The sequence below is a fragment of the Eulemur rufifrons genome, chromosome 25 (assembly GCF_041146395.1).
Source record: "Eulemur rufifrons isolate Redbay chromosome 25, OSU_ERuf_1, whole genome shotgun sequence".
NCBI classification, from domain to species: domain Eukaryota; kingdom Metazoa; phylum Chordata; class Mammalia; order Primates; family Lemuridae; genus Eulemur; species Eulemur rufifrons.
Window position 1 is genome coordinate 11897711 of NC_091007.1, and position 72089 is coordinate 11969799.

The following is a 72089-nucleotide window of genomic DNA, read 5'->3' on the forward strand; positions in this document are numbered from 1 at the left end:
CATTCAGTTTACTTTTACCAAGATAGCTACTCTCTAGGAGGGCCCAGATCAGGAAAGAAGCTAGGTTAGGGTGTGTTGGTCAGGTGAGACCAGAGGAGGCAACTCAAGAAAACACACTAAATAACAGAGGCTCTGCCTTCTCATGCCACAGTCTGGTCTGTTGCTTATAGATCCCGCAGAGAAGAGAGCAGCATGCCTCACAGGGCCCACGGGAAATGGGAAGCTGTCTGGGACAGCGCTCAACCAGTGGGTGGGGAGCAAAAGAGGCAGTGGAGAGCAAGGGACCTGTGGGATGAGGCCTTTTTGGGGTCCAGGGCATTATCCAAGTAGGTTTCCCATAGGGAGTTCTAACTGGTGGGTTTAGAGCAAGTAGGCACAAGTTCAGTGGAGTCACACTGTGACTAAGAGGTAGTCATTGCAACATATCCACACAGTCTGTGCAGGGTGTCAAGGTTAGTGGGGCAAGTCAGGTAGGTTTTATTTAGCTGTCCCATACAGGAGGTGGCTGTTTAAGGCAGATATCTGGATCAGCCCCATTGGGGAGTTGGGAGGAGGCAGAGAACTGGAAACTGTGTTGAGGGTGACTAAGCCCTGCCTTTGCTATAGAAAGTTCAATTTACATTCAAAATGGATGCTCAGACAACATAAAATTGTAAGAATTCACTACAGCATGGGAGCTCCACATCCCTTCTCCCATACTTTGTCCTACACATCTCTTCCACTTGGCAGTTCCTGAGTTGCATCCTTTATAATAAACAAGGAAATGCAAGTAAACAAGGAAATGCAAGTAAACAAGGAAAGCAAGTAAAGCATTTCCCTGAATTCTGTGAGCCATTCTAGCAAATGATTAAATCCAAGAAGAGGGTTATGGGAATCTCCAATTTACAGTCAGAAGCACAGTCGACAACCTGGGCTCGTGATTGTTGCTTGAAGTGGGGGAGGTATTGTGGGAGTGAGCCCTTACCTTGTGGGGTCTGATGCTATCGCCACAAAGAGTGTCAGAACTGAGTTAAATTGAAGGACACCCAGTTGGTGTCCACAGAGAATTGCAGAATTTCTTGGTGTGGAAACCCCCCACATATCTGGTTACAGAATAGTTCTGTGTTCAGAGTATAGAGAAAAAGTATTTGTTTTTCCCTAATGTTTTCTGAAATATGAAGGTTTTTCCTCCTGTCTGATGAGAACAAGCACTCTTGGTCTTGTGTGAACTACTAATATTCTGTCTTCCAAATCCTAGTCTCTTGGTCTCCCTAAACTCTGGCCTTTCTCTCTTCATTACAATAAGACCTTTTGGTTCTTTTTGGGTTCCACCTTCTTGTCCACAGTCTAGAAACTGATTACAGGCAGAAAGCTGTTGCAATCACAGGGCTCATTGCATGTTTCCTTTCTCCTTGGAATCACAGTCCAGTGCTGCCTGTTGTCTCGTGTGAAATCAGCTGTTCCATATATTTGGTCCAGTGTTTTATTTGCTTATGGTGAAAAGATAAGTCTGGATCCTATTACTCCCTCACGGCCAGTAATGGAAGTTTGCCATTTTAATCATAACATATTCTATTTCTTTACTGTATTTAACAAACATTTATGAAGCACCTAATGTGAAGAGCCCAGAAATATAAAAATAAATGATTTACAGACTAATGCTTATACAAATAAGTAAAAAGTTACAATATTGTGGTAGCTTTTAAGTATGACCTCCAAATTCCACGACACTCCTTCTACCAAGAGGTAAATTTTATTTCCTCTCCCCTTGAGGGCAGATGCTGTGTCTGCCTGTCCAGTAGAATATGACTGAAATGACACTATGCCCATTTCCTAGCCCAGGTCTTAAGAAATTGGCAGTTTCCTCTTTCTGACCCCGGGAATGCTCAGTCTCATGCCCATCTCATATGCTGGGAAGAACCAAGCAGACACACAGGAGGTCCCATGCAGTTGTTCTGGCCTATAATTCCAATGGCCCGGCCAACTGCTAGCATCAATTGCCAGACATAAAACTGAGCAAATTTTCCAATGATTGCAGCCCTAGCTGTAGAGTCATCCCAGCCTCTGAGTCACTCCTGCTGACACTGTGTGGAAGAGTGGCAAGCTGTCCCTGCTGAGCTCTGATCAAATTTCTGTTTGTAAGCAAAAGAAGTGATTGTTGTTGCCCTAACATGCTAAATTTTGGGTGGTTTTTACATAGTAAGAGATATATGGAACAAATATTATACCATTAAGTGTTATGATAGAGGTGGGCAATTAACCAATTAATTAACAAATATTTATTACGTGTCTATTATTGGTCAGGTGCTGAGTCAGGAAAGGCTTTTAATAAGTGAAATCTAAGTGGAGGTTTAGAGGTCTAGGATCTAAACAGAATAAAAGCAGAAAGAGTTTCTTGCTTGAACATATAAAAAGTATGGTGACATTTGGACAACTGCCAGTAGTTCAGAAAGACTAAAGTAGAGGATATGAAGAAAAAACTGTGAAGAGATGAGGTACAGAGGGGCCAGTTCATTAAGGAGATAATAGTTAAGAAATTAGGTTTAACCCCAAAGGCAGGAGACTATTCTGCACATCTGTAATAGTGAAATTAATTTATTTAACAACTGTTTTCACCATAGGCTGTACTACAAAGAAGGTTAAACCACATAAAGCTTTTATCCATATATTTCCAGTATCCAGAATGGTACTTGGCACACGTAAGGCGTTAATACAAATTTACTGAATGACTGAGTGACTGAAGAACAATATAAGAATTTTAAGGGAATGATACAATCAGATTTGTGTGTTAGAAAAATCAGTCTGGCAGTAGCGTGGAGAATGATTTGGAGATGGTAGGTATATTAGTCAGCTTGGGCTACCATAACAAAATACCATAGAGTGAGTGACTTAAACAACAGAAATTAATTTTCTCACAGTTCTGGAGGTTGGAAGAAGTCTGAGATCAGGGTACTAGCATGGTTGGGTTCTGGTGAAGGTTCTCTTACCGGCTTGCAGACACCTGCCTTCTCACTGTGACCTCACACAGCAGAGAGAGGGAGAGAGAGCAACCAATCTGGTGTTCATCTTAATAAGGGCACTAATCTCATTACCAAGGCCCCAGCCTCATGACCTCATCTAACCTCATCTAAACCTCATCTAATGATCTCCCAAAGGTCCTATCTCCAAATACCATCATATTAGGGTTAAAGGTTTCAACATATGAATTTTGGGGGGTAAAATTGAGTCCGTAGCAGTAAGAAAGCAGAAAACACAGCAGGAGGTGAATGTAAGAACTTGTCTAAGAGATGATGAGAGCGTGAACTAAAGTAGTGACAATGAGGCTGGAGAGGAAGGGCTAAATTTGGGAAATAGTAATCATTCCTACTTGGGTTGGAATTATTAAACTTCAATAACCTTTTTGAGATATTCCTTTCCCTGAACCTTAAAATGATAGATCTTGTCCTGGAGTAACTCTATTTGTATGTCGGTATCTTTGTTTTTAATGTAGAAGAATTTTCAAAACCAGCTGAGAATAAAGGGATACACCATTTTAAAATTAACCACAGAATTTATTAAACACACATTACAGAAGTATTTTAATGTGAAATTGATACTCTTTAAAATGTTTTAAAAACTATGGAAATACTAAAAGTGAAACTCCTGCAGAGTGTTAATGTTTTAAAGGGATAATAAGGGAAGCTAACCTCAAAATATAAATTAATTTGCTTTTTATATTTGGCTTTTATGTTAAATAAAACAATATTCAAAATTTGATAATTTAAAAATATTTATTTATATATTAATTATCAAGACCTTGTCCTCAATTTGAAGCTACAGTCACCCTTCTAGGTCAGAATACATGGATATCGCTATCATACTAATGTGTATTACTCTCAATGTACCCATATTGATAATGAAGGCTTGAACAGTTTGTTCACTAGCTTATTGCTGGCAACGGAATAATTCTTTCTGGAGCACAAAGCATATCCAAATGCATTTTCATAAATATCTGGCTCTGATATACAGCAGTTATGATAATGTGCCCAAGACACTGCTTAGGAACTTGAGGTGGACAAGTCATCACCTGATTCTCTAAGCCCAGCAAGCAAGAGGTTTTTGAGAGAGAATGCTCTGCTTTCCATATCAATAGTGATGTTCTGGAAGAATTTTATGCTTGTCATAATGAAACACAAGCAAGCTTTTGGTAATATTAAGAACCTGGTGGCACTAACATATCACATTTTTTTTCATTGTTGTGTTTTAACTTTTTTTTCTGTTTAAAGAAATACATGCTCATCATTAAAATATTTGGAAACCATAAAATGCATAAAGAACAAAAATATCCAGAATCTTACCATTCAGAGATAATCATATTATTCTCACGTATTCCTTTCACACTTTTAAAATTGTGGGTATTTGTAATTTTACAGGGTTTTATAACCTCCTTCTAAAAACTTATGTAAATATAGATCTATGTCAATATAGATATTGTCCACCAGCAATGGCTATATAGTTTTTACATCGTGTATACTATGATTTATTTGGTCAATGCTAATGCTAATGATCACTTAAACTTATTTAGTGCTTATTATATGCCAGGCACTGGTATAGGGGTTTTGCTTGGTCCTTGGTCCTTTGTTTGGTCCTCACAACCCTATTATTATTCCTGTTTCTTACAGAAGAGGAAACTCAGATACCAAAAGGTGAAGCAATTTGTCCAATATCTTGTTGGACATTTTAGTGGTTATGAATGCACTGATATTATAAATAACGTTGCCATGTATATCTTCTCATGTTTTTAAAGAATGCTTTTAGAATAAGTCCCCCAAAATGGAATTGCTGGGTCCAAAGTTGTTCACGTTTTCAAAAGCTTGTTACATACTTCCAAATATTCCCCTATGGAAGATTATACTGTTTTAATATCTACTTCATCCAACAATATGTGTCAGATTCCCCACACCCCTGACTTAATCTTTGTCTGAATGACAAAACATAAATTGCTACTTAATTTGCATATTTCACTTTCAGAAGTGAGACTTCATTTTTAATGCATTTTTGTAAGGCATTTATTGTATCCTATGATACTAGTCCTGTTGACACGTCAATATTTGTTTCCATGCTACATTTGGAAGTGCTGTAATTTGGGTAGAATTTACATAACCTCAATTTACGAGCAAGATGAGTTTACTAAGTTTGTTCCAAGTGGGACGAAAATCTCTAGTAGATGCTCCTTAAAATTTCTACATGACAGAGAATAATTTGTATTTGTTAAATAAGCTTATAAATAAATAAAATGATTTAAACAACATTTTAAGTTGCTAGGAATCACTAATCAACCTCTAGCTCCAAGTTTCAGTTTTCCTTCTGGGCTCGGTTTAGGGAGGCTACGTTGGGCTGTGAAAGATGCATTTTCTAATCCTCCCATCTGCTCAGTGAGTGCACGGTTAGTCAGGGGTGCCAACGCCCTAGCAGAAGAGCCGTCCCCAGAGATTCCGATGCCGGGCGCTCAGGGACGCCCGGGAAAGTGCCAGGGTTACCTCAGCCTCTGCGAAGGAGCCGCGCGCCTGACACTCTCCTCTCTAGGGATTCGAGCTAATCCCTTCAGCTCACATGACTTCATCCAAGCAAGTTTCTTGTCACTTCCGACAGCAAATTGAACTCACAGTCTTTTTATTTAGAGGGTGACCCAAAGCAGTTTCCGTGCCCTTCCAGAGGGAACTGCAAGTTATAACAACCCACCCAGCGAGAGGTAAAAAGGGGCTTGGCTCGACCCACGCTCAACCCGTTTTCTTTCTCCCCGACCCTGATTCACTCCTGGGGTCCTTAGTCGACTTCGGCACGCCAGGAGGACCCCGTCCTCCGGAGACTCCTGGCCAAGGGAAAGGCAGAAAACACAGGCACTAATTCCACTCTCATGTGTGACTAATCAAAAGAGGAGTCAGGCAGAAGGACTTCTTGGCTGGGGCTTTACCGTCAGGGAAGGTTCGGGGCAGATTCGGAGTAGGCAGCGCCGAGGTCGCCCAGATTCCCGACATGCTCCGCGCGGGGGCCTTCGCGGCTCCTTTACTGTTGCCGCCGCCGCCGCGGTTGCTGGGGGTGGGTGAGAGGAGGAGCCGTCACGGACCCTGTGGAGTCAGTCTGTGTTGCTGTTTTTGCCTGAGGAGTCTTCCTTCTTACGTCGCACCCTGAATCCCGTGGTGTCGAGGGGGAGTCCCTGCGGACACCTCGCACGCAGTGGAGATGCCTCTCTTTGCCACCAATCCCTTCGACCAGGATGTTGGTAAGTGTTTTTGCCGCTCCCTGCCCATTCCCCACCGGACTGCAAGCCCCCTCTGCCCGTCTCTGCGTACGTTGTGGGCCCCCGGGCCAGGGCCAAGCTCTTCCCCTTTCCTGAGGCTCCTTCCTTAAGAGCTGGGAGAAGGTTGAGGGCTTGGCGCATCTTCTTTGAAAGAAATGGGACTCAGAGAGCATGTGAAAGGGCCCTTGAGCTGGACTGTGGGTTTCCAAAGAACTGCTTGAGGGGTTGGTGTAAAGGGCCTCTATGGAGCAGCTGGTGTAGCATCTGGTGCTGGGACTGTGCTCCTGGAAGAACAGCGAAGGGCTGAAGCGTATGTAGGCTAGAGTAGGATTATAAACCGCACCAACAAAAGTGTTTCCCTAGACATGTTAAGCGTTTGGAACTGGAAGAATGTTTTAGGTAAGGTTCCTTAGGGTCTTAAAATTCCTTAACGCGGTAGCTGGAGAAGAGCTCTGGTTAAAGGCAGACTTTACAAAACTGTTGGGAGGGATGAAGATGAAACACCTGGCAACAGCTGAAACCTCGTTGAGGACCTGAGACTTGGGATGCCTTTCTTAGGTTAGGTCTCTGCACTTGGAGAAGGGTGGAAGAGGACATTGAATCTGGAAAGGCGTTTGAAATGCTAAATTTTTTGTTGTTATCAGGTACTGTTCATACCAATCCAACAGGTTAGTTTTTTGTTTATTTATTTATTTTTCTGGCCTGAGGATAATCATTACGGGAATTTCAGTTTCCGGGAAGAGAATTTTGGGGTAATTTGAATGCACTTAGGAACTAGTTGGCACAGAAGTGCGGAATGAAGGCGAGTCGAATACCATATCCAAATCTCCTAAGGCAGAATATAATGATTACTCTAGTAAAGGAATATAAAGACAACCTTATGAAGTTACCTTATACTTCTTCATGTATTTTAATTATGAAAGGTAGGTGTTGAATTTTGCTTTTTTAACTCTTCCTTACAGCATGTCACTGAAGCTTGGAGGTTTAGGTTAAGACTAGAAGAGTGTTGAGTCCTGTCTATGCCACTTCCTAGCTCAAAGTGAAATCCTAGGCAAATTAGATTCTTGAAGTTCCAGTGTCCTCATCTTTAAAGAGGGGAAAACACCTCATTCTGTTCTGTGATTAAATGAAATAATAAATATAGAGGGCCTACTACAGTGCTTTTATATTGTAGGCACTTACTAAAGGCCGGCGTTTTTGTTCCAGTTTTAAATGAATCTTAGCAGTGCATGGAACTTTGGAGGTCACCAATAATACTTGATAGATAATGAATTGGAAAATTACATTTAATTTAATAAGCACTTAGCACACACTATTTACAGGACACAGTGCTTAGTGACAGAAGAAAATCAGTGATGAACAACACCTGGTTGCTTCTATCAGAAAGTTTTACAACCGATTACATCAATCTCTAGGGCAAATGCTTAAAATAAAACAACTTAATACTTGGCTTCTTCTGTTTCCAGCATGTTTGTCTAGTTTTCATGGTCCTGTATAATCTAAATACTGACTACCCAGTCACCTTTATATCTTAGTGACTTTCTGAATACATATTTGCACTGGATTCAGATAAATTTCTTAATGTCAAACCTGTTCCTAGGACCTACACCACCCAGTTCAAACATAGGCTCCTTCTTGCCTTTATGTTTTTGCTTCTATTATTTCATCTATCTTTCAACATATCCTAATGTTTTAAAGCCAGCTCAGAATCCAGCTCGTTATACCAGAATCATTTTCTGTTCACTCTAGCCAAGGGTTGCTCAGTAGCAACATTATTGACAGTTTGGACAGATAAAATGTCTTTGTTATGGGGGTCTACTTCTACAATGTAGGGTGTTTAGCCTCATCCCTGGACTTTACTCATTAGATAGGTGCCACTGGCACCCATCCCCCAGTCATGATTTTAAAAATCTCTGGACAGTGCTAACTGTTCCCTCAGGGGATAAAGTAGCTGCCAATTGCTCTAGTTCTCTGTAATTTCCACCCTTTTACAAACTCCTACAAATTATTTTAGTATTTTTTGTCTTCACCAACTTATTTAGCATTTAAGATAGTTATATCCTGTTTTTTGCTCCTTAATTAGTGGCTGCAACATAGTAGGTGCTTAATAAATGTTTGTTGAGAATGTGTCAGTTGAGCCTGCCAGACAGTAGTAAGCTTCTTGAATGTAGAGACGTTTTGCTCCAGAAAAGCTTACTTTTTAAAGTTAGGTTTTGGTATTTAGATCAATTCTGTCCTCACAATCAATGTGTCAAAATATCAGGAAAGGTTAATCTACCTAAGAAAACCCTTCAGAGATTCCCAGTAAATAATCCTTGGACAGTGTCCAATAGACTCCCATGTTAAATTTTTTACTAGTTGTGGCATTTAGAATATAGTATGTAGAATACAATTAAAAATTTTCTTTCTCACCTTGTCCATTAATGAGTCTGTCAGTGACATTAAAGTACTCTCACTAACTCATTTGTTATTATTAGTCACTTAACATTTGTATGTATTTGCACTTCTTCAAAATTGTCTTTAGCTTTGTTCATACACTGAAAACGAATCAGAAATTCACTGCCTGATTTATGTAATACAACATTTCTTATAAAGAAGCAAAATGCTGGTGATAGCTTTTCCCTTGAAGAAATGCCTAAACATGTTACTAGAATGTGAGCTCCGTGAGGACAGGAATTTTTTTTTTATTTGTTTACTAGTGTGTCCCTAGGATGTAGACCAGTGCCTGGTACTGATGAACATTCAGTAAATATTCACTGGAATAAATGAATCTCGTTTTGTACCTTGTATTTCTTCTAAATTCTGCTCTTGAATTATAAAGGTAACTCACTCCTTCAAGTTATTTCATAGTCCCTAGTGACTTCCATCTTACCAAATCAGTGGTCAATTTCTAGTGTAGTCCATTTCTTTGTTAATGTCTTAAGCATTCCTCTTTGATACACAGTACTTTTATTTGTGGGATTCCGGGACACCAAATGTTTTCTGATTTTCTTCTTAGCTCTCTTTTTAGTCTTTTTTGCTTCTCCTTTTTGCAACTTCCAATCGAATGCCCTGGGGCTCAGTTCTGGAATCTCTTCTGCTTAGACATTTTTTCCCCTGGAGTCTTAGGAGGCAACTTGGCTTCGTACTAAGAATTCGGACTCTGGAGCCACACTGCTTGAATTCAAATCCCAGATTTGCTGCCTACCAGCACTGTGATTTTGGGATAGTTGCTTAGATATTCTGTGCCTTAGTTTCCTTATCTTTAATATGGGATGTAGGGCTAATAATAGTTCTTAACCCAGAGGGTTATTAAGAGGGTTGAGTTCATTTTGTAAAGCACTTAGAAAAATTTCTATGCTTTTTATTTATAAAGCAAGAATTAAAAAAGAACCTCATCTAACTTTTTAGCTTTAAATAACATGAGTATTCTGGTGACTCCTAAATCTATGTTCTTAGTCTCAGCCTCTTGCCTGAGCTCCAGACTTAGATATTCATCTACTCAGCAACTCCACCTGTATTCTGCTTGGAGTTTAAAAACAAACTTGTCAAAAACTCAGTTTTTAGTTCTTTCCCCAAACCTGCTTATTACTTCATCCTTGCCCATCTCAGTACATGGCACCATTAACATTTACAGGAACTCAGCTCTAATGTCTAGGACTCATCATTGACTCTTCTTATTCCTTCACATTTTTGTATCCATTCTATCAGCAAGATCTTTTGGCTCTACTTTAAAAATATATCGAGAATCTCATCACTTCTCTCCATCTCACCACTATTATCTTACTTACTTCAGTCATTGTTATCTCTTTCATGGACTATGGCAAGAGCCTTCTAGTAGTCTTCTTTGCTGCTACTCTTGCCCCTATAATCAGTTCTCACTTAAGAAGGCCAGTGCTCTTTTAAAAATGTTAATGTCACTTACCTTCTCAGAACTTTCCGGTAGCTTCCCATTCTACTTGAAGGGAAATGCCAGTATTTATTGTGGCCCACAATCTGGCCCCTTCTTATGTCTTTAATATGATTATGATCTCCAAACTCTCTCTCTTGCAGTCTGTGCTTCTTGGATCTGAACACCACAAGCTCATTCCTGTTTCTTTAGCTGTATTTTGCTGTTTTCTTTGCCTGGGATACTCTTCCCCCAACTATTTGAAGGTGTAGATGTTACACCATTCTGGACTCCATTCAAAAGTCACCTTTTAAGAGAGGCTTTCCCTAATTACTTTTTGTAAAAAATAATCCATCTTTACCCCCCACTTTGTTTCTTTGCTCCATTTTATTTTTCTTTATGGCACTTAACTACCTGACATGAATTGATTGTCTATCATAGAACATTTGCATTCCTAGTCAGACTACTTTGGACCAGTCCACATCCTACAGACTTGGATGTGTTTTTAGTCTGTTTTGCTTAGTCTAGTCAGTATCATAAATCATAGCCAGATTAATCTTAAATGTTGATGTCGCATTATTCTCCTGAAGTATGTGATGGAAAGACCTTGGGCTTTGAGTTTAAAATGTACCTGCACCATTTACTATTAGTAAATGGGCAAAATATATAGTTGGGTGGGTATAGAATCTCTTTGAGTTCATTTTCCACCTCTGTAAATGGGGATAAGAATATCTACCTCATGGGGTTGCTATGAGGATTACTTGTGAAAACATGTGACATTCTGTTTGTTGGAGTTGAATATGCTTCAGATACCTCAAATTTAGTGTATTCAAAACTACATTGAAACTTTTCTCCTCAATTATGCTTTTCCTCAGTTTTGATAATTGATACCTCAATTTGCTTAGTCACACAGGTCAAGAACCTGGGAGTCATTCTTGACTTCTGTAGTTGTAATTCTTTACATTCTAAGCAACAAATACTGTGTGCCAGACACACATGCCTTTAAGGATTCCATGTTGCTATAGACTGCATGATCTTCTAATAGCTCTTGACTCCATCCATTCATCCCTCCATTCATGTCTCCCATCCTTTCTATTCTCATTGCAATGGCTAGGCAGGTTTATATCACTGCTTTCTTAGATTAATACAGTAGCCTTTAGCTGTTCTTCCCTGCCTCCATTCTGTCCTCATTCATTTTCCAGGTGGCTGATAGTGATATTTTAAAAATATAGATGTACTCATATGGCTCCTCGGATTAAAATATTTCACCAAATCTATAGCTTTCACAGTAATTTGAATTTCTCAGCATGACATGTTAGGCCTCTTTAGCATTCGGCTCTTTTTTAACTTTTCAGCCTCACTTTCCACTTTTTTCCTAAAGGCATATTTCATTCCTTATTGGTATTATACCACTATGCTTTTCAGGCATGGGTTCTCTGGCCAGACACATCTTTCTCTTCATTAGTCTCCTCTAGAGTTGTTTTAAGGAGGTGATGCATGTAAAGCACTTGGCACAGCACCTGGTATATAGTAAGCAATGGATTGTGTCCTTTTGTAATAAAGTTAGAAACAAATGTGGTGACTATTGGATTCTAAGGGCTACAATCAGTTACTGTCAAAACATACTTAGGAGAGAAATGTGTAAATTCAGAATACAAGTATGTTAAAGGTCTGCTATCCACTGGATTAAGAAATTGTATTCCTTGATTTTTCTGTTCCTATTTTCTCTCTCCTGTAAGCTGTTCTTTCTAATGCTTTTAGGTTATCATTTCTATTTTGTGCTCTTCTCCGAAATGCTTCATGTTGTTCTTTTGACACCTGCTTCCCTTTCTGGTTAGCAGAGCTTCAGATTGCTCTTTACAGATACAATTTCCCATTGTCAGGAGGGTCAGGGACATTAGATGAAACGTTTTCAAAGAATCAATTTCCCCTAATTGTAAACAGAGGGTAATTTCTTTCAGATTTGCTTTCTCCATTGGCCATTTTTGATGAACTGTCACATCTCCAAGACGACTGAATGACAGTCCTTTCCCTACAGCCTGAACATGATGAGCAGTCATTCTGTTAGTGTTTCTCACCTCCCCAAATCCTTGACAATCAAGATATTTTGAGAAAATCAAAAGTAGCCGCTTATCAGAAAAAAGTTCTCCAATCCATTGAGAAGACTATTGAAATTCAAATGAGGGCTCTGTGTGTGATTTTTGTAGGTACTGCTGGGCACATTTCTCAATCTCTTCTTTTTGAGTATTAGTGTATGGGTAATCTGAGCATAAAATGAGATCATTAGGAAGCTTTGAATTCTTTAAAAGCAAGTCAGGGTTATTTTTGTTGGTCGCTTTTCCCTTTCCCACAAACCCTGTTTTTGTCTTAGAAAATAAATAGTTTTGACTTCATTTGCTATTCAAAGAACCCTTTACAACTGCTACTAGTAGCTTATATTCTCGCGATTTAAAAATATTTTTTCTTTTATAACTGAGAAGAATTGTGCCACTGATTTTGAGGCAGCATCAATAAATGATGTGAATAATTTTAGAGCTCTGAAATGAGTTGCATTTCTGATCTATTCATACAAGTTTGAGTCAGATGCTGATCCTGTTTATGTGTAAGAAATTGAAGAAGGTAGTTCCTGAGTGTTCAATATAATATTTGCTTATGACTATACCATACATTTTGGGTATGTCATTAATTCAGGAACTGTAAGATCATACTTAATTATGATCCATAGGCAATTTATATTTGATCAGGCACAGGCCTGTCATTTTCAGTTAACTATGAACTTTTAACTTTGCATAAGTTAATTTTTAATATGCTTAGCTATTATATTTGCTTATTTTTTAAATTTTTTTAGTTGCCATCAATAAGAAATGTATTTGTTTTAAAAAAATATCCAAATGCTGGTATTGTCCAGAAAAATTTAACAGGTTTATTTATAATTGTTATAAAGTTGAACTGCTGAAACTTGTTTACTGAAACATTTTGACTTGCATTAATGTTTTACATCTCCCACACTTATATTAAAAATTCACACACAAATTAAAATGGAAAAACTTCCAGTACCTGACTTCTGTACCCTGTGTTTCCACTCACAGCCATATACTTAGAAACCTTTTTGACCCCATGGGAAAAAATATCTAACATTCAGAACTACCAATAACAGGAAGAAGAGACTTTTTTTTTTTTTTTTTTTTTGAGAATGAAAGATTTCACATCACAGTGGATTCTTAAGCACGTTCTCCACGTGTGCAACATGCTAGCTGGATGTCTTTTGGTAGCAGGCCTGTGGTGATGAGGTTTCTTCACCCCTCCAGTAGAGAGGGCACTCTTGCAAGTAGCTTTTGTAGCCAGTTGCTTCCTGGGTACTTTTGCGCCAGTTGATTTGCAGGCATTTTTTTTTTTTTTTTTTTGTATGAACCTCCTTACTTATCCCCCTTCTTCTATTGGAGCTTGGGGAGCTAGAGGCAGCGCTGGCATTAGAGAGCCACAGCAGTGCCGCACTGGCTGGGAACACAATTCTTAGCTATTATATTTTTAAATAAGGTGGTAAGTTTTAAGATTTCAATGTGTTCTTAAAAAAATGTACTTAGGTATTTAAAAAAAAAAAAAAAAAAAAGGCTGCTTGGCTACCAGTCAGCAAGAATGATGAATTAATTATTAAAATGCACTACCAGATCAAAGTAATAACTTTCCTTTTCTAAGATGAAGTAAATGTTAGACTGAGGGATATTGTTCAGAATGACTCACTCAGTCCTGGGCTTCAGAGAGGCTGAGGGCCTATGGGGCAGAGCTGTGGGATTCCTCATCAAAGCATTTCCACTTAGATGCTTTTATATATTGGATTTCTTTTAAGATAAAATTTTCTTATAAAGAGTGTTGAATAATAAATAATTTGACTGATCTTTGTTCCTGTTTCCTGGGAGGGAGCCTCTAAATCCTTGGAATTTCCTGAGTGCTAGGAGCATCTTTGTTATTCATGGTGGGCCCCTGGAACAACACCTTAGTTTATGTTAACATTATGACTCACTATGGGGACTGGCCATGTGATCAAAAAATTTGATCTTTGGATCTCCAGACCTCCTGAGAGGGAAAGGGACCTGGAGATTGAGTTCCACCATGTGGCCAATCATTTAATAAATCATGCATATATAATGAAACCCCAATAAAAACTGTGGATGCTGACGATCAGCTGAACTTCCGGGTTGGTGATATATGTTGTGGTGATACACATTGATGTGCCAGGATCGTGATGCCTCCTGGGGACACACAAACTTCATGTTTGGGACCCTCCCAGACCTATCTCTGTACAGTTGGCCCTTCATATCCATGGATTCCACATCTGCGGATTCAACCAACATAAAAAATATTTGACAAAAAAATTGTGTCTGTACTGAACACGTACAGACTTTTTTTGGTCATCGTAAACAATACAGCATAACAGCTATTTACATAGCATTTGCATTGTATTAGGTGTTATAAGTAATCTAGAGATGATTTAAAGAATATGGGAGGATGTGCGTATGTCATATGCCAATAATACAATGCCATTTTATGTCAGGGACTTGAAAATCCTTGGATTTTGGTATCCTTGGAAAGTCCTTGGACCAACCCTCCATGGATACCGAGGGACAACTGTATATCTCTTCATTGGTTGGTCCTGATTTTTGTCCTTTATGATGAACTGTAATCATAAGTATAGTGCTTTCCTGAGTTCTGTGAGTAATAGTGAATTATTGAATCTGAGAGTTTAGTAGGAACCCCTGAATTTGTAGCCAATTAGTCAGAAGTGCCTGGGGTGGCCTGGGATCCCTATAGCTTTTACATGATATTTGAAGTGAGGGTAGTCTTTTGGAGAACTATGCCCTCAATCTGTGAAGTCTATGCTGACTCCAGGTATTTGCATCAGAAGTATGTTAACCCTCTGGGTAGTTAGCGTTGTAGAGGGTTTCTGCATTTAAAAGTAAAGTCTGAAAATCATTGAACCAGATGCTGTTTAAGGTCTCTGTGTTTCTATAACTTTTTATGGATTCATATTGCAGATACATGATTAATCTTGGCATTTATTGAGCACTTAGGCTGAGAGCATGGCTATTGAAAGAATTGCCTAAAGTAGAAGTTATTATTTTCAGAGGATTTACAATTTATTATGGAAGCTTGAACAATGACAGGTAAATTTGAGTCACTTCTCCTCTTAGCATACCCTCTGGCCAGAACAAAATTGAACAGATTTCAACATTTGTTTTTCTAAATAACCCATTTAGTTACCAATGTAGTGTTAGTTTATTATGTTTTTTTTGTTTCTCTCTTCCATACCATTTTTACATATTGGCAATAGATTAATTCCTTTCAAAGAGTGCAGTTCTCATTGGATTATTTTCTTGCTCAAAATGCTTTCTGGCTTTCTGATGTTTCTTTCTTCCCTTCCCTTCCTTTCCTTTTCTCTCCTTCTCTTTCCTTCCTTTACTTCTTTCTTTCTTTCATCTTTCATTTTTAGAGACAGGGTCTTACTGTATTGCCCAGGCTGGAGTGCAGTGCTTATTCACAGGCATAATTATAGCACACTATGTATAGCCTTGAACTCTTGGGCTCAAGGAATCCTCCTGCCTCAGCCTCCTGAGTGGTTGAGAATACAGGTGCAACACTGTTTGACTCTGATGTTTCTGGAAATAATACAAACACCTCATCTAGTATTTTAGGTCTTAGTGTAGTTATATCTTATTACAAACTTTCAGAAAGTAGTCTGTATTTCAGCCAGCCCAGATTCTGCATTTTACTTCTTTTCTGCTTTTATAACTTTATTCTTTATTCACTTAAATAGAAACAAAAGTGTTCATTATTTATTCTGTTCTTAGTTTATAAATTTATCAAGAAGCTTTTCCTGATTCCTCTTTTCTTTCCCTCCAGGTTCTTCACCTTTCTTTCATCTTGCTTTGTGCTTTACATTATTTCTGTGACACTTTTTCTATCATATATTTAGACCTCTATCTGCTGGTTTCAGTTCCTTTTTTAGATTGTAAGCCAGTTGGATAGGGTCTGGCATGGACTAGAAGCTTATTCCATTTTGTTGAATATGTATTCAAATTTTATGATTTCCTGCACGGAAATCACTTTACTGTGATCATAAATGTTTTGGATGTTTATATTAATTCTTACACAAGGAATTAATTTGTGTGAACAACCTGCTTTCGTTATCCTCCCTGTTAGAAGATTGTAGGATGGCTAGGCATAGGTTCCTATAAGGACTCACTTGTTATCACTTATTAACTCCTTACTGGATGCTTATGTTACTTCTTCAGTGATAATGACTACCTGGTAGGTGATGCTGTTTCCTTTAGGGCTGTCATATACATCAGGTATCATAAGCCTGCAAAGAATTTGGACACCGTTGGCTGCTTTATATTTTATGCTTTTATTAATAAATTCACATGACCTACCTTCAGCTCTCAGTAGTAGGTCAAAATGGGGAGATAAGGGTGTTCTCTGTTGATTGATGCAGCAGGGCCTTGAAGAGAGGATGGAAGTAGGAATTTCATTTATCACATGATTAAGACCAACCGTTACAGATAAGAATCTCAGTGCTCTCCATCCCTCCAAATCTATCTCTAGTTCTCTGATTAAAAAATAAAAACTGTTATTGAGGATCTTGGTGATGTTATTTTTGAGCATATCTGTTCTTTGAATTGCAGTGCTCCAGTCAAGACTGGATATCCTGTGCTTCTGTACAGCTGTTGTCTTGGAAGATAATGATGTTATCTTGGAAGATAATGATGATTTTTTTATTTTTTTTAACTTTTTTCCTCCTTCATAGGTTCTGTTTCTCTTAAGTTGCTTTTTTCTGTTTTGTTTTTCTTTTCCTTTCTTTTCTTTTTGTTTTTCTTCCAAATCTTGAAAATAGAAACCTTTATTTTCTATGAAGAAGATTTTCTCAGATTGCTTGGCTGCCTATGACTAATGCTGGAGAAATTAAAAGCACATTGGAAGCTCTGATCATGTGGTTAGGTCTTGTTGGCTTTGAACTTCATTATAGCTTGGTCTGGTGGGCCATTTACTATGGAGTCCCCTTAGAGCTTTCCTCTTGGGCTGACCTGGAGTCTACAGAGAAGAGTCTTCTAATATTCTCTCAGAGGGTGATGGGCCAAATGTTGAATCAGCCTTACATACCTAGGGTAAATCTCACTTGGTCATGGTGTATAATTTTTTTAATACATTGTTGGATTTGATTTGCTAATAATTTGTTGAGAATTTTAGGATGTACGTTCATGAGAATTAGTGGTTTGTAGTTTTTCAATGTCTTTGTCTGGATTTGGTATTAGAGTAATGCTGGCCTCATAGAATGAATTAGGAAGTATTCCTTCTGCTTCAGTCTTCTGCAAGAGATTACAGAGAATTGATACAATAGTTTCTTCCTCAAATGTTAGATAGAATTCACCAGTGAACCCATCTGGGCCTGGTATTTTCTGTTCTGGAAGATTATTAATTATTGGTTCAATTTCTTTAATAGATACAGGCATACTCAGATTGAGATTGTCTCTTATGTGAGTTTTGGCAGATTATGTCTTCCAAGGAATTGTTTCATTTCATCTGTATGGGCATAGAGTTGCTCATAATCTAGAAAGGCTTTGCTTGACTTCCAGAAAACAAAACTTTCACTCTTTTGCTTCAGCTGGGGAGAGGTAGTTGCTAATGCCTTGGAGTGAGGAAGGCAAAGTGGTAACCTACCTGCATTTCAAACAGCTTTTATGCATTCCTCCTAACCTTAAATCCTCTTTCTTCTTCACTATTAATTCCACACATTGCTTCTGCTGCCAGTTCTTGAGGCTTGTGAGAATTCAGTGGTGTAAAAGAGTCTGGTTCTTAAGCTTTTTTTTTTTTTTTTTTTTTTTTTTTTACTGCCAACATATATCTCTGTTTGCAGTTAATGGTAGTTCTGTATGTAACTTTTTTTTATAAAGAAAAATCAATGGCTTGTTTTTTAGGCTTAAGTAAAAAGCAACTGAGGTGTGAATGGGGAAAATAATCGTGATAGGTAATAAGGGTATCTCTTTCCTTCAAAGATGGACAAGAAAATCTCATTAGAGTGCTGGCAATCATTCTGATTTGTTTTTGAGACTTGATTGTACTACATTTTGGTGATTTGAATGTGATAATATATATTTTAAAGGTTTTTAAAATAATGTCTCTGCAATTCCTTTTATAATCTACAGAGAAAGCAACCAGTGAGATGAATACAGCTGAGGACTGGGGCCTCATTTTGGATATTTGTGATAAAGTTGGTCAGTCTCGCACTGGGTAAGTGTGTGAAGTTTCAAAGGATTTTTATTAATTCTGCCTTTTATAAACAGGAAAAGAAGGGTTAGCAGGTAAAGCATATTGCAATTACAATTTTGTTAAAAAATGGAATGTTGTTACGAGAAACACTTGAAAAATCATACAATCTAGGTTACTCTTTATAACTAGTTAGGGTATATGACTGGTAAAAAGTTGATACTTTAATTGACTACCTCTTCCATATTTTCCTTCTGAAATCTTGCTTTTTCTATTGATTATTTTAGAGTCATCAGTAATTTCTCAGTTACTAAGTTTCACGGTTATTTCTGAATTCTTTTCTCCTTTGTCATATGCAACACTCCACCCAACTGATCAGTGACTATTGAAAGACAGATTAGGGAAATAGAGTCTTAAACTTTTGGGCATATATTACAGAGCTTTCCAAACAGTTTATTGAGTGGATTAACTGGTATGCATGTGAATGATTTCCTCAACTCCTGGGCTGCTAGCGTTCAGCTATTAGCATTCTTGTTTACTGCATTGTGCTACATGAAGAGTATTGTCTTATTTGTGTACTTCCATGTGAAAAGGATTAGGACTGCTGCATATACTTGAATCTTCTGGGAGTAATCTTAAATCTCTGACAGTGCCTTCTTTGGCTTTCTTCCCCCTCTAAATATAGATGTTCCTTAAACTTCCTTGATCCATTTTTGATTTCTGATATATTTTTTTGAAACCTCACAACTTCCAGATGTCTTTATGTGGGTGACATCTGTATTTTTAGCTCTTACTCTTTTTCTTTTTAATTTTTTATTGATACATGATAATTGTACATGTTCACGGAATACATGTTATATTTTGATACAAGCATATAACATATACTGATCAAATCAGGGTAATTGGGACATGATTCATCTGAAACATTTATTATTGCTTTATGTTGGGAACATTGGAAAACTTGTGTTAGCTCTTACTCTTCTTACCCAAGCATTAGTCCTATGGACACAGCATCATTTCTGGATTTCATTTTATAAAAGCCTTAGTCTCACCATTTAGAAACCAGGACTCCTGTCTCCTTTTGCATTAAACCTACTTTCCTTCCTTTCTTCCCTGTTTCTGCGAATGACAAGATGATTCTTTCATTGCACTTAAAGCCTCAGAGTCACTTCTATGTTTATTTTGTTACAAAATTCTGTCCATCTACATTCATAAATCTCTCTCAAAACATTGATGTTGTGAAGTCTCCTAAATCAAGGTCTTGAGCCTGGCCAAATCGTGCAGGGGCAGCTGTCTTCAGGGCCTGTCTACCTCTTCACTTTTTGGCCCCTAATGTCCTCCCCATGTTAGGCTCTCAAAGATCCTCCCATATGTGGCCCCATCAATCCCCTTTGTTGTCTTTACATTTTAATGTGTTAGATTTTGTTGTTTCTGACCCGGGTAATTAATTTAATTGAAATTTGAGTAACTACTCTGTGCAACATATGCATTCTCTTTTTCCTTTTTTTTTTTTTTTTTGTTTGCCTCACTTTACTTGTGACATTCCTTACCTTGCGTAGGCTAGTGAATGACCTTCTGGCATTCCTTTCCATTCCCACCTCTTTCTAATTTTTATACCCAGGTGCCCCATAACAACTGTGTTCTTGTTATTTCCCTACCTTTCATGCAGAATTAAGTCTAAACTCCTTAGTCTTGTGAATCATTTATTTTTTGTTTCCCTCCATTCATTTTAGCTCAATTATTTGAGTTGCCAGTGCTTTTCTACCATAGTTTAATGCTTTTGGTTTTTCTGTTCCTTCAGCATGAAATGTTTTCCTCTTTCATCTCCTATCTCTGTGTCTCACATCCTTCTAGACCCGATTTAGAAATCATTTCTTCCACAAAGCCTTTTCTTATCCTCTTTACTGACAGTAATATCATGGTCCTCCGAATTCTCAAATGCACACTATCAAAACCATTCTTAATTGTGTTTTGTCCTGAATTTTAGTAATTTATATCTAGTAAACTTAGATTTACTAAGTGTAGGAACTCTAGTAGATGTGTAGAATGAATGGTCTATGAATTTTTGCTTTACGTGGGAAAGAAGCAAATAGCTTAGTGCTCGAGATTATGGACTCTAGAGTGACGCTGCGTCAGTTCAAATCCTGGCTCTAACCACTTAGCTTTGTCACACTGTATAAGTAAATTAGCTTTCTGGGCTTCACTTTTCTAGTTTACCACGTAAGAATAAAATTGTATCTTCTTCATAGAGGGGTCGTTGTGACTGTGAGATTAGTTAATACCTAAAGTGTTTATAAGAGTACCTGGCACATGGTTAAATGAGTGAAACTTTGCCTCCTTTTGTTTAAAGTCATATTTTCTGACAGTTTGTCTGTTGACTAGGTATCGACCTAGATCCATCCTTGTGTATTTTGGAGATAACGCTTTTATCTACCATTCCAGTTCAAAGTCCTTCCTCTCCCTTTTCACTGTTGGTTTTCTATTTATCTTTACTTTGGTGTTCTTTATTTTGTAGACAGTTTTTTTTAATAATCTGATCAATAGCTTGAAATCAAAAGACAAACCCCCTTTCACTACTAGAAATATTCCATATTTTTCTAGTTAAAAAATTCAGTTTGTAACCTATCTGAAATTTTGAATGATGTATTATGAAGGCATGGAAATTAATTTATTTTTCTTCATGTAAACATTGTACCGGAAATGTTTATCAGTTTTTTTCCTATTTTATTGTTTTCTTACATATTTGAAATTCACTGATAGTAGCTTTACAAAATATTTTTCATTTGTCTGTTTTTTTTTTATCCAATATCAATAGGTCTGTAGATACATGTTCATTTTTTAATTCTTTCAAATTTATTTTTAGACCACATACTTTCTTTCAGTATATTTCTTAATATTTGAGTCACCATTTGAGGATTTTCCTTGACATTGTTCTAAATCTATGGATTTACTTTAAGAAGTATTTTCAACTTCAGTAAATTCAGTAATGAGGAGTGGCTCTGTTCTTTTGATCAATGTTTTTTCCTTTTTCCCTTCCTTCACTTCTTTTTTTCCTCCTACTTATTTTTTTGTCTCTTAACAGTTATGGTTCTCTAAGTCCTTTAAATCCTCCTTGAGTTACTTTCCAAGGATTTATTTATTTATTTGTGTAATTGGAATATCTCTTTATAGCTCTTGTTAATAATAAGTTTTTTGAAAAGGAAAAGGATTAAATAATAATTGGGATATCAGCCTAATATTTTTGAGGTTTTAAAAAATGTCACACCCTCTATAATTGCTCAGGTATGTGATTTCTCCTTAAGGATACTGTTTTGCATCCACATCTGGTTATGTTTTTACTTTCTTGCTCTACTTTGTTAATGTCATATTAGGAAATGGAGCATAAGGGCCACATTAGTACTTTCATGGGCCCTAGGTGTTTCTGCCTTCATGGGGCTCCTTTCTCCATAAAAAGAAAAAATTGAAAATATTTTATGAATGCATTATTATAAAGAAAAATATATTAGTATTGTATATTAAGATATTTTCTTTGATCTAAAAGTTCATTTTATTTTCTTATTTTAAAAGAAATTAAAACATTTTTGTGTACCTCTAACATTATTGTGAGCCCAAGGCACTGTGCCTACATGTCTGATGGATAAGCATTACAAAATTGGGTTATATATTCCAAGATCAACTTAGTAATAGAAAATTATTAAGACTCTTTTCAGGCGAGCAATAAACTGGGATACTTACGGTGGCATTGCAAATATGTCATTTGTTTTTATTTTTATTATGGTAAAATATATATAAAATTAACCATTTTTAAGTGCACAGTTCAGCAGCATTAAGTACATTCACATTATTGTGCAGGCATCCCAACTGTCCATTTCCAGAACTTTTTCATCATCCTAACCTGAAACCCTCTGCCCACTAAACAGTAACTCATTCCCCCTCCCTCCAACTCCTCTTACCACTTGTAATTTGTTTTTAATCTTTTAAATCATTTTATAATTAGCGTATGTGGAAAACTCATGGAAATCTGGTTTATGTTTTGCAGGAGCCTGGATGGATATGTATATATACAGGTTGCTAATGGTAGCATAAGAATATTGAACAATCTTATAGGCCTGAGTGCTTTAGAGAAGACTGAGACATGTTATAGGGGTGAGAGGGGAAAGGGGACATAAGTTTTCTTGAGACAAATTCAGATAAAATAGTTTGAAGTAGAGGGATATTGTAGATTGGAATGCAGTTCATAAGCGATTTGTGTATTAGGCAACAATCAAGATTTAAAAAAAAATTATTTAAAAAAACTATTACCATTTGGTGTCAGTCTGAAATATATATAATATGTAAATAAAATAAGCATGTTCTGTACACTATTCTGCACTAGTTATTACTTAATTTCTTAATATATCCTGTCAGTCTCAGAACTATGTATTTCTTTTAATGTCTGTTAGTATCGGACACATTTAGACATCATTTTCTAGTTTAACATCAATTTTGGTTAGTGGCATGTAGAATATTTGACATACTATAATAGTTATTGAATAAAAGTTATTTAATAATTTTTAGTACTTATTCTCAGAAAACCTACTAGATGTAATCTCTGTTTGCTTCATATAGGTTATAGGGTGCTTTTTTTTAATGCTTGAAATGTTTGTGCTGAACTTAAAACTTTAGAAAGCATTCTGAAATTTTTTTCTGATTTCTCAAGATATTCACATGATTTTTAGTGTGCAGTTCCAGTGTATGAGTAAGTAGTGAAGAATGCCCAGCCAAGTAGGTCATATGATGGGCTGAACAGTCTCCTTTTGTGTGGAAATGAAGAGAACTTTCAGAATGATAGTAACAGTTTTCTTTAACATGTCTTCACATAATAAAAAACTTTTCTGTTAGTTTTCATTGATTTGCTCATATTATGATTTGTGAGGGTAGGTATTAATTATCCACAACAATAAGTTAAAATTAAAGTTCTATAATTGACCTCTAGATTAATTTGTGCTATTATTTTATATGTTAACTGTCTTTAGCTTTGGCTAAAGACAGTTTGTCTTCAGTCTTTGAAGGTGGAACAAATCATATAACTTTACTTGCTTGATGGATATAATTAGGCAATAAATCTTTTTTATTCAAACAGAATTAGAAGGATAGCATGATAATCGTTACTGGTATTTTGTGAAAAATATAAATTTAAGCCTTTGGGAAGCAGTTTGATAAAAATGTTTTCAGTTGGGTTTGTATTGTCTTATACTGGACTGGATTGTGACCTTCAACTGGAAGTTGATAGAATATTTCCTGATTTTCTAGGGAAAAAACAATCTCTGACCTGGACATCTTAGAGTTGAAAGGGCAGTATCATGTAGAGAAACAAACCTCTTCCAGTTTTCTTTTTCTTTTCTTTTCTTTTTTTTCTATAATCATATCCTTGATTTACCACCTTAATTTTCAAAGTCTTTTAAGTGCTCTTTTAAGAATTATAGCCAACATTTATTGACTGCTTATTTGCCAAGTCCAAAGTGCCCTATAAACATTTTATTTAACCGTCACAGCAACTGTCGATACTGTAGGTTTTCTCAGCTTACAAAGGAGAAAACTGATTCATATTTAAGATTCTTTTATATAATCTAAACTAGAGGAACAGTTCCAGCAAGAATAAAATTAAAGATTTTTTGGTAAAGCATGATCCTGATTTCCATATTTTGTTCACTTTCTTAACAGCAGAATTTCTTTAGTTGGTTTCATTCTCTTTGCATCAATCATTTTTTCTTTTAATTGGGTATCATGTTTTGGGTATATAGTGGTGAATAAAGCAGGCATGGCCTTTGCCATAAACAGTACTAATACAATAGTCTGCTGGTGGAAGATAGAAATAAATAACCAAATGATGGGCTAAGAAGATGGTGAGCAGAGTAAAGAAAAAGTTTAGGTTATTGGTTTGAGATCTTTTTTTCTTTTCAGTTTTTTAGATTGTGGTAAAATAAATACACAAAACATAAAATTTACCATCTTAATAGTTCTTGAGTGTACAGATCAGTGGCATTAAATACATTCATAATGTGCAGCCATCATCACCATCTATTTCCAGAACTCTTTTCATCTTGTAAAATGGAAACTCTATACCCATTACACAATAACTTCCATTCCTCCTCCCCACAGCCCCAGGCAACCTCCATTCTACTTTCTGTCCCCATGGTTTTGACTACTCTAAGTACCTCATATAAGGGGCATCATGCAATATTTGTCTTTTTGTGACTGGCTTATTTCACATAGCATAATGTCCTCAACGTTCATCCATGTTAGAGCATATGTTGGAATATCCTTTGTTTTTAAAACTGAATGGTATTTCCTGTATGTGTATACCATGTTTGGTGTACTGTTTTACATTCTCACCAGCAGTGCACAAGTGTTCCAGTTTCTCCACATCCTTGTCAGTACTTATTATTATTATTTTTTTGATAGTAGCCATCCTTATGGGTGTGAGGTGGTAGTGAGATCTTCTTTTGTTTTTTCAATAGAGGTGCTTACAGGTATAAATTTCCCTCTAATCACTGCTTTTACTGTATCCCGTAAGTCTTGTCATGTTTTTCTTTCCATTCATCTCAAAGTATTTTCTAATTTCCTTTGTGATCTTTTTTTCTTTGATCCATTGGCTATTTAGGAGTATGTTGTTTAATTTTCACATATTTTAAGTTACTAAATTTCTTTATGTCATTGATTTATATAATTCCATTGTGTTGGAGAATGTATTTTCTATGATCTTTATTCTTTTAAATCGATAGAAACTTGTTTTCTGGACTAATATATTGTTTATCCTGCATAAGGTTCCATATGCACTTGCGAAGAATGTGTATTCTGCTATTTTGGGATAGAATATTATATAGCTGTGTTGAGTTATAAGAGTAAAATATATATCATTTCAATCTGATGATTTAATATTTGGAGGCTATCTTCCTTTGTCTTATATAAAGAGCTCCCTGCTTATGTTATCTTAATTCATTGAAAGGCAAATCTGTGGTCAGAACATAGAGTGTTTAGAGTGATAGATTTGAATATTGTTAGTGCCTGTTACTACCTGGTAACTGGTATCATGAGCAAGGAACTGAACTCTTCTAAGACTCAGTTTACTGTGAAAGTTTTGAATACTGAGTTCCTTATTATACAGATTCTTGACAACCTAAACACAGATGTTTGAGTTTGTAGTTTACTTTGCATTACTGTTATTGTTAATTATCATTTGGCATACCTATGAAATACATGTTTGCCACGTGCTTGGTCTGCCATTTAAGAAAAAATCAGTTTTACTGAGGTATGATTAATGCATCCTTTGTAAATGTATGGTATAATAGTTGATAGATGAGTTTTGACAAATATATACACCTATGTAAGTACCACCCTATCAAGATAGCATTTAATCACAACCAAAAGTTCCTTCCACCCTAGGCAGCTACTAATATGTGTTCTTTCATTATGGATTAAATTTCCTTTTCTAGAATTTCATAAAATGAATTGTGTAGTAAGTAATCATATGTCAAGCATTGAATATTTTTCTAAGATGAATTCAAGGTTTTGTGTGTATCAGTAGTTCCCTTTATTGCTAAGAGGTATTGAGGCTGGTTGTGATGGTTGGTGCCTGTAATTGCATACTGGGACGCTGAGGCAGGAGGATCAGTTGAGACCAAGAGTTCGAGTCTAGCCGGGGCAACACAGCAAGAGCTCGTCTCTGTTATTTATTTAAAAAAAAAAAAAAAAAACCCACAATGAACATATTATGGCTGGGTGCTGTGGCTCATGCCTGTAATCCCAGCACTTTGGGAGACTGAGGTGGAAGGATCACATGAGGCCAGGCATTTGAGACCAGGCTGGGTAACATGGGCAACATAGTGAGACCCGATCTGTACAAAAAGTAAAAAGAAAAAAATGTATTACTACATTAAAATTTATGCATTCATCTGTTGATAGACATTTGGATTGTGTACAGTTTTTGGCTCTTATGAATAGAGCTGCTATGAGCATTCTTGTACAGAGTAGTTGATTTTCTTGTCCTTAGGTGAAATTATGGTTTTATGATTTAATTTGACATAAGAGTTATTTAGGTATGTGTTAATTTGATTTCCAAATATTTGGGAATTTTCGTGCTATCATTTTATCAATTCATAGTTTAATTCTGTTGTGGTCAAAGAATGTACTTTATATGACTTGAGTCCTTTTAAATTTGTCAACATTTTTATAATTCAGAATGTCTATTTTGGTGAATTTTCCATGCATTTCAAAAAATGTGTATTATTGTCATTGGTGGATGGATTGTTCTATAATGTCAGCATAGTCAAGTTGCATGATAGTGTTGTTCACATATTCCATTGCTGTATTTTATGTTCTTATGTTATCGAATTATTGAGAGGGATATGTTGAAGTTTCCAATAGATTTGTCTGTTTTTCCTTTCAGCTTTATCAGTGTTCCCTTTATATATTCTGCAGTTTTTTTGTTATATACGTAGACATTTAGAATTATGCTATCTTGGGGGAGTTAACCTTTTTGTTAGTATGTAATGCTCCCTCTTTATCCCTGTTAGTATTCCATGTTTTGAAAACTACTGAAGTAATGTATTGATATGGTTGAATTAAAATCTTAATCTGTCATTTTTCTAGATGATTTGTATATGTTTCTTCTTCTTTTTTTTTTTTTTTGTTGAGACAGAGTCTCACTTTGTTGCCCAGGCTAGAGTGAGTGCCGTGGCGTCAGCTTAGCTCACAGCAACCTCAAACTCCTGGGCTCAAGCAATCCTCCTGCCTCAGCCTCCCGAGTAGCTGGGACTACAGGCATGCGCCACTATGCCCGGCTAATTTTTTCTAATATAGATTTTTAGTTGTCCATATAATGTCTTTCTATTTTTAGTAGAGACGGGGTCTCGCTCTTGCTCAGGCTGGTCTCGAACTCCTGACCTCGAGCGATCCACCCGCCTCGGCCTCCCAGAGTGCTAGGATTACAGGCGTGAGCCACCGCGCCCGGCCTGTTTCTTCTTTTTTTAAAAAAAAAATTCTATTTGTCCTTTATGTATCCATTAAATATTTTTATGGTTTTATTTTCATTTCTCTTTCAAAAATATTTTTAGTGGTGGCCCTCTTAAATTTTTTGTTGTCTTTTTTCTCTCTGTACTTTAGATACCTTCAGCATGTTTTTAAATTTACTGACGTTTCATATCTGATTAATTTCATTCAATTTTTTATTTTAGATATTTTTCATCTCTAGAGTTTTATCTCATTCATTTTTATATACCACTTCTTTCCTCATTATGTTGCTGATTTCTAACATACTTATAGCTTATATCAAGCCCTTGACTGTTAATTTCATCATCTTTGTTATGTCTACATTTTCAGTTGCCTGAATTTTTTTCTAGTTATGTGTTACTTTCCTTCTTTGTATCATGTGTAGTAACTTTTGGTTGAATGCTTGGTATTTTGAATCTTATATTGTTGATCACCAGGTTTTGTTGTGTTCCTGTTAAAGAGTGTTGAACTTTATTCTTTCAGAAGTTACACTGAGCTCTTCTTGGTTTCACCTTTCTTGCACTGAGATACAGAAACTGCCTTTAGGCAGCAAATCTGCAGTGATATTAGGAAAGTGCCTTTAGGCAGAAAGTTGACGCAAACCTTTGGCTTATCTAGTTTATTTTTCTTCTTGGGGATCATCATTCAGTACTACCTGTGGCCTAATGTCCCCAAATAGTTACCTCAATATATATTTTAAATATATGTTTCTAGTTTTCTAGAAATACCTGGTTCCAGGTATTCCATCATGGTTGGAAGTGGAAGTTTTAGCCTACCATTTTGTTTTCAAAATATTTTTTTTCACCCAGAATTTGCCTGAAATTCCGAATCTTTGATTGCTAAGTCAGAGAGCCTGTTAATTTTGTTTGAAAATTTTAAAGTAATTAATATACAGTTTTTCATCTCTGTCATTAATAAAAATTAAACTTCTCTACTGAATTCTCTCTTTTGTATGGTGGTCTGTTGCCTACAGTTAAGGGGGAACAGTTAGATGTAATATTAATTAATTGTTACATTTCTCATTTTTTAGACCTAAGGATTGTCTTCGGTCTATTATGAGGAGGGTGAACCATAAAGATCCTCATGTTGCTATGCAAGCTTTGACTGTAAGTGGTTTCATTTTAAGCTGTACCACAAAATTATCTGCCATGATTGAGCCCTTTTAACCTCTGATTTTATACTTTTAGCTTCTAGGAGCATGTGTATCAAACTGTGGCAAAATTTTTCATTTAGAAGTGTGTTCAAGAGATTTTGCTAGTGAAGTAAGCAACGTATTAAATAAGGTAAGGAACATCATTTCCAGAAATTAATTAAGGCAGTCTTCTTTCTTCATGTATTTGATTGTTCATTTCTTCACATTTTAAATCACAGAAGACTATTCCGTACCTTTTTAAAAAACCCTTTCTAGGCTATATCTGTTTAATATGTAAGTAAATATTATATTTTGCTGAAGAGAATACATATTCCCATGATTTTGAGAGTCAAGTTTTTCAAGACATATTAGAGTATATTTAACTTCTTTTTGCCATCATTCTTTCATTTGATAAGAAAACATGTATTTCTATATCTAATTAAATAATAGTTCATTTTAGGCACATTTTTTGTAACTGTTTTATAGCCACAGAGGTATTTTCCTAATGTAGAACCCTTCAGAAATACTGCCGAAAGAATGTGGCACTTTGAGTTTTTATCTTGATATAAATAAGGCCAGTACCTGGCCATCACAGGATTTTAATACTATACTGCTTTTCTTACCAGCTGAACCCACAGCTGGAGTTGCCCCAAAAGTGACAGCAAGGGAGTTCCTGCAAGAGACTTCCCCAGTCCGTCCCAGATGGGGCCAGTTGGGATGCCAAAAAAAGAAGCACTAAACACCAGGGTGATCAGTCCAAAGCATTTATTAGGGGAACTTACATATAGAGGGCCACTGTGTCCTCATGAGGGACAGTGAGAAAAGAGATGTTCTGCCCAGGTATGTTTGTAATGAAAGGGTTGGGTTATGCAGTTTATATGAGGGCTTAAGGAATTTGGCTCAGGGCTACAGCTGGTTTTTACATGTTTAGCAACATATTTCATTTTTTAGTGTTTCAGGAACAACCTGAACAGCTTTATCAGTGCCTGGGAATGTTCAAGCCCGGGGTTGGGTTCAAACCTGTAGGGGAAAACATGCAGCTGTCTGCGTTGCAGAGTGGGTCAAGGCACTTTTTGTTTTTTGATTAGGACACGGAAGGGTGGGGGGACTTGGGGACCCTGCAACTGTCTACTTAATTGCATGTGGAATAAAGAATCCAAATCAAACAATTCAAGGAATTTAAAAAATTTAAATAAATAATATTTGTGTTTTCCCAGTAAAAATTTGTGCATTGTAAAGGTAATTATTTCTGGCTTTTTTGGTGAAAGGGGTATTACATATCAAGAAAAAGTTTTCAAATGTTAAAAGGGAAAATGCCTCATGTGTTTGGGGAAAAAAAAAATGAATACTAGGTTTCAGTAGAAAAACAGTACAGAAATGTGATGAAAATTTAAAAATCTGTACTTTTCAAACATTATGATTATGTGATAATTCTTTTCCTCTTCTGCTTTATTCAGTTACATTTAGTTAATTTCTACTAATTAATAAGCATTATCTTTTAATGTCTTGAATGTCCATCAAGATGTACAACTGTTTATGAAGAGATCCTAACATCATAGTTTCTATAATTTAAGTGAAGAGAAGCTGCAATATTAAAACTTTAATACTGTAAACAACTGTTTTGAAAAACAACTATGTATAAGAGAGAGGACTTCTCTTTGACTTATCTTTATTTTGTAAATGTTTTACAATAAACATTATTTTTGTACTTAAGGAAGGGATGCGGTTTTGAAGAAATGAAGTTTCCAAGATGATTAATATGCAATGTATGTTAAACCAGGCCTCACATAATTAAGCATCATGGGAAAAACATACAGTCATGACTTTTAATTCCATTAAAAAGTCATGAATTAGGAATAAAGGAACTATGTCATTTATTCTCTCCTTTCAGTATTTTTTTATTGGTTTGCAAAAAGAAAAAATAAACTACTTTTCTTTGTCTTTCTGACCTACAAAACTTGCTTAGTTGCAAAATACTCTGAAAAGTCCTGTCTTTCTGATCTCTAAAATAAGTTATTACATATTTAATGTTTTAATTTTGAAATTAGATATATATAATGGTTTCTTCTATTTTTTTCATAGTGTGAAGATAACATAAGTTTTTCTAGTAACCAACTATATATTCATATGTATAGTGTATAGCTGGAGGTAATTTGTGATTCAAAAAACGATCTGTAACACTTTATATAATTTTTATATTTAAAGTGTCTATATTAAATCATTAGTCAGGAAATTGGTACTTTGTTAGTAATTTTTTTTTTCTGTTTTATAGGGTCATCCTAAAGTATGTGAAAAATTAAAGGCTCTTATGGTTGAATGGACAGATGAATTTAAGAATGATCCACAGCTTAGTCTAATATCAGCAATGATTAAGAACCTTAAGGAACAAGGAGTTACATTCCCAGCCATTGGCTCACAGGTATTTTGTAAAGTTGTGTATGTGCTGCAGTTTATTTCTGTAACATAGCTACATTTATTTGAATTTTTCTTTTTTTCCTCCATTCTCAGGTAGTTTTTACTAGCTCAGAGGAATTTTTGTTCTTAATAATTGTTGTGCATTCAAAGGTGCCAGAAAAATATTATAGTGGAATATTAATGTGTTCTAACCTCCACTTTCACACTGTCTGTCCTTCTTTATAAGTGAATGGGTTTAACATTTTGCAATTTTTAAATTTTTTAATAGTTGTAATATTATCAACAAAATAGCTGTATTATATCAGATTCTTTGACAATACTGTTAAATGCTCTTAATGCTATAATTTTATGTACAAAGAGTGATGGCTCAAAAATCAGGATAGCCTTAAAATTTAGGGATGAGTTTAGAGGTTCTTTTGATTAGGCAATTTATAAATACGTGTATTAAAAATGGGAAGGAAGCTGGGTGCAGTGGCCCACACCTGTAATCCCAAGGACTCAGGAGGCTGAGGAAGAAAGACCGCTACGCTTGAGGCCAGGAGTTTGAGACCAGGCTGCAAAACATAGTGAGACCCCATCTCTATAAAAAAGATTAGCCAGATGTGGTGGCATGTACCTGTAGTCCCAACTACTCTGGAGGCTGAGGCAGGAAGATTGCTTGAGCCCAGGAATTTGAGGCTACAGTGAGCTATATGATCACACCACTGCAGTCTACTCCAGCCTGGATGACGGATCAAGACTCTATCTCTAAAAAATAAAAAAAAATAAAAAAAAAATGGGAAGGAGATACAAGGAGTAAATGGGAAGAGAAACACAGGAAGCACCTTTTTCCTTAATAAGAGCTGACCAGTACATAAATCTTCTTCCTTTCCCCCAGCAGATATGATTGAAAGGCTTAACTTCCCCCACCCCAACCCCCCCAAAAAGATTATTTATGTAATGGAATCAATTTCTAATTCATGTCATATGGGACAGAAAATCAAAGGGTGTATTTTTTAATTCCTTTTCTATTAGTATTTTCGGTAACCATCCTTTAGGATGCCCAGCTAATCAAGGGGGTTCAAATATGTGGTAATTTACTATCTTTCCCCACCCTATGGAATGGGGCAGAGTATAATGAGTGGTGTGAAACCATGAACAGAAAACTCTCAGTATGGAGGGGTTTTCTTACGTTTGGTCTTTTGACCACTTAAAGGAGTCATGTAGATTATTTACATTCATTCAGACCTAGCTAGACGTTCTTCCCAAGGCATTTCCAGTTTATCTTAGTGCTCTTGAGATGTGAATACCGAAAAGTACATCAGGGAGAAAGAAGGAAGGAAACAAAGGATATTTTTTTTCTTACTTGAAAAAATTTTGGTTTGTAATTAGTTTTATAATGATAAATTATAAATTGTCTTTGAGAAGTATTCATTCATAATTGATAGCTGGCATTTACTATTCTCAGAATAATTTCTAGAATCTGTATAATTAAGGAACAGTTTTATACAGAGTAATCCAAGATATTATAAATTTCTTGAGAACAGAAAAAAATGTTGATTTATCAAAGAGTAAACTTTTGTTCTCTGCAGAGAACAAAAGCATGTAGAACTCAGTGGAATAGTATTTTCTATAGCTATTCTAGAACTTGTTACTTAAAATGTGGTTCATTGACCAACATCATTGGCATCACCTGGATGCTTGTTAGAAATGCAGCATCTCAGGTGCCATCTCTGACCTGTAGATTCATCATCTCCATTTTAACATCCTCAAATGATTCTGTATGCACACTGAAACTTGAGACGACTGCTCTAGAGTACAGCTTTCAGTACACGTGAAAGCTGCATTCAGTCCACAAAGGGACTTGCTTTATAGAAGAAGGAAGAAGAATTAATGATCACTTCCGTATGTAGCCATGTTTGGTTAATCTAGAATCTTAGATAGCTGTGGGAACAACTTTAGGGATCCTCTGATCTAATCCACTCATTTTACAGATGAGGAAACTGAGACTCAGAATGGTTAAGTGACTTGCCCAGGGCTGCAGCTAGTAGTTGGCAGAGCTGGAACTAGAACACAGGCATGCTCTCAGTCCAGTGTTCTTTTCACTACTGGATCCTGCCTTCCATTTGATAGAGAGGTTAGTGGATATGTGTCTATCCAGACTGGGCTTCAAAGGACGAGACTTGGAGTGAACACTGCAAGAGCATTATTTCTTGATTGGTGGAGAAGTTAGGTTATTGTCTTCTTCAAGAGGTTCAGGACACAGAGGAGCAATAGTAAAGTTCTTCTTTTGAACTAGTTATAGTTATTATCTTTTGGCTACAAGAAATATATATAAAATATATATAAAGTAAAATATGATGAAATAGAGTGGTTTTTTTTTTTAGTGGTTTCTGAAAATCTTATCATTGGAAACTGTGTGTAAAAAGCTTCATGTTTAATGAAAAAAATAAATAGGTTTAACTGCAGAACTCCCTCTAGATTTTAAAGCCACTTAAGGGATCCCTCTATTTTCATCAGACTAGATTTTTGTCAGGGCATACTCAACAAAATAGATTTTTATAAGTATATTTTTTCATCCAAGTACAGAAGAAAATAATGTAAAAATACTAAGAAAAGTTATACTTCAGTCACCTGACTTATGCTGATACAGCTCTTTTAGCACCAAGTTTGAATGTAGAGATAGAAGTAAGGCTAACACTGCTACTGTATTTGACTAGTTACTAAAACAAGTATCATTGTTATACTCAGAACCTGATGATAGAAAGGGACTTTGAAAAGCACAGTTTGGGAATAGAGGGCTTAATATAGCTTATTTCTGTACCTCCTTTTTGATTGATAGAGATTCCTTCAGAGACGACAAAAGACCTATGTCTATATTGTGAAATCCACCAGATTGTGAACAAAAATTCATATAAATGATAAAAGGTGTTTCTAAGTCTACCTTCAATTTTTAGAAGTGTTGGTAATTAAAACATTATCTAAAGAAGATTACAACTAGAGATGGATCAGAATTGAGAGTGCTTAAAGTTGTATTCATTGAGCTCCAAAAAACTGTTTTCTTACGAGCTTTTTAAAAAAGAAATGTCTATGGTTTTGTTTGACAACATGAAATACAGTAAGTGAAGAATATAGAATTGTATTTTGCTATAATGTTGAATATTTTGCCTTTCATACACTCCGTGAACATTTATTGATTGCTTGTAATATTTAGGAACATTCCCTCAAGAGACATGTAGTATGGTTGTAGAGACAGACATGTAATTAGATACTGTAATACAAGCTGAGATTTATTGCCTGTTACTTTGTGCCAGCCACTGTTCTTAGTGCTGTACATGTGATAATTTGAATATTTTTTAGAATTCCATTTTTTAATTGGTTGCTCTGGGGATTACAATATATATTCATAACTTTTTTTACAACCTACTTTGAGTTGATTTTGATGTAAAATACAGAAACCTTGCAGCTGTTTAGGGCCATTTTACTCCCCACCTCAGCATCCTTTTTGCTGTAGTTTTCATGTGTATTATCTTTATATACATTATAAACCTCTTGGAGATAATCTTATACTTTTTGTTTTAAACCATGAATGGGGCCAACTAAAATATATATAGAAAAAAATTAGCCGGGCATGGTGGCACATGCCTGTAGTCCCAGCTACTTGGGAGGCTGAGGCAGAAGGATTGCTTGAGCCCAGGAGTTTGAGGTTGCTGTGAGCTAGGCTGACACCACGGCACTCACTCTAGCCTGGGCAACAGAGTGAGACTCTGTCTCAAAAATAAATAAATAAATAAATAAATAAACAAACAAACCATGAATGGGCCCCATCTCATCTGATTTTGGAAGCTACGTGTGTTAATTTAATCCTCTAAATAGGCAAGGAGGTACCCATGAGGTGTAGGTGCTATTACCCTCATTTTAGTGCTGAGGAACTTGAGGCACAAAGAGGTTGATGTACCCAATGTCATGCAGCTAGAAAGTGGAGGACTTGGGGTTTGAACCCATGTCTGCCTGACTCCACAACTTGCATTCTTAACCACCCATATCATGAGAACTTGTTTAAAAGTCTTGTCAGAGGAACAAAGAGGAGAGAATGTTTAGTTGAGGAATTTAGGAATGTTTCATTGAGAAAGTGATATTTTAGCTGTTTACTGACCTATGAGTTGAAGCTCAAGGGGGAAAAAGTGGATGGAGCTAAAGGAACTTGAGGGAGGAGAGCAAAAGCAGAAGCAAACGTGTGTCAGAGGTGTGGAAGTACCAGTATATAGACTGCTCGGGAACTGCTAGCAGTTTCTGGTAACTGGTAGAACGGTTGAAAATGAGGCTGATGAGATAGGCTGGATTCTGATGTGCCTTGAACACTGTGCAGAAACTAAGAGGCCATGGAGGTCTTAAGGCTTAGAATAGAAGCTTTTAATTCCAGAAATGTGAATGAATCAGTTTATATAAGTTTATTTGTATATTTGTATAGTGCCTTATTTATAAAATATGTTATTATAGGCAATGATATACCGTCACGATTAACTACTTGTGTTTTGGTTCATAAAATAGGATTTTATGAGTATTTGATTTGTATCATTATATATAAATCTGAATTCCTGAAGATAACATCCTGACTTTTGATCTGGGAGGAAGCAATAAAATACAACTACTGAATAGATATTTAAAAAATTTTTTAGACTATTTGTTTTTAAAATAATTATCTCCTTCCCTCTCCTAACCCCTTTTCTGGTATTAGAATTTTTTAAAAAACTTTTAAATTTCCTCTAGTCTTCTGATTTGCATATTATCTGCTTTTGGTTTAACCTCTTTTCACAATCTGGGAGAGTGTGTTTAGGCTGTCTGCTCTAAATGTCCAGTTGCTCTCAGTCTGCGTCCCCCAGTTCTGACTCTTCTCCCTCTCCTTTCAAGGTGGAAGCTGCTCCAGTTTCGATTTTTCTTCTTCGGAAGTCTATGGTAGATAGATGAGAAAGGTCTTGCAAATTCTTAGATTAGCTAAGGGTAGGAGAATTTGAGACCAACCTTCAAATATTGTGTTCCTTTTTTTGTGTGTTAGGCTGCAGAACAAGCAAAAGCAAGCCCAGCTCTAGTAGCCAAGGATCCTGGTACTGTGGCTAACAAAAAAGAAGAAGAAGATTTAGCAAAAGGTGCGTTTTTACGTCCCTGATGGTGGGAAGGAGATAGGCTGCTGACTGAATATTTTTTCTCTAAGATATTTAAAGATAAAATAAATAGGGCTTTACAGCTAAAGCTGAAACCGTCTTTGTTTTCCTCTTCAGTGTCATTCTTTTCTCCCTTCTTCAGAGGCAACTGTTGTTATATGTGTCCTTTCAGTCTGTTTTTATATTTTTACGATACTATATATCTATTATATAAACAATATCTTTTTTGTGTCCAACAAAATTCTTTTTTCATAAATAGTATGCTCTTAGTACCATCTGTTACTTGCTTTTTTCACTCAACTTTATGGTTAAGATCTATTCATTCATGATGAGACATTTAAATCAAATTTATTCGTTTTAACTGCTGTATAGTACTCTGGTGTACTAATAAATGTACCATACTTTTTCTACCCCCTTACTGATGGACATGTGGGTTGTTTCTGATTTTTTTACTGTAACAAATAATGCTGCAGTAAGTATTCTTGCACATGTTGTTTTGTGTATATGTATGTGTTACTGCCTCTATTATGTGTAACTAAAAGTTGTATTATTGGATCATAGGATAGGTACATTTTCAACTTTGCTAAATGGTTGCATGATTTCCTCTTCCATCAGCAATGTATGAAAGCTACTACTACTATTATTATTTTAACCTCCTGACAACACTTGGTGTTGTTAGAGTTTAATTTTTGTGAATCTGATAGGTTTGAAATGATGTCCAATTTTATTTTTTATTTCCATGATTACTGGTGAGGTTAAGTCCATTATTGTATGTTAAGTAGCTATTCTGATTTACTCTTAGGTGAATTATTTTTCTTTTTGCTTTTTAAATAATGATATATGGAAGTTTTTATTTTAAATATTACTTATTAATCTGTTACCTGTTTTATCTATTGTAGCTACCTACTCCTGGTTTTTGGCTTATACTTTAGCTTTGATACTGGTGTGTTTTATCAAATAAAAATTTTAAATTTTGAGGTAGTCAAGATTTTTTGCTTTTCTGTTATTTTGTGTCTTTTAAAAGATATTTTTCCCTACCCCGATGTCCTAAAAGATATTTTCCTATATGGGCTTCTAATAATTTTAAAGTTTGTTTTCATGTTAGCTCTTTTATCAATGAGAACAAAGGTGGAGGAGCAGAAGGGGCTACAGGTTGAGTTGAAAGCAGGATAGTTAATGCATTAAGATTACGTTGCAGAGCCTGAGTGATATACGGAGATGGTCTGCCCTAGAGAGTAGTGGTGGAGATAGAGGAGACATATTTGAAATCTATTTTGGAGGATTTGTTAGGTGAGTTTATAGATTGATGAAAGAATTATTTACTACGTTTGCAGCAATAAAATCTAGGTTCTTAGATGATACCTTTAAGAATTGATTTAGTAAGCCCACAATGGGGCTTGGTACTCTTGACTTCCCAGGTGACTTTGATGATTTTTTGGGGAACTTAAACTATAGGAGTATGTTAAAAAGGTGAAGGAAAATATAAAATATCTGTAGCTAAATTTTTAAAAAGTAGATCTAAGAGTTTGTCTTTTTATTACCCAGAATAATTTCAGTTGTGTTTGTTTAATAAAAATAAGAGTCATCATGCTGTTCAATTTTTTTGTTAATTGATTTGTTCATTTTTAAACTTTCAGTTGTAAATGAATGAATAAAATTGACAAAATAATTTTTCTTCATTATATCAGGATATGTTGTAGTTTCCACCTACACTATTGAAAGAAGAATACTTTTTACCTTGAGATTTTTTTTTTTGTACTTCTTTGGATTTTGGGATATAATAACATTTTGGGTCTTTATAAACTCATTATTTTGCAGCCATTGAGTTGTCCCTGAAGGAACAAAGGCAGCAGTCAACCACCCTTTCCACTTTGTATCCCAGCACATCCAATCTCTTAACTAACCACCAGCACGAAGGCCGAAAAGTTCGTGCTATATATGACTTTGAAGCTGCTGAAGATAATGAACTTACTTTTAAAGCTGGAGAAATTATTACAGTTCTTGATGACAGGTAATGGATAAGATTAAATTGAACATTCATATGAAAATATATGACATTACTTTTGTGTTTTTGTTAATTGTACTTACCAAATGCATTAATAAATATTGACCCAGATATTTTTATCTGTGTTACGGTTGGTTTGCTTGGTCATACTGTGTGCATTCTGATTTTGTAGTTTAACTTTTTCTCATTTATTATTTAATCAGTTTTTTGTTTTGGAGGCCTAGTTCAATCTATTCATTTTTTTTGGTTCCATCTAAAAATACAGATCGTTAAATTTTTTAAAAAGTTAAGGTCTTAGAAAATACACTATATGTGTATGTATTCATGGAATTTGTAAGGAATACATAGACTGTTGAATTTATTTACACAGAACAGTATATCCATGTGGAACAAATCCATTTTACATGGAATTATACATTTACATTATCATAGGGGACGTAACAACAATGCATCAGGTTTTTTTTTAACTATAGCTTTATGATGTTTTGCTTGAAAATGTATTGTTACTGATTCCTTGTTACTGATAATGAAGTACTAAAATTTGAATGTGGTTTTTAAAAATAAAATTGATTTTAAGTTATTCCTCTGGTATGACGCTTACTGTCTTAATCCATTTGGGCTGTTATTACAAAGTGCCATAGACTGATAGGCTTATAAACAGCAGAAATTTATTTCTGACCGTTCTGGAGTCTTAAGTCCGAGATCATGGCACTGGCAGATTTGGTGTCTGGTGAGGGCCTACTTCCTGGTTCATAGATGGCTGACTTTTCACGGTGTCCTCACATGGCAGAGGGGGCACATGAGATCTCTGGTGTCTCTTCTGCAAGGTCACTAATCCCGTTCATGACCTAGTTACTTCCCAAAGGCTCCATCTCCTGTTACCATCACCTTGGGGATTAGGATTCCAACATGTGAGTTTTGGGAGGACACAAACATTCAGACTTATATCTTAATATATACATTTTTTTTTGAGTGGAAGAAAATGAAGTAAAGTTTGAGCTGGTCAGCTAGAAACTGTACAAAACCTTGATCATTCTTTCAAAAAATGATTGTAAGCATTTATTGAGTGCTTGCTAACTTTCCATATACCAGGCACTGGGGATATGGTAGTGAACATGGGTGTACACCAGGGAGTGTGCTTCTTAGGAACGTTTCTTGCTGTGAACCGTGCCATCTTTTGAATGTGTTCTGTTGAGAGGAAAAAACTTGCCTATGTGTGCTAAGAAAGAGCAATGATTAGGAATAGAGATTTAAATTAAGAGCCTACCTTATGTTTTATTACAAAGGGTTCTTACGCTAGAGCCCATAAACCACCTAAAGTTGACAATTTTAAAGTGTGAGGGCTGCTTCTTTGGGAAAGAGTTCACAACTTTTTATTAGATTCTCAAAGCATTCAGTAGCATTCAAAAAGATAATGGAACTGTGTTTAATAGCTTCTTACCTTATCAGAGGCCTCTTATCTGTAATAAAGATAGATTTATGGGCTACTTCATTGGATTGTTAGATTCAAGTCTGGTAATAATATAAGTTAAATACTACGAAAGATAAAGATTTATAGAAATAAAAATCTTAACAATAAAGCATTCTTTTTTGTTCCTCATAGTGATCCCAACTGGTGGAAAGGTGAGACCCACCAAGGCATAGGGTTATTTCCTTCTAATTTTGTGACTGCAGATCTCACTGCTGAACCAGAAATGAGTAAGTATTTTTTAATCTGTTAATGGATAATAATTTATTATCCCTGCATAATGACAGATGACTAAGCTAAACTTTTTGGAGCAGTGATTCTCAAATGTTAATGCCTCCAAGATGTTTATTAAGCATGCAGCTCCCTGGGTGTGTTTTACCAGAAATAATCTAAGAATTGAAATGTCTGTCTTCCAAGATTATGTTTAGACATAGACTTTTCTTTATATGTCTGTCTATATAGATAACATTGTAAAAATGAAGATTCCTTAAGTGTTATGGAATTTATACATTATGTATTTTTCTTATCAGTTGATAAATGTGGTAAGTGCAGTATCACTTCATGGAAGATTCTTGCTTTTCAAGGGAAGGACCATTTTTCTAGTGTTGAGCTCCAGACTTGGAAGCAGTACCTCTAAGCAACATGCTAGATACTCAGAAGGAGCCATATTAACTGATAATTAACTAATCATATGAATAGCTTTTTGTTTGATTTACAAACCCTTGCTGACTTGGGGAAATAAACTAGAAAGTGGGGCCATGGAGGAAAAGTGTTATTAGTGGCAGGCATGATAGTTGCAGGAGAAGTAACTGCCAGCAGTCTGTTAAAGTATTGCGAGACAGCTAACTATATTTCTACATAATACTATACTTTAAAGAATCTTCATAATGATAAGTTTGAGTCATCAAGAAAAGTTCTTAAGTCATAATCTCCCTTTGTTTTAAGAAAGCAGAAAAATATGTTAAAGTCTGAAAAGATTTCTATTGGTGATTGAAATATTTAGAATTTTTAAAGAGTTTTTGTATATAAGTTGGTAAGCTACAGTCATCTGTCAAAATATCTCATTTATCTTTTTTTTTTGTTGAGGGGACAAGGTCTCACTCTGTTGCCCAGGCTTGAGTGCTGCAGTGGCATCACCATAGCTCACTGCATCCTCAGACTCAGCCTCTCTTCCTGCCTTAGCCTCCTGAGTAGCTGGAACTTACAGGTTTATGCCACCATGCTTGGCTAATTTTTGTTTTTGTTTTTTTTGGTAGAGACAGGGTCTCACTGTGTTGCTCAGGCTGGTCTTAAACTTCTTACCTCAAGCAATCCTCCTGCCTCAGCCTCCCAAAGTGCTAGGATTACAGGTTTGAGCCACTGCACCCAGCTTCATATTAGCTTTCTATAACACCAGATAGAGGGGATCAAAGAAAATTAGAAACCATAGATGCTTAGATCTTTTTTAGTTTACAAGGATTTTAAGAAAGAATCTTTGTTTAAGTCATCTTTTTCTTTCCATCAGCACCTAGTGCTGAATCTTACATATAATACATACTACATAAATAATTATAGAATAAATGATAAATAAATATGTGTGTTCACAGTAAAGAGATACTTCTCTTTCAAGTGTAGGCTTTAACAGCAAATCAAAAATTACAGATCTCTAATAAAATGATGTCTTCTCATAGTTATTGCCAGGTTGTCTTGTGTTACTTCTATAGAGACAGATTTCTGATACCTCTTCTTTTAATGAAGTTCTTTTTTTGCTAGAAGTCAAAAATGTGTAGAACCTTATTTAAATTGCATTGCACAGTGTGCCGGCTTTTTAATAACCTGGGCTGGTGATGTTGTTTTTTTGTTTGTTTGTTTTTTGGGCTTCTCTTTTTTTCCTGAATCAGCTGTTGGAAAGGATAGGATTGTCTTGGCTTCTGTTCAAGATAAAATCCAAGATCTCATGTAGCGCATGCAACTATATCACCTTTTTTCCATCATATAGCAAGCTTCAATGTGAGTTTTCTAGTTGTTCTCATATGTTTCATTCTGGACAAACAGGAACATCAGAGCTTATGTAATAGGGTTTTAGTTCCCAAGGATGGCAAATAAGTGCCAGCATGATCCCTGTAGCATCATTCTTTTTGAGGAAATAGCAGCCCACTTCACTTAACCCATTAAGTAGAAATATCTACCCTACTGAGCTTGTTCTTGTTTTGGAGATACAGTAAGAGATTGTGAATACAATTTGTTGTATACATAATTAATGTTTTTTACACACATATGTAGTAATAGTATTAGTTCCGATGAGAAAAAGGGCTGCACACTGATGCATTGTCAGCTGTTAGACTATGAAGTCAGCCATGCTTTCTTGTATGGGTAACAGCCAGTGCAATGCTATCGCAGCTTTCTGCTTGTTAATAGCTCAAGATATAAAAAGCAAAAATGTCTATAGCAGATGTCTCTTTTCTCCATGGGAAAATGAATCAGCAGAAACCTTGTTTTTAATGTAGAATTTTGCTGTATGGTGCCTTGAATGGGATGAATATATTCCTTGTGTTGGAAATTATGTTGATTGGCATTCAAACCCAGGCTTTGTCATTTATTAGCTTTCTCTTTTTGTGTAAGAGTTTTTAATCTTTCTAAGCCACTTTATTTGTAAATTGGGCATATCTCACAGGATTGTTTTGGAGATTCATTGGGGAAATATAATACTCCATCAAGCTTATTAAATAGTTTAATAAATATTTCTCTTCCTTAATTTTTCTTCTATCTCCCTTTCCATCTTGATTCTTAATATTTTTATGAGTTCTGATTGACCACATTGATATAAGGATTAAAAATACAGAAAGGAAGTTTATTGCTTTAGAACTATGTGTGCCTCTTGGTATTATTTGGAGGTTGTTATATAAATAACTTACATTTATTAGTTTATGTTATATTTAATAGTTTTTAAAGATTGCTTTGGTGAATAAGAGAAAAATGTGCTTCTGTCCAATGATTTGCTGGTCCCTCAATGACCACTCTTTTATTTTAAAGTATAAGATAACTAAAAAATACCAGCTGATTGGTTGGAAGATTCAGAGTTCTCCACCTGTCTGGATGCCATTCTCTTAGTGAAACATCCGAGTGGCATGCCAGAGAACATATAGTTGATTTTCCAATTCGTTACACAGAAATAGTGTGGTTTTTCTATCAAATGAGTTTTTTCTTTGAAAGGACTGGTTTAAAAAGAGGATTTATTTAATTTGTTTATTTAAAAATAAAAATAATTTTTCTATTTTTTGTAGAGATGGGTCCTAGCTATATGTTTCTCAGGCTGGTCTTGAATTCCTGGCCTCAAGTGATTTTCCCACCTTGGCCTCTCAAAGTGCTGGGATTACAGGCGTGAGCTACTGAACCCGGCCAAGGATTTACTTTAAATTGCAGCATTCATTTACGCCATTGTAATACTTTTCTTTTGTCCACCAATTTAACTAAAGTGTGATATGTAGTAGGTAATTAATCTTTGAGAAATATAACTCTTTATTTTTAGTGAAGTCTCTTTTATGGAAAATGTGAAATCTTTACAAGAGAAAATTAAGAAATTTTGACAGAGTTTCATAAAGTAACGCTCTGTCATCACTGCCTAAATCTGTAACCCAGTTATTTCTCCAAGTGAGTCTCTCAGCTTGATGGGAATATAAGAAAAATTCCATCTTCTCTCTTGGAACTTAAAGTGCTTTAAGGTAAAATTTTAAATTTATTATAAAGAAAAGATAATTTTTACGTATTTTACAGTTAAAACAGAGAAGAAGACGGTACAATTTAGTGATGATGTTCAGGTAGAGACAATAGAACCAGAGCCGGAACCAGCCTATATTGATGAAGTAAGTTATTTCCATGGTGATAGTGGTTGGTACTTTGTACTGAAGTTTAAGTGGTTTTCTCTTTAACAAAAATTATTACTTGAATTTTTTTGTTATGCAAAATTTTTCATTTTTTTGTTATAATAACTTAAGCAGTATGGACAAAGCAAAGATTGTTCTTGGAACTTCCTCCCCAATCTCATTTTTACCATGTTAGTACCTCATTATTTTAAATTTCTGCTTAATATTCTATAGAATTGATTTACTGTGATTTATTTAATTCTGTTGGACACTTAGATTGTTTATGGTTTTTACTGCTATTACAGTGTTATAGTGAGATTTTTTTGAACATCTATCTTTGTGTTTCTTTAGTGTAGATGTCCAGGAGTGGAATGGCTGAGTTGAAGGATCTCTGTGTTTTCCAGGTTAACAGATACTGCCAAATTGTTCAGCAAAATGGGAGTTTACACTCCCATAATATCAATAGATATTATGTGAGAGTACCTGTTTCCTCATATATTCAACAGGTGTATTAGGATTTTTTTGCACATTACTGTACAAGAAAGGATGCTTCATTGACTGTCTGTTGAATGAGTAAAACAAATTATTATTTCTAAAAATTAAATTGTCATTAAATTACTTCTACATAAACCATTTCATAAAAGCATTGCTAGTATATTGTGTATTATTAGAAATGATTCATGACTCCTTGTATTGAACATATTACAGTATTGGAGGAAACACTTATGCTGATTTTATGTTAAATGTGTACATATGTCATTGTCACATCTGAAGCAACAATGCATATTTTCAGTGATTATTTTTGAAAATAGGTCAACTTGGTGGCAACTCAAAGCATAGTTTGTAATGGTTTTAGTATTCTTTGGTAGAGTAGATCTATTATATGATATAGAGATGTATTTATGTAATGATGGTTTCATTAGTTCCCTTGGTCCTTACAATAAGAGATTCTGAAAGAGATCTAAGTCTGGTTTGAGATACCTTCTAGCCTTTCCCACATGGAATAGAGAAACCGAAAGTCTTCCTCCTTCCTTCCATGACAAACTGAAACTCTGGTGGAAAGAAAATGTAGACTAAATCCTCAGAGCCCCACTTAGAAGAACAGCTGTAATATAGCTCATGTCTCTGCCTTACTGAAACAGCTGCTATATTCACCATGGGGGAGAAGAAGTAATGACTGAGTTGTTAGTCATAAGCAGTGTCCTCTTGAGAGATGTTATACCTGTTGGTGTGGCTAAACTAAAGCTGCTCCGAAACAAAGTGAAATCCTCTAGCATGACATAAGAGATTGAAAAACCCACATGTTGTAAGTTTAAATGTGGCTCTATGTCTTCTCATTTAAGAGAGTCTTTGTTAGCAGTTTCAAAAATACGTGGTAATAAAGAGCATAAAGCCAAAATTGGAATCTCCATTACTATAAATTACAAAAGTTCTATATCCATTATCTAGTTAATGAAGTGAGAACGTAATGTTGCATAAAAGTTGGCTGCTTTTTATATTAACAACTATTTAATTCCTGTAGGATAAAATGGACCAGTTACTACAGATGTTGCAAAGTACAGACCCCAGTGATGATCAGCCAGATCTACCAGAGCTACTTCATCTCGAGGGTAAAACTTGTTTTCCATTTGCCTTGCAAATAAAGAATAATTAGGGGTTGATATCTAGTGTTATGTTACAGAATGGTTTTTGAGAATGATATTAAAAATGTGGTATTTCTCACTCTTCCTTGACCAAGGCTCACTTTTATGTGCAGCTTAAATCTTGGGTAGAATTTGAATGCTTATACTTTCCTATCCAAATTAAATATTTTATTCAACATTTTAGAATTGTAGAAAATGAAAATGGTGTTGAAAATTTTTGAGATCTATATTTTAGATTGTCACCGTCATACTTTAAGAAAAATCATTTTTGGGTTTTGTGGGCTAAGGTTAATTAATATAGTTTTCATTACTCCAAATCTTTTATTCCTTACATTATATGAATATCTATCAAAGTCTTTCTTTTGTTATGTTTTCTTACATTTTTTCAAATCTTGTCATCTTAGCAATGTGTCACCAGATGGGACCTCTCATTGATGAAAAGCTGGAAGATATTGATAGGTAAAAGAACATGGGCTATATCTATATTACCTACTACCTTCTTCTCTGAAGCTATCTCTATAAACTACAGAGTGGGCTGTATCTGCCTTTAAAAAATAAAAGATACTGCAAAGGAACTAGTGCTCATTCACTCATTTTCTAATAGACGTGGAAAATTAGACCTACCTGTCAAAGTGAGAATTTAACTGACCTTTGCTATATTCATCTTTTAAAAAATAAGACTTAAGTAATATAATCTGCTAATTTGCTAAAGTAGCATTACCAGAGCCCACAAACAACTTACTTGTCGATAACTAGGGAAACTCAGATACAGTAAACGAGAGTTCTTCCAGCACTGTACCTAAACCTTAAACAGTGTTGGTTGCCTTAGGGTGAAAATACAGGATATTTTTGTCATAGGTCAAATTTTTAATAATGTCTACTGGTACTACTTTTTGTTCTTTTGATATGTCATTATTTAAAGCATTGTATCATTAAAGCAAAAATTATGTTTCAAATTATTGTGTATTGTTTCAGAAAGCATTCAGAACTCTCAGAACTTAATGTTAAAGTAATGGAGGCACTTTCATTGTATACTAAGTTAATGAATGAAGATCCAATGTATTCCATGTATGCAAAGTTACAGAATCAGCAATATTATATGCAATCATCTGGTGTTTCTGGTTCCCAGGTAAGTTTTAAAAGTTCAAGTATATTGTCTTAAATTCTCAAATATGTTTGAGAATATTTGGAATAGGCTGTGTTTTTGTGAAATGTGAAACTTTCTAAAAGTAATGTTTAGAATGAAAATAAAGTTTAAAAAATTCTTTTACTTGACATTTACAATATATACTAATTATACCAGTAGTTCTATTTTTAAAAAAATAATTGCTTTTGTACAGAGGTTTGCAGCAGAATCACCCATCAAGCTTTTAAAAAAATATGTAGATACTTTGGTCCTGCCCCAGACCTATTCAGTCAGAATCTTCAGGATTGAGGCCCATACCTTTACAGCTTTATATGTAATTATTTGGCTAAGAGCCTCAGTTTTTGTCGAATCCAAGTCAAATTTCTAATTATTACTAAATTCTTCTTAGTATCTACAGTTTTTGTTGATATAGTGAGCTGCTTATATTAAGTGTTCTTATCACAAAAGAAAAATAATAAAGAGGGTAGGAGGAAACTCTTGGAGGTGATGGATATGTGTATGGCATAGATTGTGGCAATAGTTTCATGGGTGTATACTTATCTCCAAACTCATCAAGTCATAGTCACTAAATATATACAGCCTTTTATATGTCAATCATATCTTAAAGTAGTTTCAAAAAACACAAATTAAAATGTTTCGGAGCTAGAAAAACTCTCTTAAACATCTAATGAACTTCTAGTCTTCCTTAAAAGGAAAACTTAAATGCAAAGAAAGAAAAATGAAATGAAAAGCTGGTGTAAACTAACAAAACATAATATTTCCATATTTTAAAGAAAGCAGCTGCTTTAATCTGGAATTTCCTTGCTCTTTTTCATGAGTGTGCATGTAATGCAGTACAAAGCCCTTTTCCATTTTTTCACCCAACCATTTCAAGAGCCCTTTTTCACAAACTCAGCAAGTTCAGAATATAGGGAACAATTAGCTAGGATGTCCACTCCGTTTTATCCATGTAGAGTGGGCACAAACTTTGTTCAGATTAATTTTTAGCATGGTCCATTTCCCCTGAAATGAAAGGGCAGCACCCTGGAGATGAACAGGTAGGCCTGAGAAACTTGGGGCTAGATGACACCCACTCAAGGGTCTTGACCATCCCCCAGTGTAAGTCAAACAAAAAACCTTCATGTTTTGCAAAGAACGATAAAGTACAGTTATGAGGACTAATATAGCTAGTCCTTTGGGTCATGATATATGGTGAGTTTGTTATGCCTTAACAGGTACACTAAGATGGTCGTTGTCCTCATCTCTTGGTGGTTGTGTTACTGTCTTAACACGTGGTAACAGTCTTACAACATAGAGAGTGAAAGTTCTCTTTTCAAACATGGGAGGTAGAAGGATCTAATGAATACTACAGAAAGTTAGAACATTATGTGTTTCAGACTTTGGGTATTTAAGACTTCAAACTTTCTGGATAAAAAGAAAATACATTTTTAAGTGGAAGAATAGGTGAACAAATCTGGCCTGCTGTCTGTTTTTATTAAATAAACTTTTATTCAGACATAACCAGTCTCATTTGCTTTCTGCATTGTCTATGGCTGCTTTCTATACCAGCAGAGTTGAGTAGTTGTGGCAGAGATCATATGGTCCACAAAGCTTAAAATATTTACTTTCTGATCCAAAAAAGTTTACTGACCCCTGCTTTAGAAAGTTAGCTTGCTCTAATGCTCAGTTAATTGCAATTTAGGAAATGTGAATTGTATCCATAGATAATTACAGTCTATGGCTATAAAACAATGAATTCAAATATACTTCCTGAACATCCTTTGGGGTTCCTTTTAAAATATCAACATGGAAAATATTAAATATATTTAATGGCAAGGGAGATTATATTAGCATAAAGTTTCAAGATAAGTTTCTTTAATGCTTCTGTATGGAAATAAACATAAGTTTAGCTAATATTTAACTATTAGTAAAATCAAAAACCATCAACAGCCCACTTCACTAAAAAGTGTTTTTTAAAATGCCTGTTGACAGAAGTAACTTATTCCAGAGTGGTAAGTTTTGTTCTTTTTGTAAATGAATGCCTCTACAAAGAAAGTTTGGCATGCCTATTAAGATTTTAGAATCGAATGTGTTTTTTCATTCACTGTTCTAGGTATATCCAGGGCCTCCTCAGAGTGGTGCTTACCTGGTTGCAGGGAACGCGCAGATGAGCCATCTCCAGAGCTACAGTCTTCCCCCGGAGCAACTGTCTTCTCTCAGCCAAGGAGTGGTCCCAGCATCTGCAAACCCAGCCCTTCCTAGTCAGCAGACTCAGGCTTCTTACCCAAGGTAATTTGATTATTGACTATTGTTTGGAGTTAGTGCTGTTCAAACTCTTTAAGTGCCCCCAGTCATCTGTAACTATAAGATCTGGATAAGAAAAATCTGGGGTGGGCTCATCACTGTTGCCATGCAGTTGACCCCATGTGCGGAGCTGCGTGGGTTGTGCAGGAGCCCCGTGGTGCACGGCGCCAGCCGGCAAGCCCGTGCTGTTCCCTGACTCACCCTCCTCCTGTGTTTCGGTTTCAGCTCTGAATTTCTTTATATCCTTATCATAAGTTTTTTGTTGTTTTTATTTGAGTCTATGGTGCTATTTGATAATGTCTTTAATGAAACTTAAATTTGGTAACTCTATAACTTACCATTTTCCCACAAATTTCATGTAAAATCTACATTCTGTTATTCTTGTTTTAGAATATATACTTCTAGGCTGTCTCTTTAAGACAAATATTTTCTTATTTTTGCCCTGTGTTGGAATTTATCCTGTAGTCAGGTACACCATTTGAAAAGAGAAGATAGAAGAAGCTGTATGCCCCTGTGGCTTAGTCGGACACCTGAATATGTGATAGCAGAGGCCAATCTGCTTTTGGCATTTATTCACCATGCTATCACGTAGTTGAATGATTATTAATTATATAAATTTTTTAATGCTTTAATGGGAATCTAAGCTAAAGTCTTTCCCTTGAAGCAAATACAGGGTAGATATTCTGACTCAACAACAGAAGTTTCTAGGTAGCACAGGCACAGTTGCTAGAAGCCTTTCCATCAATGTCAGGATTGCCCAGGAATGCTCCTCTACCACCCTCACTATTTTGTTATTCATCCTCAAAGAGTCCCATGTTGGATATGCTTGGGGATTGTCAAGCATTATTCTGTGATCACATCTAATGTTGTGAACTGATCTTAAGAAGGAGGATAATAGGGAGGCCTGTGATAAGCATCAGAAATCAGGGCTCCCTAGTGGGTTATGTATCTTAGGAAAAAAATGTTAAATGTAGCTCGCTCTATTGCAGGATATTTTTTTTTAAGTTGGAATCTGGTGAAAATGAATATGCTTATGTGGAAAATAAGCAAGCAGCTATTCTTAGAAGAGTAGCATGTTGCTTTTAACATTAGATACACAGCGGTAGAAGGTAGGAATTGTTGAGATGACCAGTGTTCATCGGCCATGTTAGTATTAGTTTCCCCTGCTAGTCCTCTGTGTTACTGTCACATGCTGCTCTAAATGCCTTGTTACTAGAGATTACTTGGGACCTATTTCTTGAAGGTCAGAACCTACGGAAACTATCCTTGTAATGAGATACCCTTTTGGTGGGTACTTTCGCTGTAGTGGAATGGTGTTCTGTAGTGCTGTAGCACCTTCTTGCTGCTCTCTGGGGGTTGCTCTGTCTGCTTTTGCTGTCAGGATATGAAATTGCTGGTGTGGGGCCTTGCCCTGCTGGTACAGTATAGCTATTAATGTCACCTTTCAAGGACCACATGTTCATTTCAACAGGTGCCTTTTGAAGAGCATTTTTATGAAATACTTAGCCCTCTCATCCTGGTACATTCCTGTTTGTTCTTTACTTCTTAGCTTAGTTTCATTTTCACTAGGAGGCCCTCCTTGCTTCCCAGCCTCTCAGCACTGACCCTCCTGTGGGCGGTCAGAGGACCCTGTATGTACTCTTGTCAGTTTCCTGTCTGGTAGTTGCCATTTACTTTTCTGTATCTTCACTACAGTATAATATCTTGAGAGCTGGAACTGAGTGTCTCTTACCTTTATAGCCACACTGTGTAGCACACAGTTTTATACTGGATAGGAACTGATCAGTGTTTGATAAATAAATGTTTAAGTATTATTTATGACTCAAATGCTATATTAGGCCAGTTTGGTGTATTTTTGTATTCTTTGCAAATCTATGTAAATGTAAAGTAAATAATATGTGTATACAAATGCTTAAAAACAAGTGTGTATGTGCTTAAATGGGAAAATGAGGAAGTACAAGGAAATTGTTGGCAGAGCAAATGTAGGATAACAAAATTGGAAGTAGTGAGGGTCAGGGTTAGAAGTCTCCTTGCTAGAGGTGTACTGCATGTTTGACTTGAGCTTTCTAGTTGCAAATCAAGATCAGTGAGGATTTTTGTTGTTTTTGGTAGGCATGTTTTTGAATCCTCCTTAGTTCCTAACTAGAAGGTTATTACTTATTCTTTTACATATAATTTTGGTGTTAGAGTTAACCCTTTTTTAGCCTTCTGTCCTAGGACAATCTTGTTAATTGGGGAGTGTGGCACTTATGCAGTTTTCTAAAGCTACCTGTGGTGATGGTAGTATTATAAGGCAATAATAAGTGATAGTAACTGATGGCATCATAAGGTCACTAAAGCTTATGTGCGCATTTGTCTATAATTTCAGTTTACTTTTGTTATCCAGATGTTTATTGAATGTTTAGTGTGTGTCAGCACTGGGCTAGACATTTCATATTCAAGCATGGTTTAGAGTTTCTTAGCTTCAAGGTACTTACTGGCTAATGGGGCAAACACTTAAGAAATATGCAATTTATTACAACATAATTTACAAATAAGGGGTAAAGCCTGGTGCTTTAGGATCCTCAGGGTTTGAGGAATTTTTCCAAGAAAATACACTCAAGCTGTGCTATTCTTAGCCAGCAAACAAAAAAGAAAGGAGGATGTTCTGTCACGACAAAGATATGGTAGTATGGAATGGCAGGTACTCACAGAATGAGCAAAGATAAGGGGCAGGGAAGGTATAGATGTGTTGGGCATTACCAACAGTACACTGTTCCTAAAGGATTAATGTATATGGTGGGGCAGTGAAAGACACACTTGGAAATATTGACAGTGATCTAAGAATGAGTGGCCCTAGATGTCAGGAGAAAGCCCATAAAGGCTTTAAATGGCAATGGGATGGATGGCTTCATAGGGGCAAGATTAGAAACCAGGAGGCTACATATATTAGGCAAGAAATGATGAGTATCTAACTGTAAGATACAGTGATACTAATGGGAAAGAGTTTTTTAGGAGTTTAGCAAATAATTGTATATTGGATGGTGTGTTTGGGAGACGGTACAGAGCAGAGATATTCACCCCGTGGGTGAATTGTAAGGGTGAATTGTAAGGTTTGACCCTGGGCCATATGTGGATGCTAGAACTGTAAATTGAGATGAGGAATATAGTATAAATGGAGAATGGTTACAGTAATAGCTAACATTTATGTGGTTTAGTATGTGCCAGGTACTGCGCTATATGCTTTACATATATTAACTCATTTACTTCTCATAATAACCCGTGAAGTCGATGCACTATTCTCCCTGCTTTATAGATGGAGAAACTGAGTCATGGAGAGAGGCCTAAGGTCCCACTTAGCTAAGATTCAAAACCAGGCATTCTGGCTTTGGAGCTTAGCATATAGTCTCTGTGTTACATTATTGCAACATTGTGGCCCACTCTGTTGTGAATAACAGCATGGAATTTGACTTCTTGTGGTACAGCTTTACATCTCACATCTTAGAACACATAGAGAATAATAATGGGTGATGCCTTAGTTAAGTCATCACATTACTTGGAATATAGTATTAAATTACCATGTCTTACAAGAATTAAATTACCATCTTATAATAATGAATTAATTTAATTTCTATAAATTACAAGAGTATTGAATTCACCAACAATTGTGTTAATATGTGTAAACAATTTAGCAATTGAAGGGAAGTTTAGAAATAAGTAGAGAGGCAATATTTTGAAAATTTGGGCAATTGCCCATTATATAGCTTGTTTCGCATTTTTACTACAAATGTAGGGGACATTCTCCATATTAAAGCATCTTAGTATTTCTCTTTGCATAGCTAACTGAGTGTGTTACACACAGTAGAAACTCATATGTCAGGTTGGAAATAGGAAGAGAGGAAGTAGAGACAGTGAATTAAGACAACTCTTTGTAGGATTTTTTTTCTTGTTATAGGAGCAGTGCACAAGTAGAGGGGGCCTTAGTTGGGAGCGCTGACAGCTGATCAGCTCTAGCAAGAGGGAAAGCAGAGTTTGAATGGGCGATGATAAATGTGGTAGGAGAATAAATGCTTTCATATTTGGGGGGAAATAAGAGAAATGAGATTATCAGACTTTCATCTCCTCTAGTCCTCCGGAACTGTTCTTGTCAAGGAACTGGTGATTTCCGTATTGCCAGATCCCATGGTCGATTCTCAGTTCTCTTCCTCCTTCATTTGACAGTTCGTTGTTCCTTCCTCTTTTTTGAAATGCTTTCTTTACTTGGCCGAGGCCATTCGCTCTTAGTTTCCCTTCTACCTCACTGCCATTCCTACTCAGTCCCTTTGTCTAGTGCCTCTTTATCCTCCTGACTTCAAGGTTCAGGGCTCGGGATGTGAACCTTTTTTTCATTTGCAGTCCTTCCCCAGGGGATCTCCTGTAGCTCCGTGACTGAATGCCGTGTGTATGCTCATGACTCCCAAGTGTGTATTAACACTCGTCTCCTTCCCACCAGACTCCAGGCTTGAATAGCTGATGGTCTGTGCATTATTTTTTTTGTGTATCTTCCAGACATCTTGCTTGACGTGGCATGTCCAAGATCATACTTTGATCGTGCCCACCCCTGCCCACCCCCAGTCTACTATAGTCCTGTCTGCAGCTTCTTCTTCTCAGCAAATGGCCACTCTGCCAGTTACTCCTGACAGTTACTCCGTTCTAAACCTCAGGCATTCTGGACTACTCTGTCCATTATCAAATTTTGAAGGCACTGTCTTCAAATATATCCAGCATCTGATCCTTTTCTTTCATCTCCACCATTACTGCCGTGGCTCTGCTGCCTGTCAGCTCTCTCCTGGGTGATCGTAGTAGCCTCTAGTCTGTCCTTGCTTCGATCCTTGTCCCACAGTGAACCTGCTAAAACCGAAGTCAAATCACATAAACCTTATGCTCAAAACCAGCCACTTTCTTCCTTCTCACAGTATAAGCACCATGTATCCTATCTCCCCACCCTCTAATTCTGCCACTTTATCTTGTGCCGTCCTCCCTGCTCACTCTGCCACAGGCCTCGTGGCCTTCTTGCTGTGACTTAAACACGCGTGGCATTTTCTCTCCTCAACCGCTTCTTTTCTTTGCCTGAAATGTGCTTTTCCTAGATAAACAATCTGGTTTACTCCTTTACTTTCTTCAGGTCTCTGCTTAAATGTTGCTTTATCTGAGAGGCCTTCCCCTGCGGTAAGCTAGAATCCCTTGCCTCAGGTACTCCTGGTCCTCCTTCCCATGCTTTAGTATTTCGTAGCGATTATAACCACTTGACACATTATAAATTTATTATCCTTTTTTTCATACTAAAACATAAGCTCCAGTGGTGATAAGGATTTATTTTTCTCTCTCTTTTTTTTTTATAGTATTACAGTGCCTAAAATAACAGTGTTTGGCAAATATGGATATTTAAGAAAAATTTATTAAATGAATTGAGTATACGAATAAATGTTTAATAAATAGCTTTCCTGTTTATCTGTAAATGGCTCTGTAATTCAGTGTTTATCTGACTGAATGTTTTTCTCCCTCCACAGCACAATGGTCAGTTCTGTGCAAGGAAATGCATATCCCAGCCAGGCTTCTGTATACAGTCCACCTCCTGCTGCTGCTGCAACGGCTGATGTCACTCTGTACCAGACTGCAGGAACTAGTATGTCCCAGGTGCCAAACTATAGTTTAACGTCCTCAGTCCTGCCTCAGCCAGGAGGCAGTCAACAGCCACCCCAGCCACAGCAACCGTATTCTCAGAAGGCTCTGCTATAGGACCTGGGACTCCTCCTTTGGCACATGTCTGCCCAATGCCCCTGACAGTGTTATGAGATTCGTTAATATCTTACGATTTGTTTATGCTCAGCTTATAGGAATCTGTCTTGGTCATCAGGTTCAAATATTCAAGAAGGTGGAACTCTCTTCAATTTACATGGACTTTTTAAAGGTTCTCCCCCTCCCCCACCCCCTTCCCTAGAGGAATGAAACTACTTACAACATTTAATTCCTTTCATAATATGAAAGAAGTGATACAAGATTATTAGTCTCATAAAATTACCCGGTCTCCAAAAAGTCAAACTTACAAAAACTGTTGTGGCAAATGTTAATGTACATATATTGATATGTAACTTCATTAGCGGCCATTTTGAATCACAGTGGTGATCATGTGAATATATTTAACACTGTGTTAAATTAATTTACATTGCTATTTTATTTTAATCATGAGCAACTACCATGTTAATGTTTTGTGTAAATTTAAGATAATTACACTATCCTTTTAAACTGCAAGAAAACAAAGTTGTAGCATATCTACATGAAGGCATTCTGTTGTCCATGTTTCAGTTTCACATTAAACTGAACTTTCCTTTTACTAATTGTGAGCTAAACATATACATATATATATATATAATGTCTTTCTGTAGCCTCTGCATACTACTAGCTGTCATCACACCAGCGTACAGTAGCTAAATTTTTGGTGCAATTGTAGCAAATGATAATGTTCCCTTTGAACTTTTACATTTTGGCATGATATTTCAGAATATTGTGGGACCATGAGACAAAATTAGGTAGGATCACATTCTTTATATCTTATTTTTAAAAAAATAATGTCGATTTACTTTTTCCTAGTTGAAGGTAGTAATTAGGTTTCTAAGCTGTATACTGTGTTTATTGGTGGCAGTGACACCAAAGATAGAGGCGATGGATAGAAATTTTTAAACTGGAAAGAAAACATGAATTACACTACATTTTCAAAGTCTCTTGTAATTATTTAGGATATAAACAAAATTTGATTCATCTGTCTTATCCCATTACTAGTCTTTTAAATATGTCTTTAACATGTTGTATCCCTTAATTCTTCATTAAAATGGATATAAGTAGCTGTTTCAAAGTAATCTATATTCCTGGCTTTACTTAACAGTTTATATATTTATTTTTATTTTTCAAACTGGATTTTTGGGCTGCTCTTTCCTGACTTTTCAAGTTCTAGTGGAATTATTTTGGCTTTCTACTCAGGAGTATTTTTGAATGAATGCTTTTCTTTTAATGCTTACAAAGAATGTTTTCCACTGACTTTTAATCTTTGAAATATTTATGATTTCCCTGGTTTTAACACTTTTATTTAAAAAATTGAAAAATTGAGTTGAATACTATATTTAATAACTTGATTTAGCAACTAACATACTATAAATGAAAATTTGATTTATATTTTCTAAAACTATTATAATCAGGTAGCTTGTTTGTTTTCTTTTTGACACATAATTCCATCTGTGGCAAGTAATCTTAATGGTGACTAATTTCACAGTTTCAAATTTAAAGCACAAAATTTAAGTGTTTCACTCTAATGTTGTGCTTTCCTGAGTTTAGAGTATGTTGCCCTCAAATAGTAATTTTAAAATTTGAATTCAGATTTCACATTTTAAATATTTTTTAGTAAGATACTTTTTGATAAACATTGCCAGATTATAATCTTAATTTTAATATTATGGTTTAACTGATACACTTGTCCCGAAGTCATACTGTATTTTTCTTTTTGTCCTTTGATAAATTCCTGTTTGCCAATGACAAATGTATCATTTTCCCATTTTAATTTTGGTATCTTTCATGCTGTAAAATCAATGAATGACATACTCTCTAGTATGCTTTTTTGCCCCGTAAAAGTTAGTGGTGAATTGAAAAAAGCTATCCTTATAATTCATATACATTTTTCTTTACCTGTTAGATCACTAAGCTTATAAAGGTTTAAATGATGAGTACTTAAAACTGATACTATATTAGTTTGTGCCTTTTACTAATTAAGGATGAAAATACCAGGTGGAAAAATTCCAATGGAAATGAAGCACTGGCTTCTCTGTCTTTCAAATGACACGACACGGATGGAAATAGGAAGGGACTAGTTAGGATCACAGAGGATTTTGTTCTAAAACCTGTGAGTGTTGCACTTTCTGGAAATTTTTTATTAATAGTTGTCCTTATTTTGAAGGAATAGGATTATTTATAAAATGAACTAGCTATAACACAGACTTCTGTGAAGCAAATTTTATTTCTCAGTTTCTTTCTTTTATAAAGTTTGAGGTGTGTTCCATAAAACAGTGACATCTAAATGGAAAAAATTCAGTCCAGTTACAATCTAGCATAAATAGCAAATAGGCCTCATGGCCAGTTGGATGTGTTAAGATATGAGTGCCCTAAACCTACTAGGAGTGATGTGTAACACATATTTAATGTGATTTTGCAGTCTTTTCCAACTCTGTCTGTCTTTCTCCTTCACTCTTACCTGTCTCCCCTACTCAGTGAGGGACCTTTTTATGTGCCTAGAGATTCCCTTCTTCATAGTAAATACTTCTGGAACTTTGTTTCTGTACCTGTTAGTCTTTATATTTAAAATGCTTAATAGAGGAGCATCATTCTTTTCTGATAGATACAGCCTTCATATATGACATATGCATAATTCAGCTTGAAAATATCTTTTGTCTAAAGCTTCAAGTTTATACGAGACAAATTAGTGCCCTACATGATAAACTATACAACTAAAAAAATTACAGAAATTATTTTCTAAAATGAGGTTTATTGGTATAATTGCTCAAATTTTCCTCATCTATTTCTTTGGTTTACTTACTAATTGTAATAATAATTATAGCTTGCTTCCTGTTATATCACTTTTTAAACATTTAATAACAAAACAATAGTTTAAATTTTTCACTCTTGTATCATTTTCCAGTTTTTTTGGTTTTTGTTCTTTGGGTTGATTGATGGCTTATACCTCTTAGAATAAAAGAAATAGAAGAAACTTACCTAAATATGTTCTCAAAGGCCACATAATCAGTTATCTTTTATTTTAGAATCACGATTCAGTTAAGTGTTCTTGCCAAGTACCTAGATTGTTTTCTGTGTTATTTATAATGACTTGCCCACCTAGGTTTTCAAGCAAAGCTGTCTGAGTTTTACGTATTCTTCTCTAGTATGCTCTTTTGAAATTATAGTACTTTATAGTATATTTTTTTTTGAAGTTTTTCTAGCTTCAGAAATGTTTTTTCCTTGTAACATTCTAGAACACTTTAAATCACAGTATTTAAAATCCTATATTTCCTTGCTGAACAAAATTTAACATTTTATTGATACTAACTTGTGGTCAAACTGTACTTTGCTGATTTTCTAACTCTGTAGCTTCTGCTAACACTTCCCACTGTCGTCACTGTTTGTTTGCTGCTGCTTTTAGTCTCATAGAATTTCTGATAGTAAATCATTAAAAGCCAGTAAACCCCTGGATAAAAGCAAAAGGGACTGATTTTAAAGATCTTTTGGTGGTCAGAGACTTTTGAAAAAATAGTTCCGTCTATTTTATAGAAGAGTAGTATCCAAATTTTTTGATCAGATACCCTAATGAGTAACAATTTTTTTTTAGTATGTAGCCTTAAAATATGTATGTTTATTTACAGATTGTACAAGCTCTGTGCTAATGCATACGGCACGTTAATGAAACACACCAAAAAATAGAAATCTTAAAAGGATAAGAGAAAAAGTTATTAATAGAAATTATAATATTTTCTTCCTGTATCTCAGTGGTTGCTTTTGTCTGTCCCCTAGGATGTATGTACCTGATTTGGAGACCACTTGGTTTAGAGGTTAAGATTAAACAGGCAGGGGAAGTAGGATATTACTAAGTTGGACCCTTGAAGTAAGTATTTGATACTATAAGTAGCACTTTTCGTAACAACTTTTGTGTTGAGAATTTTCAGACCTACAGAAAGATTGAAAGAATAATACATTGAACACCCAAATACTATTTATCTAGATTTACTAATCATTAACAATTTGCCACATTTGCTCTATCTCCTTTGAATGTTTTTATGTACACGTGTATATGTAGATAGGAGTGTCCATATGTGTATACACACACATACTTTATTGTTATAACAGACAAGTTGCAGACATTGTAAACTATATTCCTGAATACTTCATTGTGCATCTTGTAAGGATAAGGACAGTTTGGCACAGTTTCTTAGATGTGATGAACCAATTTCACATCTAAGAAAATTAATAAAAATTCTGCAATATATTGTTACTGAGTGTCCCCCAAACTTTTATAGATACATATATTTAAAAATCCAGATATATTCCATGAATATGCATCACAGTTTTTGTCCCTTTATTCTCTACTAATCTTGGTTAATCTCCTTGTCCTCTCCTCCCCCATGACATTAACTTCTTAAAAATCCATGTCATAGAATGTCCTACATTCTGGATTTATCTCTTTGTTTCTTTATGATGTTAACTTGACGTTCTTTATCAAGAGTCAGTAAAGATGGTGACTCTTTATCATTACTTATTCCTAAAAGAATTACTATCAGAGCAATATGATTTATGGTTAGAAGTATAAAACTAAATCTTTCAGGCTTATATCAGAAGCTGTGCACATAAATGAGCATTGTTAACCTTAAAGTATAGTTACTCTGTATAATAGACGATATCCTCAGGCCATTGGTGCTACTGTAACTCAGTACAGTTTTGTGTGTTTCATTTCAAATTGCTTGAAAAGTAACTTAAGCAAATTTGTGCCCCTCTGCCTACAACAGTACCTGCCTTTCCCCCTTCAAACCAAAATCAGCTTTTCTCAGTTTGTTCACCCACCTGATTCACTCTGGATAGCTTTTAGTAATTTTAGAAACGTAATCAGCAATGTATAGGGCTATGTTTTTGGATGCATGAATTTTGGCATGTTTGTTTTAAAGGACTTCTCATTACCTCATAGTCATACCTTCTGTTTAGATATTGAAATCCCTAAAGGGGAGGGAAAGTCGTTTCTTTTTACAAGTTCTAATTGTTACTTATTTTCCTTAAGTTGGTTACCATTATTGAAGCAGGCTGAGTAAAATCTATAACTATAGTCAAGTTAGAAACAAGCAAGTTACAGTAATGTACACTATCAGGTTATTGAGTAGCTAGTTGAGGACCTAAAATTATTTCAGTTGGTTAATGGCTTTTTAAAAAGTAGAATAAATGTTTGTAATGCATTGTTTTTGTGGCAGGATATTTGAGATTTCTTTTTTTTTTTTTTTTTTTTTTTTTGAGGCAGAGTCTCACTCTGTTGCCCAGGCTAGAGTGAGTGCCGTGGCGTCCGCCTAGCTCACAGCAACCTCAAACTCCTGAGCTCAAGCGATCCTCCTGTCTCAGCCTCCCGAGTAGCTGGGACTACAGGCATGCGCCACCATGCCCGGCTAATTTTTTCTATATATATTTTTAGCTGTCCATATAATTTCTTTCTATTTTTAGTAGAGGTGGGGTCTCGCTCTTGCTCAGGCTGGTCTCGAACTCCTGAGCTCAAACGATCCGCCCACCTCGGCCTCCCAGAGTGCTAGGATTACAGGCATGAGCCACCGCGCCCGGCCGATATTTGAGATTTCTTAACTGCAGGACTGTTAACATATCTTGTTACTTTAAAAAGAGATCTGGTGTATGAAAAGTTGAGAATGTTTTCAGTTAAATTAATTACATGTACTAATTGTCTGTTTGCCAGATAAGATGCCAAATAGGAAAATTTATATAAAACTTCCATGTGATTTGGTTATTTTCTCTAAACCAAAAATCCAGAAGAAATATGTCTGTTTACTGTTTTCGAATTTGTTTCTCTTCCTTTAGACAAAAGAAGGGTTTGATGTAAATATCTTTGATATTTTGTAATCTTAAAATAGAATGATAACACAGTCTAAAGGAGTTGGTAAAAGTGACTGAAGAAGTTGTAATCAAGAATACAGGTAAATTCACTTACTGTTTATGAAAGAGGTTCAATTATAACAAGTTCATTTCTATAAAATGGCACATGATAAAGTGATTTCATTAATTTGCATTGTAAATGTATCATAGTTCGTGACCACATGGATTTCTTTTAAAGTAAGTATTGGATGGTGGTGATGGTATTTTGGGTTGAAGATTAGAATAAGAACTAAATTAAGTTGTAGGAATTTACTGGTCCACTCTGCTATTAAGTGGAAATTTTAGTCCATTGCCCTAGGAGTTCGGAGGACTAGATTTTAACCAAAGTGTATCTTTTGTGAAAAGACTATCTGGTAGATATGTGCTCTTGGGCAGCACTATGATTCTCTCTGGACCTTCTGCTTATTTATAAATTGTAGAACTAACGTAGCTACATGATCCTTTGTAGTTTGCAGAAATTTTGTGTTTCATATCTTCTACATTTGTCTACCTTATATATATCCCTGCTGTTCGGCCTAAATAACTCATCTGTGACACTTAAATTACCCTCTAGCAGCTTAAAAGAAGAAAGAGGGTGGCCTGGGTACTATGGTACTGAAACTTGTGAATATGATTTCTAGCACATAGTCGTAACAATTTACTTTCTGAAAATAATTTGGTGAACTTTTGCTTTTGTTGGAGTGACCCCCCAACCTACCCCCGACCCCTACCCAGGATCATCTGCACTCTGGGTAGAAGTGCTTCATTTTCATTTTCATTGGTGCTGATTTGGGAAAAAAAAGAAAAATAGTTACATGTCTGGGGCATATACTGTATTTGTATACTGCTTCAAACTAAGGGAGATATGTAGCATCAGACTAAATGAAATTTCATTGTTCTTGATGTTCTTGTAAGCAAAATAGTACTCTTGGTCTTAATGACCTGAATATAGTGATGGAGGCAATATACTAGACTTGCCATTGTTTAGCTATTTTTTTTATTAAGTAGACTGCTGAAATGCTAGAGTACTGTGGAAACTAGTAGTTTTCATCTTTGGTGCTGGCCCAGATTGTCTTTTTCTCATATTCCAAATAAGGTGCAAAATCAACAATAACTTTTTTTTTGCATCAAAAATATTTGGCCTAGAAAAATGCCAATATAAACTGCTTAGTTACAAGTTATTAATATAAATAAACAAAGTAACCATTAAATTCAAGAAAGGTTGATTTTTTTTAAATTAACTTTTGTGTTGTCAGTTATATGTATCCATTATTTTACATAGTTTATAAAACAATTCCAAGAATAGAGTATATTTGTTTTTAATTTTCCTACATGCAATTGAGAAGATTAGATACCTTGCTGGCATTTAAAAGAAGATTTCATAACTTAGTTTACATTATTTAATGGAATCTGACGAAGAAGTTAGGGCTTATTTCAAGTACTAAGTAAACTAGATAGTTCTTTTTCATAGATGGGACAAACTTTTCTAATTTACCACTAATTGTGTTATAGTCTCCCTTTGTAAACAGGTGCCTTTTAGAACCTTTTGCTAACTCTTGCTAATTTTTTTTCCTCCCTTCCCTTTTCCTCTCCTCTCCTCTCCCTTTTAAAGAATGGTCCCAGGAGGGAATACTGGTTGGGGTTGAGTTCTACAAAAAAAAATTCTTATGGTAAATAAGTGTGTTTATATCCCTAATGCCTTTGTTTTCCTTTAAAAAAAAAAAAAAAAAAAAAAACTTGGATTCTTAGACCTTAGTGAAATATTTTAATATCAAAACATCAGGACAGTCTCATTTCATTCATGTGGTTGCCAAACATTAATTTACATGGTGAGGGGGACAGGTGGTCTAATGGATTTTCTTCGGGTTAAGTTTAATATGCATTTGATATGGAGAGACCTAGTAGCTGGAAAAGAATTACAAGTTAAATTATTTTGCTTTTGCTTACTCCATTAAATTAAGGAATAGAGTATTTCTGCTTTTCTATACACCTTTCATATATATGAAAAAGCATAAATGGGGCTTTTAGCATGATAGGAGCAAGTTCCATTTTTGTTTCAACTTTCATCCAGCATTTGTAGGTATTTAACTATGGCTAACTTGTATATTTGAAAGGCAAAAACATTACCCCTACATTTTTATTTGCTGAAAGATATTTATTGAAACATGGTTTTGTTTATGTTTTGGGTAGGGAAAATTAAAATTGAATAAGTGTCCAGTTTACTAAATGTTTGTTTTATGTATGTTGTTTAATACAATTCAAAATGATCAGGGAAATTTTTTTCAAGCATTAGGTAAATGAAGATGGTGATATCCATAGCTAAAGGAGCATGTTTAGGTTTTAGTAGTTTTGTCAAAACTAAACATTTTGAGATTTAAAATTTTAAAGTGCTACTTCCCATTTTTGACCAAGTAGTAAACATCACTACATTAAAATTGAGTAGGATGATCTAAATGACTATGTTTAATGTCTTTTGAAAGCGATATTTCTAAATATTCTTTTTACCAATTCATGGCTTATTGATGAAATGCTGTTAAGAACTTATTTGTCTCTAGGTATTTATTCCAAGAGCTGTCATTTGAGGAATGTAAAATGCTGTACAGAATGCTTAAAATCAAGAGAAACTTGAACAATGAGAGTTTCATTCTAGCAGATACTTCTCATACATTGGACTTTAATTGTTATAATTCTGATGAAATAGAGCTCATATTAGAATTCAGTGAATTCGACTAATGTACATATGCATTCCAAAAATCACAATGCTATGCAAAATTGCTCAATAAAAAAGCCTTAGGGTTTATAGAGAAAACGGGATTAGAGGCACAACACTCAAAAATTTCAGCAACAAAATACTTAAGAATAAAGATAGGAACCTAATGACAGCAGCGGTTTTACACATGTTAAACGGTTAATGAGTATGACACTTTACCTTGGAGGAGACCTGAAGTGTGCCTGTAGAAATGGGCGTGGGAAGGGTTGCAGCTTGTGAGTTATGGTGCCGCTATGGAAGGAGGGTCATCTGAAGTCAGGGCAGGATGTATAGCCCCTGTTGTGGATGAGTGTGTGACTCAGCTCTCTGGTGAACTGAGGTCACGGGTGGTGGTTCGAGGTGTGTGTGCATGCATGTGCGTATTTGTGTATTCCTGTGCTGGGTGTGGTTTTCTGTATTTCACCTAGTGTTTGTCCTGGATGCAGCCATGCCTATGCAAATGCAACATTTGTGTTCTGCTAGTTTAACAGTTCCCTGGAACAAATTTGTGTTTACCAAACAAATGTAATTTTAAGACCAACTCTAAAAGTCATTTAGAGACGGAGAATTAGTGGCTAGTCACCATTTATTTCTAATATTAGAAAAATACCCTTTATACTTGTAAGTGATTGATTAGAATTGTGGGTAACATCTAGAATACAGAACTCTTTCTTTCCCATTACCAGATCAGAAATGACCCCAACTGAACATGTAAACACATTCAGATTCAAAGAATTTTATGTGTTTTGCTGAAAACACATAAAATCTATGAGAAATTATATGCCTTATAACTGTGGCCCCCAACCCCCAGGCCGTGGACCAGTGCTGGTCCGTGGCCTGTTAGGAACTGGGCCACACAGCAGGAGGTGAGCTGCAGGCAGGTGAGCAGGCAAGCAAAGCCTCATCTGTATTTACAGCCACTCCCCATCACTAGCATCACCACATAAGCTCCGCCCCCTGTCAGATCAGCGGGGGCATGAGATTCTCATAGGAGCATGGGCCCTTCTGTAAGCTGCTCGTGCGAGGGATCTAGGCTGCACGTTCCTTATGAGAATCTAATGTCTGATGATGTGAGGTGGAGCTGAGGTGACGATGCTAGTGTTGGGGAGCAGCTGCAAATAGATTATCATTAGCAGAGAGGTTTGACTGCACAATAAATGTAATGCGCTTGAATCATCCTGAACCACCCCGCTGCCTCTGCCCCAGCAGTGGAAAAATTGTCTTCTATGAAACTGGTCCCTGGTGCCAAAAAGGTTGGGGACCACCACCCTAAAAGCCTGGTGAGAAAACAGATAAAACACATAAAGTCTGTGAGAAATTATATGCCCTACAATTCTGCCCTCTGCCCCCAAAAAGGGGGGGAAAGAAAAAAAGAGAAAATTGAGGATAAACATCATTTTTAGAGGTAAGTGGTCACAGCCATTATGTCCTCATTTTATGTGTTTATTGATGTTTTGGCCTTCATTTGGTTGATTTAAGTGTATACACGATTTTCAAGGTTTACTAACTGCTTACTAAAAGTTTACATTTCACAGCACTAAATATGGCAGGCATTTATTTAAATATTTGAGTGTCTTTGCAGATTAGAAAATTTGAATCCAGATCTTTCTGCAAGTTCATTTTGATATCAGCAGGTAAAGTTACTGAAAGATTAATAATAAACATAGTACTGGGTCCACTCTAGGGTCAAAATTTGTTATACCACATGTTATGAGGTCTTTTACACAAATCACCCCTAATTCATATGATCCCCAAGCTCATTTGTAGCATAGTAAGTACTGGCAAATATTTGAGGAACGATGCTAAACCTGGTGGTTAGGATGTCAGACTAGGATCTAAACCCTCTTTAATCCCTGGTGTAACCAGAGTGTGGCATTGTGTTAATGGTTTGTGAACTCACATCCCATGAATGCTTTATGGGGAGACATCCTTGGAGTCCAAACCAGATTCCCAGGAGCAAACCTCCTCTCGGCGATAGTGTGTTCTGAGACTCCTCCATCTTCCCATAAGCAGTGGAGCTCATCTCAGCTCAAGCCTCAGAATGGCCTGGTTGCTGTCATCCTATCTTTTCTGGGAGTCCCAGAGATAAATCTGTCTACTGCTTTTCCACTTTCACAGCTTACAGCTTCAGATCACATTTTCTCTTTCCCTGGTCCATGGGAAGACTACAGATATTTCTCAACTCCTCCTTTTCTCTCCCCAAAGCAACTCTTTGTGGTTTTCCAACAGTAGCAAGGCTGAACAGAAACAGGTGGAAGCCCCAGACAGGCTAATCTGATACGTATTCAACATGATAATCCTTTAATTTGTTTCCCTTTATTTTGCCAAGACGGCTACAGCTTGTCTGTGCACCACCCCGGGGATCCAAAGCTGTGCACCCACCCTAGAAGGCAGTTCAGTGACCATCTATTACTGGAGCACGGCCCTTGGGGGAAGCGGGTGGAAAGGAGGGTGGTGGTTTTCCTTACCCCCAAGCGCCTCATCAAATGATTTTTCTGTTATAATGCTCTCTGGGCATTTCAGAGTAAACCGTCATTTCTTTATGATTTTCATGTCCTTGTGATTCCAGCAATTTTATGGCATGTTTTATCTTAATTCAATTCTAGGAAGCCCCAAGATAAACTAGGTCCAGCTTTTGCCTTTTCTTGCTTTTCATTCTTACTGGGGGAAAATGCAAATGTACAAAAGAAGTAAAATTAATCAGAATAATATGTTGTTTTTTTTTTTTCTTCTTGACATTTAAGAGTTGGGGAAGAGAGTCTGATGCAAAAAAGGAGAGCTCTTCCCCTTCCGTTTCCCAGCCTGTTGTACTGTGCTGTAGTGAGTTAGAAACCAGGGTGTGGGTTGAAGGAGAGGATGGGGAGAGAAATCCTTCCAGCCCATGAGGAGCCTTTTGTCCCCGTTGGTTATGCCTGTGTGTGGTCATTTCTTACAGACCACAGTGATGGAGCTCCCTGAAACTGTAAAGGAAATAAGATCACCCCTCATGATTCAAACTGAAAAAGTCATGCAGAGTGAACTACAGTAGGAAAATAGACACTTTAAAGCAGAGGTTAAAAACTGGTGGCTTAGCCAGATCTAGTCTGGTATGTTTTATTTGGCCCTACATAGAGTTAAAAATAAATGTTATTTTATGGCTAGGTGATTTCCCAGCAAGAAATACTGAATTTTGACATCTTGAAAAATCTGATGATCTAACAATGTGAGGCCTGCATTCCTGCAGCTAGCCCTGCTGTCTCCAGTGTGCCACTGAGCCCGCCCAGCTGTTAAAGAGAACCAGAGCCTGGCACTAGTCAAAACAGTAAAGATAGATTTTATTCAGAAGCTGTTGCAATAGGGGAAATAAGACTTGTGTACAGAACTGGGCTCAGTGGACACAGTAAGGACAGCTGGGGATTTATAGCCAAGGAGAGCAGAGGAGTTAGTCCACGGATGGGGAATTACTAAGAGGAGACCACAAGGACAGGGAGGGTTCTTGCTGAATGAAGGCAGTCCAGAGTGATCAGATATCCAGGGTGAGAGATGAGGAATTCGAGGAATTCTGCTAGGTATGGTGGGGGGGGGGGGGGGGGGGCGGACCTTCCTCTAAGCTGACTTAGCAGGATTCTTGCTAAAACTGGGTTATGCAGGCTTGGCAAGCACGGTGGCCAAGGTCGAAGCCTGAGAAGATGCTTGAGAGGACCTGACTAAAGTTTGCTCAAGGAGAGCATCTTGTTACCACTTCCCTCTTTTTGCCTGACCCCTGGAGATATTGGAAGCTTTGGTTTCTGCTTTAAAGAGAGGATGTATCTAAGGTTGCACCATTGATTTGGACTGTTGAGCACTTGTAATGGGTTAGTCAATACAGTCAAGGAACTGAATTTTAAATCTTATTTAATTTGAATTAATTTAGAATTAAAAACCAGCAGTATAAGCTATTTTCCCCTTTAAACATAACTTCAGTGTTTTGGTGGGACTACATTTCACTGTAACCGTTGCATTACATAAAGTAGTAGTGTTGTACTATGTGTACTTTTTACTTTTTAAAATGTGGCTACTAGAAAATGTAACATTATATACACGGCTCACATTCTGTTTCCGTTGAATGATACTGATCCAAGGACCTGACGTGTCTGTGGCAGGCTCTGAGTGAGTCCCCATGATCCACTCTTCCTCTCCTTCCTTTGAGTGTGGGAGGACCTGTGACTTGCTGAGAAAAACCTGCTGACAATGGCAAAGGTGATGGGCTGTCACTTTTGTGTTGACATCATGTCATGTAAGACTCCATCTTGCTGGCAGACTGAGCTTGGTAGCAGACCCTTGCCAAGTCCGGCCTCCAGATGAGAACCTGTCCCTGGCCAACCATGATCACAGCTTTGAAGAGGACCCTGCTAAGCCCTGTCCAGACCCCTGATGCATAGAAGCTGTGAGATAATAAATACAGCTGTTTTTCAGCCACCAAGTGTGTGGCAATTTGTTATGCAGCAATAGAAAACATAGGCTGGGGGCGGTTGTGGTGCAGAACTGTGGAAACCTAGCAAAAGGGAAGTCTGCTGATGGGAGTGAATCTTAGCTAGTGTCACTTAAGCATTCTGATCTCTTGAATAAGCTGTTCCTCAGGTGGTGATGCATAAGGCTTTGGAGCTGATTAGCCTAACTGCTCTTCTTTTGGTTTCATGCTCACAGAATAACTTGGTGATTATTACTAGTATCCAATGTAAGTCTGCTTCCCAGAGAGAGGAAGTTCAGCTCCATCTGATTTTTAAAGGTAAGCTCTGATGGTTTGTGGGATATAAGTGGCTGAGTCCAGACCACTGGAGCATGGTTGAAGTTGGCCTCATCCTACTGCTTGGAGTCCTGTTGGTTGTAGTTTTAATTAAATGTTGCATGAAACAAAATGAGCAGATGTGGTCCCAGCCTCTGTCAGGCAGATTAATCAGAGTGGCTGATGGATTGGGAAATTTGCCAAAAACTAAATGGTGCAGAAATGAGGGGTAGAAATTGTTGGGAGATAATTCTCCATAGTTCTTTCATGTTTCTGCACATCTTACAAGCAGAGGCAATGAATTTGAACAGGATGAATTTGAAAAGATAGGATGTGGACAGCCTTGAAAGATAGAGATAGTGTCTCCTCATGGAGCAAAGATCAGGTGTGCTTAAACCCTCGGAAGATAGACTTAGTGTCTCCCTTTAGAGCAAAGGCAGGTAGGTGTACCATTGTAAAAGATTTGGGTTTCCTAAACTCGAGGTTCCTCTTTTGTTCCGCAACTCACTGCAGTTTGCAGGTGTCACCTGACCTTCTTAACTCCCCTGTGTTTGAGGAACTGGCACAAGAAAATGCCAATATTCTAGCTAGTGCTAACACTGTGAGTAATATAGTGCTTTGTCTTGGAACCACGCCTCTTGTGTCTCCTGTCAGCATTCCGGGAACTGTGGCAGGCTGTCTTTTTAAGTTGCCTTCGTAAGTCTTGACAGTTATGTTGGATCATAATGATAAAGTCAAGAAGTTGTTTCTTGTGGAACAGAAGTTAATGTACTCACTAAACCTTTTCCAGATTAGGTTTGGGTGCCCATATGTTTTTCTGTTCCTAGAAGGGACGAAGAAGAGATTTTTATTTGTTTTGTTGGATAAAATTACTGCATTCATTTCCAAAGTATGCCGTATCAACGAGCAGATCTTCCTAGGATCGAAGTTTCCTGGGATGATCACAGATTTGTGGTGGTTGATTACATTCACCTTTCCTGGGCCTCAGTTTTATCATCTAGAAAATGAGAGAATTAATCTCTTAAGGTCCCTTCCAGCTACAGTACCTTCAAGTATGTGAAAAATAGCATAATTTAATTTTATTTACTCAATAAGCCCTTACATTTTCCTTACCATGGGACAGGCACCAGTGTAGCTGCTTTGCAAGTAATTCACTCAAACTAGCACGGTACTAACATCCCCATGCTACAGGTGAGGAAACTGAGGCACAGAGGGCTTAGTAATTTGCCCAGGGTCATCCAGCTGTTACAGAAGGTGGCCCAGCCAGGGTGCAAACCTGGGCAGAGTTTGTGCTCATGTCCACCAGGCTGTGCTGCCTCCCTCCCTGTCACTGAACCCTTGATTCATCTGCTGTGTGTGATCACACCCGGAGAGTCCTAGCGGCCGCAGGGAAGAATGAAGCAGGTCCCTGTTCTCTGGCATCTTGGCGCTAAGGGGGAATTTTGTATTCTTCTTGGTATTGTCTTCACGTGTGTCCCACATAAGGACTCCAAGGTAAGCATTTGTGTGTGAGAATTCAGTGTAGGTTAAGTAATTAGTTTCAAGTTTTTACCTGGCTTACTTAAGACTGTTTCAGTAAACCTCAGGATTCTAATCTGGTGGTAGTAAACTAGGTCAGACTCCTGCGGGGAACCCTGGGGACATAATAAGCCCAAAGGCCTACCTATTTGATACCTAAAGTTATAGAATTGTGTATAGAAATTAAAGTAGTTATGCTGAGTCAGCTTCCTTAAAAGTTCTTAGTCAACCTGAATCCCCTTTATATATGTTGATATGAGCTACTCGAGGATAATCTTTGAATCTGCCGTTGTACCAAGGACAATATTTTTTCGCAGCGTTCACTGAATAAATAAATGTTGAGCGAACGATCACTTCCATTGCACAGTGTGCAGGCCGAGTCTCTGGCGAGCTCTCCGCATCCGTCAGAGCCCGGAGGAGGCAGGATGGCACTCAGGAGCTTCAGCTGGGCAGGCTTTCGTGACAGAACTGTTCACTGAAGACTAAGGGAACCAGCAAGGGATGCTGAGGCAGCTTCAACTGTCGCCACCCCCAGGCCAAAAGGGGCACCTGGGTGTGGAGTCCCCTGAGAACCGAGCCTGCGGAGGAGGGACAGAGGGACAGAGCTGTAGCCGGCACAGCAGGAGAGAAGGAGGGACAAGGAATGAACAGCCCAGCTTCTCCTGCTGCCCTCAGACCCTTGGCTGAACCCAACTGGGAAACAGAGTGACGGGGACACGCCGGGGGTAGGAGCCAGCGTGCTGGGATTGAATGCAGTTTGACTCCCCACCTGCAAAAATACTCCATTTTCCCTCTAACAATTCCATCATCATGTATGTTATGAAAAACCAAACATGTTCCAGGTGTTTTCTGATGAATTGTTTGCTATGTACATTGCTGAGAATCTACATAAAGTACTGAATTTAAATTATCAGTAGGTGGTGCTGCTGAGATTGAATCTTGAAAAATCTAAAGCAGACATTTAACTGAAGATTGTGTAGGCTTCAGACAGGTTATTTGAGAAAGAACTTAATATTACAGGCAGTTTCTGATTCATTGTTTTTCCATGACATCTGGAAAACACTTTTAGAATTTTGATTTACTTAAAATGTGAAATATTCCAGGTCTCCTCAACAATCAAAGGAGCAGCAACTTACACATCTGCAGAAATTGAAGGACGGGCATGTTGTGGAACACACTGATAATTTCTGACATACTATACTGGGGGCAGCTATTGCCTTTGTGTCTTAATTTACTATTGGAGAGCCAAGCAGTGAATTATAATGTGTGTCAAGATTTAAAAATGGTTCAATTTTGAATTTTCTGGAGAATTACATGCAAGGAACTAAAGAGCTTTATCTTCTGGCAGCATCAGAAGTGACCCCCGAGGTACCATTTTCCTGTCAACCCTCAAGAAATAGAGTACTACAGTTCTTTACCAATGTAGAAATAGGCCCCTAAAAATCCTGGAGTTGTAACACGTTTACCCGGCATGGATTCAAAAGATACTGAAATCTTCTGTTCCCCAAACTACCTCAAAGGGATACTTGGGAAAGTAAAGATTCCCAGGCCATTTGCCTGGAGATTCTGATTTAGTCTATCCGGGATGGGACTGGAGAGCTGTCATTAACAAGTGTCCGCTCCCTGCCATAATCCTCAGGTCACGCTAGTCTGGGAAACACTGACACTAGGCAACCTCCTGAACGAAGTCCCCTCACCCACTTGTGAAGTCCAAGGCTTCACAAACACCCTGCGATCACAATCACCTTCGAAATGCCCCTGCGCAGAGTTCTACATGCAATTTCAGGTGCTGCTGAGAGTATGTAGAACCTTTTGTGTAGCCTGTCTTATGAACCCCTGTGCTATGGGGTCGGTCTAAAGCTCCCCGGTTGAAACTTCAAGGCTCTTCCCCCATAGAGCCTCTTGTTATTCTCATTATAGCCAGGAGCTGTGAGGACTTCCAGATTGTATTCCTGAACACAAAACAAAGTTAAAACCAAAGGAGCCCATGTAGTTTCTTTTAAGCCTGCATGAGTTCTTAGAAAGTAGAGTCTATTAAGGAAATGCTATAGATGGGATTTCATATACTGCAGTCATCAGTATCTTCCAGGAAAAAAAAAAAAAAGGATAAAGGGGACTGGTGATATGTCAAGGTGTTATGTGTCACTTCCTTCTATTCCCAAGGACACAGCCTCTTGTTTGGAGAGCAGGATGATTTGGAGCCCTGTCATAGCACAGCAGAAGTCATTCTTGCAACTCAACCTCAGACTTCGCCAGAGTCTGGCCAAAACATTTGCTAACTAGCAGGCTTGGATCCTAACAGCAATTAGAGTTGTCCAGTCACTCAAAATGTTTAAATATCGGGACTGACAGCTTTGGTATCAGTCTAAATCAATCAATCAACGGTCTGGTACTGGCCTTGTGATGTAAGTTCAAAGTGTGAACTTACAAAGTTCACGTTCATACAGAGGAGGGTCATATAGATTAATTTAAGAACCTTAGATCAGATCCTAACTAGATGTTAAAAATAGAAGTCATATCTGGGCTACCACCGCTGCGGTGGTGATTTAAACCATTACATTTTGTGTACTTCTAGATTTACGATGATGATTTATCTGAATAGCTTATCCATGCTTATGTAGTATAGGAACAAAAAACATACTCAAATGAAGTGGCAAGACAGTTTTGAAAAAACATACATGCAATTTTGAAATGTAACCATAAATCTTTGAATGTATGACATTTTCATTTCTTTAATTCTCATTGTCTCATGTTGGCGATGGTATAAAGCTGAAAATGGGATTCAGCAGATGTTTGAGCACTAGTGGGAACTAACCATGCATGGTAAGTGGACATAAAAGAGTTAACAGAGCAGGCTGGAGTGCTGTCTTTGAAAAGCCTGTTTACAAGGGTGGCTCTTGGCCGGCATCTGCG

General features: G+C 36.5%; 1 protein-coding gene across 1 annotated transcript; it reads left to right on the plus strand.

Annotated features, from left to right (window-relative positions):
- Positions 1–6050: 6050 nt before the first annotated feature.
- STAM (signal transducing adaptor molecule) lies at positions 6051–54684 on the plus strand. The gene is made up of 14 exons (XM_069458687.1): positions 6051–6241; positions 18326–18410; positions 28447–28522; positions 28604–28699; positions 30821–30967; positions 35999–36089; positions 37923–38115; positions 39713–39807; positions 43331–43419; positions 44942–45029; positions 45467–45521; positions 46038–46191; positions 48302–48477; positions 54021–54684. The coding sequence occupies exons 1-14, from the start codon at positions 6202–6204 to the stop codon at positions 54247–54249; spliced, it is 1614 nt and encodes a 537-aa protein (XP_069314788.1). The 5' UTR covers positions 6051–6201; the 3' UTR covers positions 54250–54684.
- The last annotated feature ends 17405 nt before the right edge of the window (positions 54685–72089 follow it).

Coding starts and splice junctions, on each gene's coding strand:
- STAM (XM_069458687.1), top strand. CDS start 6,202: ATGCCTCTCTTTGCCACCAATCCCTTCGACCAGGATGTTG. Junction 28,700..30,820: donor TAAGCAACGTATTAAATAAG/GTAAGGAACATC, acceptor TCTGTTTTATAG/GGTCATCCTAAAGTATGTGA. Junction 46,192..48,301: donor CTGGTGTTTCTGGTTCCCAG/GTAAGTTTTAAA, acceptor TCACTGTTCTAG/GTATATCCAGGGCCTCCTCA.